Source organism: Solanum dulcamara, chromosome 1, assembly GCF_947179165.1.
Source record: "Solanum dulcamara chromosome 1, daSolDulc1.2, whole genome shotgun sequence".
NCBI classification, from domain to species: domain Eukaryota; kingdom Viridiplantae; phylum Streptophyta; class Magnoliopsida; order Solanales; family Solanaceae; genus Solanum; species Solanum dulcamara.
The window spans coordinates 40074596-40146684 of record NC_077237.1 but is presented as its reverse complement, the minus strand read 5'-3'; the positions used below and the strand labels follow the sequence as shown (position 1 = coordinate 40146684).

Sequence of the window (72089 nt, the reverse complement as noted above, 5' to 3'; positions counted from 1 at the left end):
GTTGCACTATGATATCGATTTTTGGAAGGTGATGCCGGTATGGCTACCTTAGATTCAAATGGGGTTTTGAGATTTGGTGGTCGTCTCAGTGTTTTGAGAGTTGGGAGTTTGATTCATATGATCCTTAGTGAGGCCCATGACTTTAGATATTTTGTCCATCCGGGCACTGCTAAGATTGATTATTACTTGAGGCAACACTACTGGTAGAGTAGCATGAGGAGAGATATTGCGAATTATGTGCATTTTTTGAGTTATCAGTAGGTTAAGGCTGAGTATTTTAGGCTTGGTGGCGAGCTTCAAAGATTACCCAGTCCCAAGTGGAAATAGGAGCGGATCGCCATGGACTTCATTGTGGGGTTGCCTCACACTTCCCACGGTCTTGATATCATTTGGGTCATTATGGATTGATTGACCAAGTTAGCACACTTCCTTCCCATTCCTACTTCCTACAGTGTTAAGAGGCTAGACGGTATCTACATTCGGTAGGTGGTTTGCCTTTATGCTATGCCTGTTTCGATCATCTCAGACCGAGGCTCACAGTTCACATCTTGGTTTTGGAGGACTTTTCAGTAGGAGCTGGGTACCCGTGTCTACCTTAGCACAGCTTTCCACCAGCAGACGGATGGTCAGTCAAAGCATACTAAAAGGTTCTCAAGGATATGTTGTGCGCTTTCCCTTGGCAGAGTTTGCGTACAACAACAGCTACCACTCCAGTATTCAGATGGACCCGTTTAAGGTCTTATATCGTAGGCGTTGTTTCTCTCCAGTTGATTAGTTTGAGTCTATAGAGCCCAAGGCGCGCAATACAGACTTGATGTAGGAAGCCTTAGATTATGTGAGGGTGATTCAGGATAGGCTCAAGACAGATTAGAGTTGACACCAGAGCTATGCGGATTGTAGGAATAGACTGTTGAGGTTAGCCATTGGTGACAAAGTATTCCTCCGTGTATCGCCCATGAAGGGCGTGATAAGATTTAAGAGGTGGGGCAAGCTTAGCCTGTAACATTCCTCAAATTGCTCATAAGTGTCTTAAGAATTCCTTGGGAATAGGGCTCTCACGTAACGCATTATCCTTATTCTTTTTGGCAAATCTAACTCCAAAATGTCGATCAGGGGGTCAAAACCTCTGGGGAAATGTTCTCAGTGGATTTTTAGGACTCGTGTATTAAAAGATGAAATTTGTTAAAAATTGCACAAAATAATGAGGTATGCGACAGCTCCACATCGCCCACTTGTTCCCATTCAGTGTAATTTTTCCCCAAGCCAAAATCTAGACAAAATCTCATTCGCTAAAAATTGGCCTATCTGAGAGAAGCTTAGCATCATGGACCTGGGAGATGTTTTTCATCCGAATTCAGTTTTTTAAGTAAGGGCACTTTAGACATTTCCCTAATTGTTATTTAATGAACCTGAACATTTTTAGGGCCTAATTCTACTCTATAAACTATCCTAAACCCTTAATTCCATTCATTCTTCTACAATTCACCTACTCAAATATTTCTCTCTCTACAAGAGCTCTCAAGGACTCCATTGAAGAATCCCAAGAAATTCACTCAAGCTCTCTATCAAAACTCTCAAATTCTCCCAAATTCTTTGGTTTTTCACTCAAGGTATGTGGGTATTGATTCATGGATTCTTTCATCCATGAAGCCCAATCAATTTCTCAAGTTTTCTATTAAATTCAAGTATGGGATTTTATGGGTTTTATGATCTCTATTCCAATAGCATGAATTATGATTCAAATTATGATTATGAGTCTATTTTAATATAAATTAATAGTTATTGTATTGAATTGAAGAGTTTTTTGCTTGAATTTTCCTATATTGATCTTTAGGGTTCATGTTATGAATTATGGATATTTTCAATTACACTTCCAATGATATTATGTTTATAAATTATGTATGGGCTGATAAAAAGTATATGATCATACATGTTTTCAAGTCAATTTCATGATTTTCAAATCAATTGATCATGCATCCATGTTTTACCTTAATTTCTAAGTATGAACTATGATTATATATGTATGATTTGTAATATGAAAGGATAATACCCATTTGCACTTATGTTATGAAAATGAGCTACTCTATGATTTCAAACCTACGATCATGACTATGATATATGTTCATTATGATTTCTATGCTATGTATGTATTCCGTGGGATTTGACTTAGCACTGAATGTGGACTTGAGGTGGAGGCTCAAAATATGGGGTCCTTATATAAAGTATCATGTCCCATAACTACGTGCCACAGTAGGATTGACCTTTTTGGCCTAGCTGGTGGATCCACATATAGCGTACGTTATGACCGCCTAGCGGGGTAGAGTCTACCTTGGCTAGTAGATTCCCCTTTTTTCTGATATAGGGGTAACATCGGGATTCCATGTTATAGCTTGCATGGTTTTATTGTCGGTTATGGTTCCTATCCTACATATGTATGATCTCTTATGTATTTCATGATCTAAATTATGCTTTTCAAATGCTTTGGTAAATATGATTTTCTCTTGTTTTACTTACCTCATCTTATCATGTACTTTACTTGACCATTGCATTCCATTATTTATGTTACAGGTCATGCCCTCATACTTAGTAAATTCAAACGTACTAATGCATACTTTTTGCCTATATTGTTCCATAATATAGGGGTTCAGGTTGAGGATCATATCCATCCACGTGGCTAGTTAAGTTTTCCTATATGGCGAAGTTATGGTGAGACTACATTTATCATGGACTAGTTATCGAGTTGGGTATTATTTCTAAAGATTTTTGTTATGCTTTATTTTGAGGGTGAGTTAGGGACATGTCTTATCCCTCGTCCATGTTCATAAGTAGAGGCATCTAGTTGGACAAATATTTCGAGTCTATGTTGTCATGTGACATTCTTCATTTACTATCCATGGTTTAGACTCTCTTACGAAGTTTTCTCTTTTACTTTACCTTATGTATGCTTATGATATGAATAAGAGGCTTGGTTGGAGCCCTTCGGGGTCTCAATCATCGTGTTATGACTAGGTTCTAGGTCAGGTTGTGACATAGCCCCAGGTATATTGGCATTTTCGAGATATTAAGGACAGTTGGTGAGTTCGCATATGAGTTAGCTTTTCCCCAAGCCTTTTCAGCTATTCATCTAGTTTTCCATGTTTCGATGTTGCACCGGTATGTTCCAGATGAGTCCCATGTGCTTCGGTTTGACGTGGTTGACTTGGATGACCATTTGAGCTATATTGAGGAGCCAGTTGTTATTTTGGCCAGAGATGTCAGAAAGTTGCGTTCTAGAGTCATTCCTATTGTTAAGATCCGTTGGAGGCATCGTCCAATTGGGGAGGCTACCTGGGAGACTGACTGTGAGATTCTGACGCAGATTGCTGGCTTATTTAAGCCTTCAGGTACTTCTTAACTCTTACTTTCGAGGATAAAAGTTTTTTTAGTAGGGATGTTATAATGACCCTCTAGGTCATTTTTAAATTTAAGAATTTATTCTATTATTTAGAGCATTCCTGTAGCGATCTCAAGTTATTTATGACTTGCTGTCAATGACTGTTCAGTCGCTTGGTTGTTCATTTGGGTTTTAGGCTCGTTTCCCTATTTTGGAGCTTTTATAACTTGAAAAGTTGACCTCGATCATAACTTTTAAGAAAAATGACCTCAGAACAGAATTCTGATAGTTCCATCAGGTCTAGAATAGCCAAATTAGGCTAGTACGTGGTCGGCATAAGTACTAAGGCAATCGGTATGAGTTTAGGACCATTTGGCGCTTTTGCCTTTAAAATTTGGCTTATAGTTGACTTTGGTCAACATTCTTGGAATAGGTGCTCAAAGGAAAATTATGACAACGTGGTTAGATCTGAAATGTCGATTTTGGTCTAGAATGACCCTTTGTTTGCTTTCTAAGGCTTCTATACTAATCCCGAGGCTCGTTGTGGAAATAGGCTCAAAATGGCACTTAGGTGTGGTACCCACCTTTCATTAAAATGACCTCGTATGGGAATTTCAAATGCACCATTGAGTTCGGAACGTCAAATTTTGTGGGGTAGCATATTTTATTTCCATGCACAGGATTTCGATGAATTTCAAGCACCCCATCGGAGAATTCAAACTTGGTAAGAATCTGTTGTTGTAGACGTTGCTTGTGCAGGTGTCTTTCCTCATCGCGTTCACGAAGGAGCCATCGCGATCACGGTAAAGATTTGACTGGGGGTTGACCCAGTTGATCTTCATGATCGCGAGACCAGACCCTCGTGGTCGCGACGGTCTTTTTCAAATCAGGTCACGATCGCGACACTTGTCCCCACGATTGCGAAGAGCAATTACCTAGTCTTTTAATTAAGACCAGAAACAGAAATTTGCCATTTTCCAAGTTTTAGAACTCAATTTCCCTCTCGTTCCTTTATCAATTTTTGTGATTCGGCGGTTGAACTTCAAGAGGATTTCGAGGGGAAAACATTGGGGAGCTCGGAGAGTGCATTAGAAGCTTCATTGGAGGTAAATTTGATGTCTTAACTGCTGCATGTCCCATTTTTGGAGTGTTCTTTTAGTAAGTTTTTAGAGGTTTGTAACCTTATTATCCTAGCTCTATTTTTAGTAATTCTTGAGGCTAACTTGCGAGCTTTTCCACAAGGAACATCCAAGTGGGTTTGGCTTAGGTCATGGGGGTTCTATTTTTGAGAATTTTTCAGCTTTTAGAAGCTGACATAGATTCTCTTTTAGATTAATTGTGGGATTTTCATTGCATGCCTATTTCATGTTGTTTCCCAACCCTGTTCTATTTATCAAATTGATTTGTGAGGTTGGGGTGCTGCTTTGGATTAGTTTTTGGGGTGAATTCTAGAATGCTGGATGTAGGTCCTACATTTCACATTTTGTCCCCTAAAATTGGCCCATCTCCAAATTCGATAATTTTAGTGCCATAATGACCGTATTAACATTGTGATTCTATTGTTGACTGCGTGGCAGCATTTAGAGGCCACTCGAAAGGGAAAAGCTCTGATTTTGTAAGTTGGAGAGTGTGTAGTCGGCCTACAGGTAGGCTATGGTTTTTTCCTTATTAGAATGAGCATATTTAGGCAATTGTATGAGTTTGGAGGGGTTTGGGTGTCGAGCATGCTAAATTCCTAGATTTCATGCCCTAGGTGTTATTGTCAGGAAATTGTTGGACTGTGTAAACATGACTCCTATTAATGTTGATCATCCATGCCTTGTGAATGTCGCGCATGTGGTTATATGTTAGGATCATGTTGGGCCTTAGTCTAGGCTTAGACTAGTGATTGCCTTACACTTGCGAGAGTTTGGTGTTGTTGGGACTTAGAACTTGTCCGACGTAGTTTTGGACAGTTAGCTCCCTGTAGACTGATATAGAAGACTTGAGTCTGATAGTCTGAGCTTTATCTAGGCGGTAAAATAGCTTGTGAACTTACCTCCATAATTCCCTATGCTCTTATCGATCCTATATAGCTTGGATCTTGATTTTTGGGAGTCTTCCCGATGACTCTAGTTGCATATAGATTGGGCTAGAGTGGTGTTTTGATGACACTCGGTTTGGGGGTACTCCCCATGACGCACGGTTGGTCGCTGATTCTAATTTGGTTCACTCCCAAAGCTACAGTTACCAGGTTAAAGTTCATGTTCCAGCTTATTTGTGTTCTGCTCCTTAGCAACAGTTACCCAAATAAAGTTTGTGGTCTAGCTTACTTGAGATCAGGCTCCTTAGCTATAATTACTCGGTTGAATTATATGGTCTAGCTTACCCGTGTTCGACCCTTAGCTACAGTTACCTGGTCAAAGTCCATGGTCTAGCTTACTTGTGTTGACTTATTACCTACAGTTACCCGGTCGAAGTTCGTGGTCCAGCTTACATGTGTTTCAATTCCTGATTCCCTAATGAATCTTCAGTTCAATGTCTTCATCTATTCTCAGCGTTGGGTTGAGGTATTAGAGTTGGTAATGGTCCAATTCAAGTCCAAGAGATAGCGATATTTTTGGAATCCTTTTGGCTCCATTTATTTTTTCTTCAGTTATTCTTGCATCTATCAGGCTTATGGGAGTCCGTGTTGGTGGTTACCTTGTACTTGTGCACGAGCGTACCCATCGAGTTTATGGAAGCCCAGCGGATTTAGTTAGATTTTTCTCTTTGTTTGTTAATACACTCGTACACATACCTATATTTACTTCTTTCCCTGTCTTTGGTTATGATCTTTTAATCGTATTTCAGTTTACCTTTGCTTATCTTTCTCAGTAGATTATGATTCCTATTGGGTACCTTTTGTTCTAGTACTCATACTACACTCTGCAACTGTTTTCTTGATGCAGGTTTGAGTACTAGCTACCGACGTTGATTCGAGCCAGCTATAGTCGTGATCGGAGATGAGGGTGATCACATTGTGTCCTGGATTTACCTGTATCCCTCTGTATATACATATTGCCTGACTTTTGCATTTTGAGACAGCTTTGTTCCTGCGGTCCACTTTTGGGAGTTGTACACTTTTTACTAATAGCTTTATATATGTGACTTTCAGGTTCTATGAGGGATCTTTTTAGTTTGTATATATTTAGTTGCTTCCGCTCGTTCGTGTATCCTCCTGTTGTTTCTTTCCTATTTTAGATTGTGTTGCTAGTATTCTTCCCTGACATCCCATTACTCGTAGTTTTGGGATATGGATTGGCTTACCTACTAGTAGATTATAGTAGGCATCATCATGACCTAAGAAATCCGCTTGTGACATACAGGTCCAAGTACTAGATACCAACGATGATTCGAGCCAGCTGCAGTCGTGATCGAAGGAGAGGGTGAGCACATTACATCCTAGTTTTAACCATCTCCCTCTATATATACATTTTGACTGTCTTTTACTTTTTGAGACAACTCTATTTCCGTGGTGCACTTTTGGGACTTATACTCATTTTACTAATAGCTCTATACATATGAATTCTAGGAGAGATCTTTTGTTTGTATATATTTAGTTGCTTCTGCCATTCATGTATGCTTCTATTATCTCTTTACTATTTTAGATTGGATTGTTGGTCTTCTACCCGGACATCAAATTACTCACAGTTCTGGGATATGGGTTGGCTTGCCTATTAGTGGGTTGTAGTAGGCGTCATCATGACTTGAAGAATCGGATCGTGACAAAAGACTCATCAAACTGAACTGAATTCCACTGAAGCACGTGAGACTAATCTAGAATGTACAGCCGTAGCATAGAAATATAGAACACAGGGTGAACACCTAAAAGTGTTGGGGGCAAGGCCAACTCATAAGCTACCTCCCCTACTCGTCTCAAGATCTCAAAAGGACCAATGAACCTGGGGCTAAGCTTACCCCTCCTCCCGAATATCATCATGCCCTTCATAGGAGAAACTCGCAAGAAAACTCGGTCTCCAACCATAAACTCCAAAGGTTGAACCCTCCGATCATCATAACTCTTCTTCCTACTCTAGGAAGTACGGAGCCTCTCCTGGATCATACAAACTTTATCCATCGAGTCACGCAACAAATTGGTGCCCCAAGGCCTAACCTCAAAAGCATCGAACCAGCCTACTGGGGAATGACATCTCTTACCATACAAAGCCTCAAAGGAAGCCATCTCAAAGCTTGAATGGTAGCTATTATTATATGTGAACTCTGCCAAAGCCAAAGACTGATCCCATTGACCCCCAAAATCAATAACACAGGCCTGTAGCATGTCCTCTAAAACCTGAATAGTCCTCGTTGACTGACTATCGTACTGAGAGGTGAAGGTTGTTCTGAGATCGACTCGGGTACCCAACTCTCTCTGAATAGACCCCCAGAAATGTGAAGTGAACTGAGTACCATGGTCTAAATGATAGATACTGGAACCTCATGCAATTGTACCACCTCTCGGATGTAAATCTAAGCCAACCTCTATGAAGTTTCCGTAGTCTGGACCGATAAGAAGTGAGAAGACTTGTTCAATCTATCTACGATAGCCCAAATAGAATCAAAACACCGAGAGGTATGTGGTAAACCTACTACAAAGTCCATAGCTATCCACTCCCACTTTTATTCTAGAATGGGTAGTCATTGGGTCAAACCACCTGGCCTCTGATGCTTGAACTTAACTTGCTGACAGTTCAAGCATCCCACTTCATCCCACACAACCAATAATGTTGTCGTGGGTTGTGATACATCTTCACCACACCGAGATGGATGGAATATCTGGAACAATGGGCCTCCTCAAGGATGAGCCGAGCTAGATCTCCAACTCTAGGAACACAGATGCGACCCTCAATCCTCAAAACGCCCTTCGGATCTAAGGTCACCTTTCTAGACTCCCTAATGAGCACCTTATCATGAATCACCCTCAACTGTGGGTCCTCAAACTGTTGTTCCCAAATCTGCTCCATCAAGGAAGACCTAGCCTCTACACAAGCAAGTACCCTTCCCGGCTAAGAAATATTAAGACGAAACATATGGTTAGCTAAGGACTGAATGTCCGAAGCTAAAGGCCGCTCCTCAAATGATAAGAATTCCAAACTCCCCATACTAACCACCTTCCGGCTCAAAACATTTGCTACTACATTTACCTCTCTCGAGTGATATAGAATAGTGATGTCATAGTCCTTGAGAAACTCCAACCACCTTCACTCTCTCAAATTAAGGTCTTTCTGGATGAATATGTACTAAAGGCTATGATGGTCAGTGTAGATCTCACAATGGGCTCCATACAAGTAATGCCTCCAGATCTCCAATGCGAAGACTATCGGTGCCAACTCCAAATCATGTATGGGGTAGTTCCGCTCATGTACCTTCAGCTGCCTGGAAGTATGTGCAATAACTCTACCTTCCTGCACCAGAACGCAACCCAAGACAACACCTGAAGCATCATGATACATAGTAAATCCCTGGTCCTCAATAGGAAGAGTAAGAATCAAAGCTGAAGTCAACATGGTTTTGAGCTTCAGGAAGCTCACTTCACACTTGTCAAACCGCTGGAAAGGAACATTCTTCTAATTCAATCTGGTCAAAGGCGCTAAAATAGAAGAGAACCCCTCCACAAACTGTCTGTAATACCTTTCCAACCCGATGAATCTACGAATTTCGGTAGAAGAAGTGGGCCTAGCCCATTCACGAACTATTGCTACCTTTGTCAGATCTACCATAATCCCATCCTTGGACACCACGTGCCCTAAGAATGCCACAGACTCAAGCCAGAATTCACACTTAGTGAATTTTACATACAATTGTTGATCCTGTAAGGTCTGGAGTACTATCCTCAGATGTTGCTCATGCTGCTCTCTACTCCCGGAGTAGACTAGGATATCATCAATAAACACAATGACAAATGAGTCTAAGTAGGTTATGAACACACGGTTCATCAAGTATGAACGCGGAAGAGGCATTAGTCAACCCAAAAGAAATAACTAAGAACTCATAATAGTTGTATCGAGTCCTAAAAGCAGTCTTAGGGATATCTGACTCCCTAATACTAGACTCGTGATACCCTGACCTCAAGTCTATCTTAGAGAACACTGCTGCACTATGAAGTAAGTCAAATAAGTCATCAATCCGCGGCATCGGGTACACATTTTTTATGGTCACCTTATTCAACTGCCTATAATCAATACATATACGTAAGGTACCATCTTTCATTTTCACGAACAGAACAGGAGCACCCCAGAGAGACACTCTAGGCTTGAACCCCTTACACAAAAGGTCCTGAAGATGCACCTTAAGCTCCCTCAACTTGATTGGATCCATCCAATATGATGGAATAGAGACTAGTTGTGTAACCGGCTCAACAACAATGCCGAAATCAATATCACGCTCAGGAGGAATATCAGGTAGATTAGTGGGAAATACATCAGGAAACTCTTGAAACACTGAAACTAAATTAATAAAATGAGTGTCGACATTGGTTTCGCGTACATAAGCAAGATAGGCTAGACACATTTTTCCCACTAATAGTTGAGCACTAAGGAAGGATATCACACCACACGGTACATGACTAACTGCACCACACGAACAGAAGAATACCAGGCATACATAAGGTAACGGTCTTAGAGAAGCAATCCAAAACTGCATGATGAGAAGACAACCAATCCATGCCTAGAATCAAGTCGAAGTCTACCATATCTAGCACAATCAAGTATCCTCTAGTATCATATCCTACGATAATCACCACACAGAATCGATACACTCGATCCACTACTAAAAAATCACCTACGAGAGTAGTCGTGTACATAGGCACAAGCAATGGCTCACATAAAACATCCCATCGAGTAGCATAATGAGAAGATACATATGAGTAAGTAGATATCGGATCAAATAAAGCATAGGCAGGCTAATGAGAGATGGAGATCGTACCTTTGATGACGGCATCCGATATCTCCACCTTTGGCCTACCAAAAAGGCATACATATTGTTGTGTCCACCTCTACCACCTATCTGACCCGCCTGGGAACTACCCCTAGTACCTTGAGAATCACCCCTGCCACCCTGTACACTCTCTGGATGGCTGAACTGGATCCCTGGGGGCTTGAACCTGCTGACCCTATGGACCCAGCTGACTCTAGCATTTGTGATGGCTAATAGTAGGACACTCCCTACAATAGTGGCCTATCACACCACACTCATAGCATGGCACCCTGAATGAACCTCCTTGTGATGTCCCAACTAAACTTGAATGGCCACCATGGCCTGAATACCCAAAAGTATGACCTCGAGAAGACTGACCCAAATTTTGGCCGCTCTAACCACTGGTACCTGTTGATCTACCATCGATAAGCTGTAAGGTTGTCTGAACTGGTCTACTAGGTGGATACTGCTGAGGATGGCCTCTTCCAAAAGAACCCCTACCATGTGACTGGCATCTACTATAACTACCCTAGAGGCGAGGCCTCCTGTCGCTTCCTCCGTAGGCCTCACGACGTATAGCCTCAATAGTACGAGTCTGATCTACTATATATAAGAATGAACAGCCTGATGTAACCATCTGCTTTGTAGCCAATCTCAAAAGAACCGACAACCCTCTGACAAATCGATGCACCCCCTCTTTTTCTGTTGGCATAATCATGATAGTGTGTCTAGATAGCTTATGGAACCGAGACTCATACCTTGTGATCATCATCGATCACTATACCAGCGCTGTGAACTCATACCTCAGCCTCTTTGTCAAACTGCGGGGTACATACTTCTCCAAGAAAGCCTCAGAGAACTGAGTCCATGACATTGGCGATAATCCCGCGAGTCTGCAGCTAAGATAAAATCTCCAACACGGCTTCACTAGTCCATCCAGCTAGAAAGTAGTGTAATTAACCCCGTGGGACTCCACCAATCCAAGATTATGCAACCTCTCCTGGCAACTAACCAAAAACTCATGGGCATCCTCGCGCGCGGCACCTGAGAACATGGGAGGGGCCAATCTAACAAACCTCCCCAATATTTTTTGTTCCTCTGCGGTCATAACCAGCCTAGCTGCCATGTCCTAAAATCATAGGAATAGACTGAATCACCAAATGAGGGGCTATAGTAGTAGGCTGTAGGACTAGGGTCTGATCATATTGTACCCCAGCCTAGCCTGAAGTATGTGCCTCCTCTTGGACCTAAGGTCCAGCTAATGTGCTAGGCAGGGTCCCTACTCGGTACATACCCTCCATGAAGCTGAGGATCCGGGCCAGAGTATCATGTAACACTAGAGTGGCCATAAATCGAGGTGGGTGCTGGGCTGGATCCTCCTCCGATAGCTGATGCTTGAACTGCTCAACCTCAATATCAGGCTCCAACACTGGTGTTGCAGCCTAAACTCTACCCTGGTCTTTATGTCGGCCTCGACCTCTATCCCGAGATAGGCTCTATCTGAAGGCGCAGGAGGTCCTCATTTGCCCCAAATAGATCTCGTCCTCGCCATCTGAGAAAGAGTGAAACAAATAGGTTTAGATATGTTCATCATCATTAGCGCACGATCAAAAATAAGAATAGTGACTTAATTCCTAAAAATGTCCTATAGCCTCCCGAAGATTGGATACGGGCGTCATCGTTCCAATCCGCGGGACTCAACTAGACACTTGCTCCTATAAGGGTGAGATCAGTAAACCTAAGCTTTGATATCGCTCTGTCACAACCCGAATCTGGGCCATGATGGCGCCTACTATAACCCCCAAGTAGGCAAGACAAACCCAATCAAACGGAAGTCAAACCATATTTTAAATAAAAAAGAAATAACATAAGAAGGTGGAAACAACACGAATATAACAAAATAAATTGGGCCAAGGTATAGATATGCAAATATGTTACAAAATATACAAAAAGGAACTAAAGTGACCAAATATGACGGACTGACACTAGACCAAACCCTAGACCTAGTGTCACCTATACAGGAGCTACTAATTACAAAAGCTGACCATATGTATATACAATATAGAACTGACTACCCCAAAATACAAAATAATAGCTAGTACAAAAGAAGAAAAGTAGAAAGTCTCTGAACGTCAGAAGCTCATCACAATCCGGATCTAGCACTACTACAAATGATCAGGCGTGCGCTAGGGGTGGCTCGATTTGGGAGCTGCATCAAAAGATGAAGAAGTGCAGTATGAGTACCAAAATATGGGGTACGTAGTAGGCATCATAGGCCGATCGATCTCAGAAAGAATAAATATATAATAAGAAGAACGATGATACTAATATTAATAAGAGAGGAGCATAAACTGCAAATACGGGGAAAGAGGGTACGGGAAGAATCATGTGGTAGTCAAGTAAGTCCAACCAAACAGGTAATCACATTAATAATATCCACAAATTATCGGAGGAATGCATGAATATAAAGTAGTAGATATGGATCAATATGCTCCCAAAATTATTATAGAGCGCCCGGAACAACCCTCGAACTCATATATATCGAAATAATAACCCAAAATATGTATCAATGAGCCGCTCGAAATTCACACCTCGAGCTTATCAACGGTGAGTATAAAAGTGTAGCCCAAAATCAATAAAAGGGCCACCCAGAATCATCCCTCAAGCTCATCAACCATAAATCTCCATAAGTAAGATATCACTGTATTTCCTTAATCCCTCATATTTACTGATCGGCGAAATGACCTGAGAGATTCTTATACTTTGCTCCGTTTGTAAGTTGGACCCTTATACTTATAATTTTTCCAACTAAACTCTTAAACTCACTGAGACACAATATTTTAAACTCCTTTCTCATTCGATGTATGTGCGTGTAGCACAATTGCTTACACATGGAATTTTATGTCACTTTATAGAATTTCATGTCATTTTTAATGCCACATAGGAAATTAAATATTAAAAAGAAAGAAATAAAATTAAAAAAATAAGTTCGCACATTCTAAAAATTTTCAATATCATGTTCTTCATATTTGCTCATAATTGAGCATAAATTCATGTCAAATTGGTCTAATTCTTCCTATTATACTTGAATATTTTTACACTAAAAGTTCACCAACACAAACTCAATAAATTTCCATCACAAATTTGGATTAATTTCATCAATTCACAAAACCCATTTATTGTTCTTGAAGCTTCTTCATGAAGCTTTTCAACTTTTCAATATACACCATTACTCTTCACAAAAAACTCATACAAGATTCGAAAAATACTCATGAAATTGATGGAAGTGTGGCAGAAGGGTTTTGGAAACTTTGCAACAAAAGAAATTTTTGAGTTGAAAATTTTCATTTTATTTGAGAAAAACACTACATACAACTAGAGGTGAAGGTGAATTTTTCAATCTTATCCCTCATTTTCACCTTCTATTCCTGCAAATCTTTTCTATTTTTGACTCTCAAAATTTTAAGATAATCTAAACTTTATTCTTTTACCAACAAAATTCGAAAACCCAGATTTCAGAAAATTCATAGAAAAAGAGTTTGAATTACAAAATTAAAGAAACTAAAATGGAATTTTGAGATAAGAGATTTGGTTGGCTGGGATGACGGGTGAGGGGTGGGCATGAAAAAGAAGGAGGAGGGGATGGGTGGGAGTGGGGACTGAAGGAAGAAGAAAGTTGTAGGTGAGGGGTGGGGGCTGAAGGGTTGATTTTTTTCTTTTTGTTTTAATTTTTTAAATATTCTTTAATATAAAAAAAGATACTCACTTGCTTTAAGACGCGTGCATTCAAATATTTTTTCAACTCAGCAATATCAGTGCCACGTAAGTCCGGTCAATTGTCAGAGGGATTTAAAATATTGTGTTTCGATGAGTTTAAGGGTTCAGTTGGCAAAGTCGTAAGTATAAGGGTCCAATTTACAAACGGAGCTAAGTATAAGGGTCTCGCAAGTCATTCCGCCTTATTAATCAATCAAAAGTCCTATTCTCATCTTTTAATCTTTCTTTTAAAAAGGGTTTTTAACACCGGCAAGAGAAATAAGACAAGTAGCATGTCAAAAATCATATATCACTCACTTGAGACTCCGGTGTATCGAAAGCACAGCCTCGGGCATAATATTTTCAATATCATAAGCAAACAAGGCTAAGCATAAGCCAAAAATCACAGCGAGTGGCCAACCGAAACCAAACGAATCAAACATGTGGCATGCTAAGTTCAAATCACTTAGGATTAAGTTCTAAGGATTCTAGTGATGTAAACAAGCCAAGCTAGCACCTAGTCTAAAGCTCCAACGGCTAATATCTCAAACTAGATACTAACGATGATCATCAACTCCAAAATGCTAAATAGGATATCAACACCTAAATCACCAACCCAATCACTCGTTATCACCCAAAATATATCAATTCCAACCACGCCAAGTCTAATAAGAGGAAGCCATAACCATCTCAAGGCCAAAACCGTACAGAAACTGCTAAATTTGAGCTTTTTCCTTCTGGATCGCCTCCGAACGATGCCACGCTATCAAATTATCGAAGAACACATCAAAATAAATCTAATGATACCCATATTACTATAATTAAAAAAGGAACTAAAATTAGGTCAAAATTCAAAATTGGGACCCACGCACGAAATTAAAAAACCGACTCTGTCACAAGGTCCCAAATAGCTCAAGGAACATGTCCCCAAAAATGGGCACATTCCAAGCACCGGAAGAGCTCAAAACAACCCCACCAATTTCAAGCCCTACAATAGTCAAAATGCAAAGAACTAACAAAATTATGCAAAAATTACGAGGTTTTTAAGACAAGAAAGGGTCCCGGAACATCTCCACAAAAATCTCCAACTCATCGAAAAACAAATCGTTGAAAAATACCAAGAGGAGCTCTCAAAATCAAAAATTTGCTAAGTCCCAAAATAGGACTTAGCTTCTAGAAACGGGCATTAAATTTCACTAAAGTCAGTGAAATTGCCTTTCGCTATCGCGAGGTCCGATCCAGCTAACCCATCGCAATCACGATCGCGATGGTCAGTCATGCGATCGCGATGCCAGGGTCTCAGACCTTCACGATCGCGGACCACTGGGTCGCGAACGCGATGAGTAAAAGTCTCTGCACCAATAGTCAAAATGCAAAGAACTAACGAAATTATGCAAAAATTACGAGGTTTTTAGGACAAGAAAGGGTCCCAAAACATCTCCACAAAAATCTCCAATTTATCGAAAAACAAATCGTTGAAAAAGACCAAGAGGAGCTCTCAAAATCAAAAATTTGCTAAGTCCCAAAATAGGACTTAGCTGCTAGAAACGGACATTAAATTTCACTAAAGTCAGTGAAATTGCCTTTCGCTATAGCGAGGTCCGATCCAGCTAACCTATCGCAATCACGATCGCGATGGTCAATCATGCGATCCCGATGCCAAGGTCTCAGACCTTCACGATCGCAGACCACTGGGTCGCGAACGCGATGAGTAAAAGTCTCTGCACCAGTAGTTCAGCTGGTGCTGAACTTTTGAGAAATGGGATTTTCTCCAATGGTGGTCTAGAATTCATTTGAAGCCCCGCAAACACAAACAAACTATGCTACTCAATTGAAAATGGCATTCTGAACTCAACGAAATAGACTGATTTTTCAACGGAGGTCGTTTTGTTGAAATATTGACCGAAGTAAACACTTTTCAAAGAAGGCATTCAAAATGCACAAACGACCAAAAACTCATTTTCAATACCTTGGGAACCGAACCAAAGGTAATTCTAGACCAAAATTGGTGTTTCAGAGCTAACCGCGCTAAAGGAATTTTCATTCGAGCGCGTTTACTCAAAATATTGACTGAAGTCAAACTTGGCCAAAATTTTAAAGTTAAAACGACAAATCGCACAAACTCAAAACGAAGACTCCAAAACCAAAACCAACCTTCCTTCTAGACCAAAATGGACCTTTCGGAGCTGATGGAACCATTGGAATTCTCACACGGCACCTGAATCTCCGGATGTTCACTAAAGTCAACTCTTTCATGCCTTAAGCCTCAAAAATGGCTAAACCACTTCAAAACTCAACCGGATACCTTGGGGAGCATGCCACCTATCCCAACATCACATAAGAGCTATAAAAAAGTTACGAGATGGGGTAAAATGATAAAAATAATTCGCAAAAGCACGAAAATGACCTTGGAGGTCATTACAACATAGCTTGATTAGGATCCCTCGTAATTCCGATCGTTGTGTCACGTCTACGCCCTAGGCTTGGGTTGTGATAAAATCTCTTCTACGAGTGTCTTTTACGACTCGTAGGCATATGAACAAGTCGTATATGAGACTCGTATTTTCACCTTTGCTTCACTTTTTCACTATCACTTTGAGACTGCAAATGATGACTCATAGACTTTTAAACGAGTCGTAGACTCAACTCTTAATTTTTAGCTTTGCATTTATTCCTTACTTCTATGTTGAGTAACTACGAGTCATAGTATAGACAAGTAAACTCCAAAAATCCTGACATCAGTGCTGTAATTTTTAGCTTTGCATTTATTCCTTACTTCTATGTTGACGACTGCACCCTACGACCCGTAGAAGTAACTACGAGTCGTAGTATAGACACGTAAACTCCAAAAATCCTGACATCAGTGTTGTGATTCCTCAATTAATTCTCTGACTTAGTTTCCTGCAAATTAAACCCAAGTAACATCAAATATACTAATAAACACTTAAAAAGTATGCAAATTCCCAAATTTAAAATATTAAAAGTACCATAAATCCACGGTATATCAAGTCTCTAAATCAGGCTCAAACCAATGATCCCACTTTAATATTCCCATCTACCAATACGCCTCATTCACCTTGACATAGTATGTTGTTGTGGATAGCAGTTGAACATAGTCTTCTAGTAGAGATAGTCTAATAAGAATATGTCTAGTATCTAGCACCCTTTACATTCACATTTGATTCTGCATTATTTTGGAATCGACTTCCTTAATTCTCCAATCCCTGGCTTGCCATATGAAAATTTGCCTATAATCGCATATTTTAAGTTCTCTTGTATAATAAGACGCTAAAGCTCTAACAATTTCCACTTGACATTAGATTCTCCATACACCATAATCACAGGTTTAGTAGGTACTTTGGGGCAACTATTAACTATAGGTTTAGGTTTTATCAAGATCGCATAGTTTGGTAGGATTGTGGATGGTGGTTGGTTGGTAGTGGTTAATTACTAAAGAGAAGGAAACTCCTCCGGTGCGAGTGGCCCCCCAGAGGTGGTAGCCATCATGCCGACAATGGTCTACCTAGGATTTTAGCCTTTCTTTAGGCTTTAGCTAGAGAGCATGTTTTCCCTTTCCTTTACTCTATTACGTAAAAACTTCCATATGAGCCAAGAAAAAAACACATTCACATGCCCATTTGACAAGAATCACAGATGATGTTCCATGTAGGCAAAAAATGCTCAAGTGGCTCAAATATTGAATGGTGGAGGTGTTCAATAGGTACAAGTCCTAGTTGAGATGTCTAAACGAAGTATGCGAACAACTTTGAGGGGTTGTCGATGACTTAACCAATTAACAAAGATGAAAACATAAAACATTTAATGTCTTCAAACATACATATAACTTTTGGAGGGAATTCATCAAGATCGAGACCTACTCTCGAATAAAAAGGACTCACTCTAATCATTTTCTCAAATTTTAACCACTACCTCATCTCCATGTCAATTTGAATTTTGTGCAAGTTGATTTAGTAGTCGAGTCATTATAGAAGATTACTTCAAGAGTTCTATATTTTTTTTCCCTTTTTTTGGTCGAAGTGTTCAATATTTCTTCTGCGTTCCGCGTTCTGCGTCCTTCTCCTCCTCCTTCGTTTCTTCTTCCCCTTCTTCTTCCTTCTTCATTAACGTCTTCTTCTTTTTCTTTGTTTCTTCCCCTTTTTCTTTAAAATTTGACGTATCGCAAATGTAAATTGTTTCAAGTGAATTATATATCAAAAGTCTCAAAAAATCGAGAAAATTCCATATCTAAAATTTGAAACCGTTTAGAGGTGATTTTAAGTTGATTGAGATTGAATAGTTAGTGTACATACTTCATGTACAGTTGATGTATAGTTCATATATACTTAAGCTATATTGAGCTTTTTGAGTGTATCATAATGTATAGATCATATATAAGAAAACTATATTATATAGTCAGTGTATATTTTCTACGACTTTTGACAAGCTATATTATATATAATCCGTATACACTTTCTATCTTTTGGCTATTTTCTATGGAAATAAAAACATAGCTATATTTATTGTAAACTAATTACTTTATTGTATATATTTAGAACTATCCCTACTTGTTATTACTTGCGGCACAACCATACACAAGAAGTTTTGACTATGATTTTGCACTCCATTTACTATAACAAAGCAATTCTCCCTCGTCCCTCCCTTCAAGATTGGTTGTCCCTATGGTGCTTCTTCTTAGAGTAAAATCTGATTTCCTTCCTTATTTTATTTACCCTGCTTCATTCATTCTTCAAATGTAAAGATTATACACAACATGGCTACAATTGTACCTAAAACTCATCTTAAGAATTGTGTAAAACTTAGCTATGAAATTCAACATGGATTGTAACATATGCAGTTAACATGGCAAAATTACTAGATCGCTCTTTACGTGCTGCATATTTGTGTTGATGAGCACAGCGCTAGTCTCTTTTACTACCATATTTAAGAAAGAAAACAAAGTGGCACAAATAAACAGGTAAGAGAGTATCGATAGCTTTTTGAGGCCTTTACAAAAATATGACAACACCCAAACTATTTATTTGGTTGACGAATACTTTGCGGCGGATAATTATACTTCGTGTAGTTGAGCTGAATAACAGCCAGGCTTTGTGCAACCCAGCCAAACACAATAATAAGTGCTTTACTGCATAATACTATGAATTTTCCAGGTAGAATCCAGATACATGTTGAGAGAGTTCATTATCTCTCGGCTAAAGAATCAAATTAAAGATTGTAGAGGAAAGCCAAACATTGAACACAGCCTGCATCAGGAAGAAGGCTTTCCCTTGCTCTAGTCATCAGTATGTATAGCTTGTGGGTGATCCACCACTCAACAGCAAGAAGCATGAGCCAATATGTATTTGATGAAAAGGACTACTACATCAATAACACTTTCCATATCTTTCTCATATAAACTACCAGAGACCATACAGCAAGCCACGCTGATATATATAGCAAAGTCACACCGGAACCCACAAGAGAGCCAGAGACAGATAAACTAAAAAGAACAATTACATGTTCAAAGCATTATTAGATTTCTATCAAAAATTCTTATTCCTCCAAACTCATACTGGAGACTGAAAACAAAAGTTACCTGCTATCTCTGGTTAGCAGGAGGATGGTCAATGCAATCATCTGAGTGGTTGTTTTCCACTTCCCCAGGTTATTCACAGCTACAGCCTGAAAATTTTAACAGTCACTAATGCAAGAAATAACGCACGAGGAATTACTCTATACAATAAAATGGCAGGTGGTCTTGAACCTCTGAAAGTTTACCACCCTGAGAAGCCGCCCATTCTCGAACTGCAGACATAGTTATCTACAAAACAAATTGCAACATAAACCAAAAACCATTATTGACCACTTATCCACCAAATCTAACAAACCGAAGATGCAAAGACATGTTTTTTGTCAGTAAGACGCAAAGAGATTATTGAGACGCAAGATACATATATCAAAGGAAAAAAAGTAAAAACAAAAAGGTATCCCCAATTAGGACATTTGTTTAGTATATCATCCCTTGCGTTATAGAAACTTCCATATTTTAAATTTGAAAAAGCATATCACAAAAGTATCAGAAGTGTGTACTAAGGAAAAAAATTGTTGACCTAAAACTCAAATGGCAAGGTATTGGTGAACATTTCAACTGTAGTGTTAACGAAGTTTGCGAAAATGTACAATAGAGTTGCACCCATATGAAGCGTGGTATAAAATAATAACTTAATTGTGGTATAAACAATATTGGGATTGCTAATCCCAAATCAGAAAGTAAACTCCCTTCCGTCACAATTTATGTGGCACTTTTCGTCAAATTGACTCTTGGGGAAACGAAAAGTGTCAATTTCGTTTCCCTCCGGACAATTTTTAATATCTAAATTTAAATCTAGATCAACTCAATATTATAAGATAAAAATTTAGATACTCAAAAATTATACGGAAAAAAAAAATATAAGCTGAAATTCATCACATGTCAATATAAATAAAAATACATTTTAGAGAAGTATCAAAACACACCCAAACTTGGCGCGGATTATTGGTTTCGTCCCTGACCTATTGACAGGGTTAAAAACATCCATCAACTTGACGAACTAAGCTTAAGTACACCCCTCCCATGCCACATGGCATAGCAAGTGTCTAAAATTTATTTAAGCGCGTGAAAGGGTAAAATAAACGCCACATCAGCTTTTTTTTTTAGATAAAAGCTTCAAAAACACCCCAGAACTTGACGCGGATTATTGGTTTCGTCCCTGGACTATCAACGGGCTTAAAACCACCCATCAACTTGACAAACTAAGCTTAAATACATCTCTCCCCATACCACATGGCATAGCAAGTGCCTACAATTTATTTAAGCGCGTGAATATCAGCCTTATTTTAAAAAAAAAAATCCTTCAATTTTTAATTAACAACGGCTACTACCCTTCTTCTTCCTATTGAACTTCTCTTCCATTAACACAGACCTCCAAACAAAATCCAATTTTTTTCATTCTCTTTTTTTAATTGCTTAATTTCATAGCTATAATATTCTTTCTCCTCCTATTGTGTTCCTGATTGTTTGTTGTCAATGTGGACTTCCGGCAACATTAACAATTTCATGGTCGGATGACAATCTCAGAAGAAGATTTTGGGGTTGTAAAAACTATAAGGTATGAATTAGTCTTTTTTTTGTCGAATTTATTTTATGTATTAAACTTGGTCATTAATGTTCCGTTATTCAATTTCTTACAGTTGAATGCTCAAGCTTGTTGCAAACCTAAATTGAAGAAGGCATTAACCTTGAAGCTGATGCTTAACAAGATGAGCAAAATATGGAAGCAAACAGAGCCCTAAAAAATTTCAAATCAAAATTTAATCAGCAAATGAACGCAAACAAAATCCTAACAAAATATAGAAATAACAAAGCATATACTTATCAATATTTTAACCAACGTTTTCTAGGTTAAAACCCTTTGATGTTTCCATGGAAATCGAAGGGTTATGTTGTGACATTGGAAAACAGCTTTGGTGGGGAAGAGAGGTGGAAACTGAAAGACTCGTTGCTGAACTTTAGAATAACAAAACCTTTCTTTTATTTCTTTATGTTAATTTATCTTTTTAATTAAAAAAAGAACAAAATCCCTTGTGGTCAGGCCCTTCCCCGGACCTTGCGCATAGCGGGAGCTTTAGTGCACCGGACTGCCCTTATATATATATATATATATATATATATATATATATATATATATGCCACATCAGTTTAAAAAATCACGTGTAGTGCGTGAATGATATATTTTTGTGTATGAAATGAGAGGGGTGTATTTAAGCTTAGTTCGTCAAGTTGAGGGGTGTTTTTAAGCCTATCAGTAGTTCCGGGACGAAACCAATAATCCACGCCAAGTTTGGTGTTTTTAATACTTCTCTATTTTTTTAATTATATATAAATGCTACATTAATTTAAAAAATACACGTGTAGTGCGTGACTGACATATTTTTGTGTATGAAATGGGAGGGGTGTATTTAAGCTTAGTTCGTCAAGTTGAGGGGTGTTTTTAAGCCTGTCACTAGTTGAGGAACGAAAACCAATAATCCACACCAAGTTCGGGGGGTGTTTTTGATACTTCGCTCATTTTAAAATGTTGGTCAACATTTACATAGTTTGAATATTGAAAAATGACACATAAATTAGGACAGAGGGAACCAAACATGGGATAAGATAATCCCACAATCTATGTTGCATGGACTCTTCGCTTTGCCGCCGAATCCGTCTCGACATGACGCTGGTGCTGGTGCGGGCGCGGGTACAGGATGCGTCTCAAATTCGGTCAATCCCATCTGGATACTTTTACCAGAGTTAAGAACAATGTTTTCTCCGACGAAGTTGATAAATGAATAGCTAATAGAAGTTGCAGCGACCATAGAGGAGTGAAAGAGGTTTCTGGGAAGAAGAAAGAGAGGACAGATTTCTTGGAAGAAGAAATAACAACATACCTAGTGAAATCCCACTCGTGAGGTTTTGGGAGGATAAAGTGTACGCAGACCTTACCACTATCTCAATGAGGTAGAGATGTTTCTGAAAGACCCTCGGCTCAAATGTGTCAGCCTCAAGTGAGAGAAAAACAATAGATATTGCATAATGGCTAAAACGAAGAGCAAAGTAAATTCTACACTACACAAGCAATAACAGTAGCAGAATAATGTGATAATCGAAAGTCAACCACAACAGTAATAACAACACAACTCTAAAGGCACAACTAGTCATATAACCAACCCTAAAACATTCCTAACCTTACTAGCCTTCTACCCTAATACGCGACCTCCACACATGTCTATCTAAGATCAAGTCCTCGGTGATATAAAGATGCGTCATATCCTGTCTAATCACCTTCCCCCAATACTTTTTAGGTCTACCCCTACCCCTCCGCGTAACCCATACATCCAACCTCTCGCACCTCCTAACTAGGGCATCGACACACCTCATCTGCACATGCTCAAACCATCTCAATCTCGCTTCTCTCATCTTGTCTATCACAGCAGCCACACCCACCTTCTCCCAAATAACATCATTCCTAATCTTGTCATTTCTAGTATGGCCACACATCCATCTCAACATCCTCATTTTCGCAACATGCATCTTCTAAACATGTGAGTTTTTGACTAGCCAGCACTCCGCCCCATAAAACAGCGACGGTTTAACCACCATTCTGTAGAACCTACCTTTAAATTTAGGTGATACTTTCTTATAACGCAGTACTCTAGAGGCAAGCCTTCATTTCATCCATGCCACCGCAATACAATGCGTGACATCATCGTCAATGTCCCCACTACTATGGATGATGGACCAAGATATTTAAAGCTTTCCCTCTTGGGAATAGGATGAGTGGCAAGCCTCATTTCCATGCCCTCTTCATCCATCGCAACACTGAATTTGCACTCCAAGTATTCTGTTTTGGTCCTGCTCAATTTGAACCCTTTGGACTCCAGATTTTGCCTCCAAAGCTCCAACCTATCATTAACTCTGTTCCGAATCTCATCAATCAGAACTATGTCATCTGCAAAAAGCATACACTACGGAACCTCCTCCTGAATAGATCGTGTCAGCTCATCCATCACCAAGGCGAAAAGAAAAGGGCTCAGCACAGATCCCTGATGAAGTCCCAACTCAATAGGAAAATACTCTGAGTCTCCTCTCACCGTTCTAACCCGAGTTTTGGCTCCATCATATATGTCCTTTATCGCCCTAATATACACCATCGGGACCCCTTTAGCCTCCAGAGGACATCCCTCGAAACTTTGTCATAGGCCTTTTTAAGATTAATGAACATCATATGGAGATCCATCTTACTTTCCCTATATTTCTCCACCAGTCTCCGCATCAGATGGATAGCTTCAGAAGTCAACCGCCCCAGCATGAAACCGAACTAGTTCTCTGATATGGACACTCCTCTCCTCACACTCACCTCCACCACTCTCTCCCAAAGTTTTATAGCGTGGCTCAATAATTTGATACCCCTGTAATTATTACAATTTTGGATATCATCCTTGTTCTTGTACAATGGAACCATTGTACTCCACCTCCATTCGTCGGGCATCTTAGATGTCTTCAAAATAACATTAAGCAACCTAGTCAACCATTCCAAACCTGCCTTGTTAATGCTTTTCCATAAATCCATCAAAATCTCATCGGGACTGATTGCTCTCCCCCTGCACATCCTACTAATAGCACGTCTAACCTCTTCAACCTAAAGCACCTACAATATCCAAAATCTCAAAGACTATGAGAGAGCGTCAAATCACTCAGAACAATGTCTCTGTCCTCTTTTTCGTTTATGAGTTTGTGGAAGTAAGCTTGCCACCATTGCCTAATAGAGGTCTCGCCTACTAGCACCTTACCTTCCTCATCCTTGATGCACATCACTTGATCCAAGTCGTGAGATTTTCTCTCTCGCTTTCGCGAGACTATAAAATCTCTTATCCCACCTTTATCCCCTAGCTCGACATATAAGCATTCAAACGCCGCCATCTTAGCACTTGAGACCGCCGACTTTTTTTGCTCTGCTCATGCGTGGCACTCCTTGCGCTTCCGTCTTCACCGTCATATAAATAACCTTAAGTCTCCCCTTCTCATCCTCATCCACACACTCCAACCACTTCATATAGGCAACCTTCTTAGCTTCCACTTTGCCTTGAACTTTCCATTCCACCACCAATCTCCTTGACGACCACCAAAGATTCCTCTCGAAATCCCTAGAACCTCAGTTACAACTTCTCTAATGCAACCAACAGTCATGTCCCACATGGTGTTCACATCCCCGCTACTACTCCAAGCCCCAAACCATGCAACTTCTCCCCCATCTCTCGAGAAAGAACAGGAGTGACCCCCGCATCTAATCATCGATCGATCATAAGGGATCTTTTTCTTCCTATCCCACTTAATCTCCAACTCCATCACCAAATGCCTATGCTGAGTGTAATATTTTCACTCGGAATAACCTTGCAATCCTTACAAAGGCCTCTATCACTTTTTTGAAGGAGTAAATAGTCAATCTGGGTCCTAGCTATTGAGCTGCGAAAGGTAACCAAGTGGTTATCTCTCTTCAAAAAACATGAGTTAGTAATTACCAGCCCAAAAGCTTTAGCAAAGTCCAAGAGTGACGCCCCACCACCGTTCATCTCCCCAAAATCAAAGCATCCATGAACATCATTAAAACCACTAGAAGTAATACCGATATGCCCATTGAAAACTCCACCAATGAAAATATTTTTAGTGCCCGAAATGCCTCTCACTACCTCATCCAAATCCTCCCAAAAGAACTTTCTGACTTCCTCATCCAGGCCCAAATGAGGCACATACTCACTAACAACGTTCACAATAAACCTATCGATAACTAGCTTAATAGTCATTGACCTATAACTAATCCTCTTAACCTCCACCACGCGTTGCCTAAGATCCCCGTCGACTAAAATACCTACTTCATTCCTATTCTTAGAGCCTCCTAAGTACCACAATTTAAGCCCGTCCACATCTAGAGCTTTGGACCTAACCATCTAATTTCCTGAACACAGGCTATATTAATCTTTCTCCTCTTAAGACTCTTCACTAGCTCTATGGAGTTCCCCGTAAGGGATCCTATGTTCTACGATCCTACTCTCAACTTACAAAAACCCATCCCCCTCTTACCATTAATTCTCGTTGCCTCCGACCCCAATTGAGGACATGACCTTAGACCACCAATAGTCCCAAAGCCACTAAATAAGAGATGAACTACAAAGTGATAAACTGAGGCCAAAAATAAAACGAGATCAGTTGTAGACAGAACAATAAATGTCGAATATAGACAACGCACACTAACTAATAAGCAAACACAGGAAATCAATAACACTACAATAGGTGAAGAAAATCAATACCAGCAAGCAAAAAAAGAACAATAGGCTGCCACACCTAACTCAAACAGGTCAAGAAGATATTAGAAGATAAACTGGTACACAAGAGATCAGTTGAGGAACGACAGAACCTGGAGCTGCAGACCTCACCAGAAAGACACCGACGTCGGCAATGGACGACTTTGATTTTTTACCTGAAAATCCCAACCTAACCAAAAATGTTTGGACGACGTCGGAATCTACTGGAAGCCACCGGAAATTGGGACAGATCTATTTCACCGAGAAAGAGAATGCGACGAAAAACTTCGCCGAAAAAAATAAAGTAGCCTTTTGCTGGAGAAAACCTTGCCGGAAAGAATAAAGCAGAAGAAGAAAACTCTTGCCTAAGAAAACGAACTTCGCCGGAAAACAAATAAAGAAGAAGATGAAGAAGTAGACCTGCGTTGTAGAAAGAAACCTTGCCGGAAAAAAATATAGAAAAAGAAAACGAAGAAAACTTTTGCCAGAGAAAAACACCGCCGGAAAAAGAAGAAGAAGAAGAAGATTAAAGGTACCTGTAATCTTTCAAAGGAACAGGATTAAAGATCTCGTTGGGAAACTATCCCAATAGAAATTTACCTTCTCTGGATCAGACAAATTAAAACAAATTACTTTAATTATAAATTGTCTTGGGAAAAAAATAGAGACTAGAAAGAAGTGAAAAAGGTTTCTTGGAAGAAGAAAGAGAGGACAGATTTCTTAAAAGAAGAAAGAGACAAACAGATTACTTTAATTACAAATTGTACCATGTTCACTTTATATGACCCTTTTATTTCTCTGAGTAGTGACAGTGGCACGTAAATAATCAAATTTTATTCAAATATCTAGATTATGCTATTTATAACTTTTTTTTTCTTATAAAATGAGTGATAATTTTTAAATTAATTAGTAGCATGTCAACTTTTTTGATAATTTAGAATATCTTTATAACTATATTTTAATAATGTTGAAGTTTTTTTAGCCGAATCCATGCACCCGTATCCATACTCTCAAAAAAAATTATAAATTTTCTTCCACTATCACTAATATGATATATATAAGACAAATTATCATCTTAAAACGTTGTCTTCAGTCAAAAAAACATCATAGAGGGACTACTAACCAGCCTAGTCAAAGTTGACATAGAAAAGTTAGAAAAAGTCAATTCCAATGCGCAAGCTATAACCTACATGCATCAAAAACGATACTATCATTTTATTTTATTTTTTTCCCAAATAAATCATAAAATATTCCACTTTGTTACCACAGAAAGATATTGACACTTAGGAGAAGGCACAAAAACCAAAAACCCCATTTGTGACCACAAAGTTTCTACCTAAGTTTTCACAGAGAGATCATGTAGGTGCTAACTAGGGGTGGGTGTTCCGATCATCGGTTTGGTTCTTCAGAACTTCGATTTTTGGTTCTTCACTGGTGCACACTGAACCAAAAATAGTTCGGTTAGGTTAGGTTAGGTTCTTTGGTATGAGGCAGATATAATGGATTGTTTGTCTGCATGTAACATGGCTATTTTTTTAATGCAAAATAGGCTATTTTACTCAAATAGCATCTTCACTTGCTAAACACACTCAGATTAATTAGTACTTAGGGCATGAATACCTAGAGAATTCATTAAATTGATAATTGAATGTTATCATACAACTCCTAGTTTCAAACAATGAACTGCTCATGCATAGTTCTCTCACTTTATAACTGGTGAATGTATACTTCTCTCACTTTATTCGTCTATCAGTACTTTAGTTCACTTTAGGAGTCTCAAATAATGAACACTCAAAGCGGTTTGGCAGTTAGCACTTAGCACTGATTACAGATAACTGTAATTTTGTAACAGCAGAAGGCAAAAGAAAACAGCTAGCTATAATGAGCAGCAGAAGCAAAAAGCCAAACAGCATTTGCAAAATTTTAGTTTTTTGATCAACTGAGATACAGGAATACTAAAACCGAGAACCGAACCCAAGACAAAAGTTTCAAAAAATTTAACACCAAAACCAAACTAATTTGTTTCGGTTCGGTCCGATTTTTCTGTTATTATGCCCACCCTTAGTGCTAATAGTATCAAAAAGGCCTGTATATTTTTAATTTAACAGATAGAAATATAGCAACTTACTTTAGAACATTTTTTGGAAAAGAAAAGAAAATGAAAACAATGAATCTTAAAGAACTTATTTTCCCAAATCGTTATTAAAACACTACAAATGAAAGATGCAAGTCCGTCGTGGAAAGAAACTTATGTCAATTTGAGGTCATCCAATTCTAATCTAGAGACTATAAAGTATCATAGAATCAACCAAACCAAACCAAACTAAAGTAGGTTAAATGAAATACAATTACAGGGACGTATACAGATTATGACTCACTCACCTCCCTGCCTATTATCGCAATCGAAGGGACAGTTAATAGCCATGGGAACTGTCCAAACACACCTGACTCCAAAGGTTTGGTGCACAACAATACCAAGGTAGCAGCAACCATTAACTGTTGCAGTTGAACAGACAGGTGTATCAATTATTCAAACATAATATTTACAAGGAAATTTTTCCCCAAATCTCATGCTTATTACCAGCAATTTTGTTGATACACTAACAAAAATTGCAGGCAATAATCATGATCCAATGGAAACAGAACGATAGAAAATACCTTGTCAGCCACTGGATCTAAAAACGCACCAAAGGCAGTTCCTAAGTTCATCTGGGCATGTCAAACCATCTAAAATTGTGATATTTCAAATATGGAAAATAAGAATTCCAGAAGAGATGATAATATGGAACTCAAAACAGAAGAAATGAGAACCTTGCGAGCAAGGTATCCATCAAGCCAGTCAGTTACTGCTGCTGCAATAAATATAGCCGTTGTAGCAGTTGGCCCCCACCAGCTATCAACATAGAATGCTAGATTAAACAGAGTACAAGGTCAGTTTTATTAATACAGATTACCATTGCCAAACAACGTATACACTCATTTATCAGGCCAAGGTTCTGCCATCAATCAAAGAATGCTAAACACAAATTAAAACAGATCTTATATTTCTATTGCCCATCATCAGAAAAAGGAAAACAGATATTATATTTCATCAACATTTGCAAGACAACCGGATAAGCAGAAAGAACTTTTTACAAGGGATTGTACATCAGAAAAAATTCCAATGAGCCACTGATGCATAAAGCCACCAGACACACTATATTGACACTGTCACTTGCAACCCATGGAACTCACACCTATATTAGTTTCACGCAGTCCCAAACATAGATAAAGAGGAGGCTTGTGATAGATTGATGGTCAGCATATAAAAAGTCTCAACAATGACAGATCTCTAAATACCGAAGTGACTAAACATAATGAAATAGATAGGAAGATTTTTATGGCGAGCCTAACTAGTGTGGGATCAAGGCTTGAATGATCAATTGACTTGTGACCTATCTAGACCATGTCTAGTAAAATTTGCCCAAAAGGAACTTATAAAGCTATACCAAATTAAACAGAATTATGAAAGTAGAAAAAACAATAAAGGCATAGATTTGCCCACAAACCCATAGATGCACTATGGTTGGATAAAGATCAGGTTACACAAGAAATCTTCTAACTAGGTCACTTATAAGCTTCAAAGTCAATAGCCAATATACTTTATTAATGCTAAACTCTGTTGCTAACTAGAAAAGCTGTGTAACAACTCAGAAGCGAAGCTGTACTTAGGGAACAAAGTACGGCCAAAATAATTCAAAAGCCATTACACTTCAGTGTACGAGACTGAAGTGTTGCTACAAGAGACGTGAAGGGTCTCATCGCATTATAACTTTGACCTTAACATTATGTAAGACCTGGTTTGACTTTTCTTAAAATTAACTCTCTTGAAAAGAAAGACTATATTGATACACAGCAGCACAAGAAAGGTGCTGCAATGCACTATGTAGCTAGTTCTGCAGTACAAAACTCAATTTTTTAGTTAATGATTCGACAAATTAAGTTGGCCCATAGGGGTATCAACCTCATTTACATCAATCATTTTACACCAAAAAGCTAACAAAGAGCGCACCTGTATATTAGGCCGATGATATTGTTAATTATGCCATCTACAAGTCTTAGTTTCCTTTCCCTAAATGCTACCCACCAGATCCATGCAAGGCTGGAATTTCATATTGGTTGGGGATCCTTTGTCCGATTCTCTTCAGCTCCAGCATTGTAGTAATTCAGTTGAGTCCTTTCGCATGGGCCATTTCAGCCCAAAAAAAAGTGGAGAAACATACTTGCAATGTAGAAATAGGTGACCAGGATCCTCAGCCTCCCTTTCACGCTGGAGGCATCTGTTGCAGAGAAAGAACCGTCTTCTTATGCAGGTTATGCCAAGTCAATCAGGCCTCATGCACAATATAAGGACTAAGGAGCTTTAGGTAAGAGTTAGTGATATTCAAGTTAGCAATGTTTTTTACTGGAATATCACTGAATCTTGAACAATTCTGTGAAACAAGCTCTAACAACCAAAACTAAGAGGGATCACAATAATCATTAGCCCAAAATAAAAGAAATCAGGATATTGTGGGTCGGACACCACCAAATAAGAAACCATTTTGGAAGGGATCTAAAGGGTTATTCAGGATGAAGCTTTCTTGAACATAAAGCAAAAGTGGAAGCTTTATAACTTGAAACCAGAAAGAGAGGAAGGTGGAAGGAGAAGAAGAAGAGAGAAAAAATCAATGTCAGACTATAAGGAATCAAGGTATGGATATGTTTTCTTGTTTCTATTTAATTAATATTGAAGGAGAGCCTTGGAGTAACTGGTAAAATTGTTGTCATGTGACCAGAAGGTCATGGGTTAAAGCCTTGAAAACAGCCTCTGGCAGAAATGCAAGATAAGACTGCGTACAATAGACCCTTGTAGCCGGGCCCTTCCCCGTACCTTGCGTATAGCGGGAGTTTTAGTGGACCGGACTGCCCTTTTTTATTTAATTAATATTATTATGTGTATGATTCTTGTAGTATGGGGCTGGGTTTTGGCTAGTCAAGATCGTCGACGTTCAAAAGATGATGGTCGCAAAGATGAGGATGTTCAGAAGGATGCATAGGCATATTAAAAGAGATAGGATTAGGAACGAAGTTATACGGGCCAAGATGGGAGTGGCTTGTGGCGGACAAGATGAGGGATGTGAGACTGAGATGATTCGAGCATGTTTAGATAAGGTGCAAGGATGCACTAGTGAGGAGGAGTGAGAGGTTCGATGTTGCAGGAGTTGGGAGAGGTACAGCATTGTCAAAGGTGTGCTTTTGCCCTAAAGCAAGGCTCAAAATGTGTTGAGCATTTCGCCTCGCTTAATGTGCACTTCAATGTTGTCATTAAGGTTATAAGGCATACTTTCCCTTGCCAATGAGCCTCTTTTGAAGAGACGACACTAAACTTCTTGATATTTCAATTTATCATTAAAATTTGTTCATATATTTGTCATTTATGCTTATAATTATTAGTCTTGGACTAAACATATACATTTGTATTTTTTTCTCCCTTTGCGCCTTTTTTCATTAAAGCACATGTTTTATTTACACTTTGCACTTAAAACCCCAACGAACCTTAGAACTTTTTGCTTTTGGTAACACTGGAGAGGTAGAGGTAGGCCAAAGACAGTGTTGTGAAAAAGCGCTAAAGCGCTCGCTTTAAGCGTGAAGCGAAGCGAGGCGAGGCACTAGCGCTTCAATACCGTGAAGCGAAGCGAAAACAGAAAAGCGTGCGCTTCATGGAAGAAGCGAGAAGCGCACTTCATGTTGAAGCGAGAAAAAAGCGCGCTTATTTGTTAAAAGCGGCACTAGGGTTTATTTTAAAAGAACAAATCTGTAAACTTACAATTAATTATTCGCTGTTGTGACTTCTTCGAGACTTCGTCAGTTCAAACTTCAACCAGGTTAGATTTTCTTCTCTTCTTCTTCTCTTCTTCTCTTCTTCTCTTTCTATTTTTATTTCTATTCAGCTTCTGCCGATGTGATGTTCTTCTCTTTTTCTCTTCATCACTTCTTCTCATCTTCTTTTTCTGTTTCTATCCAGCCAGCAGTGCAGTTCTGCGCAGCTGCTGGTATGTTTTGGCCCTTTTTTTTTTTATTTGGGTTCTCAGTGACCTCTGTTTTGTTAAGCTATGCTCTGTTTTTTTCTATCTGTATCATGATTTTCTTTCTCATAAATCATTTTATCATATAATATTAATTAATTTGTTGAGCTGAAAAATTTGGTTGAATTTTTTATAGTGATTTTATTACACAAAACAAGGGCTGCTTTATTACACAAAACAAGGGCTGCTTTATTACACAAAACAAGGGCTGCTTTATTACCCACTGCAGCTGCTTTATTTTTTTTAATACTGCTGCAGCTATTTTATAAGGCTAGTGGGCTGGTGATATGAAGTGGAGAATGGTTATTGGATGTTTAATTAACTGCATAAAGGGAATTTATCAAAAAGTGGAGCCCATAGACCACTTTCATGGCCAATTTTTGACTTAAAACACTGCTGCAGCAGGCCAGTCACTTATGGTGAAGTTGCTACGGCTAGTGGTGTGGAGGAGAATATTTATGGTTTTAGGGGGAGTACTTTAAGGGGCAAGGAAAAAAGAGTAGCTACAGGTTCAAGTTCATGTTCAAAATCAAATAGAAGTAGAACTCTTGTTGATGAGTCCTCCGATGAGGAAGAAGATGAGGACCAAGTAGAAGTAGAACCCTTGTTGATGGCACTTCAAAAGTTTGAGGATCTTGTTGAAGAATAGGATTTTGCTCTCTTTGTGATTTGGTTATGCATTTGCTTTATATGTTGTTACTTATGAGGATTATTGACTATCTAGTTACTTTTTAATCTAAGTCTTTTGAGTTCTTGATTATTTATCTATGCATATTTTATATTTTATATTTTATATTTTTATACTAAATAGCGCTTTTTCTGAAAAAAGCATGCGCTTCGCTTCACGCTTCTCGCTTCTGTGAAGCGAGCCCCCGTCGCTTTTTTCCGCTTCTCGCTTCTCAAAACACTGGCCAAAGAAAAACTGGAGAAAGTGATTAGACAGGACATGGCATAACTTCAGCTAGCTAAGAGCTTGACTTAAGACAGGAAGGTATGGAGGTCGAGGATTAGGGTAGAAGGTTAGTAGGTAGTTGAAGGTTGTCGCACTTTGTGTGGAAGAGGTAGGGGGCTACCTCCTCTCCTCTTCTTCTTTTAGTAATATTATTTATTTATTGCAGCGTTTCTTATTTTTCAATTAGTATTACTATCAATTGTTGCACTTCCCTTGTATCTTGTTATTTTATTGTTTTATTTTACATACAATTGTGCGTGGGATACATTTCTTTTGAGTCGCAGATCTATTGAAAACAACCTCTCTACCCCACAAAAGAGTAGGGGTAGGGTCTGCGAATATCCTACTCTTGCTAGTTTACACTGGGTATGTTGTTGTTGTACTTGTATTTTATGTATGATTATTGTTGAGATTAAGATATGATGTTAATAGGGCTTAGCATTTGGAACAGGGAAAAGGTGATATTCTAATAGGATTGATTGAGTTCATATATTCAAGACTATATACATATCTATGTATCTATATCCCGTAAAGATTTAAAGAATAGAAATTCATGGATTTATCCGTAACTCAAAAATGGGGGATTATTAGTTTAAGTCTAATCTAATGGATCTAATGGCTAATAAATGATGGAGGGACTGGAATTTATAGGAAACCTAGAATTTGAATGGGTTTATGGGCTTGACAAAGGAACTTAACTTCAAATCTGACCGAAACCTTTGGGGATTGAGATATTTGGGTAGCTTGAAGACATTTGACCTTAGTCAGAGCCTTGTAAGAAGGGGCACATAGCTCCAAGTTGAAGTAAGTGGAGAATTAAACCTCTGATAGTTGTTTCCACTAAACAAGCATATGAAATGATTTTGATTGGTGATAAATGGTTTGAACATATGTTTTAACTTCCCTGTATACAAAGAGTAGTGTGTGCTAGGCGGTAAGAATGTTCTGAAAATTCGCACCCAAGGGTGTAGCCTAGTGGCAATGAATTGGGATAAGAACGGTTACGTTAGGGGTTCAAATTACAGAGGAGGAAAAAATACTAGATGACTTTTTCACATTTATCCAAGCCCTTTGGACAAAGTTACCCCATACTTGTGTTGGTTGGAGGTAGCAGATACCCTGTGGAATTAGTTAGTTGTGGTGAAATAGTAGGTACCCAGGTGCGCGCAAGCTGGCTTGAACACCACAGTTATGAAAAAATGTTTTAAAAATCCTGTTGAGATTACTACTGCTTTTATACTATGATATAATTTGTTATGATGATTTATGACAGGGATTTGATTTCTGCATCTCACTTCTAATTTTACCTATACCTTCTTCTATTTAAGCCCCTCCAATCTAATGTCTTGGACTCCTAAACTATTATTAAACCAAAGGATAACACAACATATTTGCTACTTACCTAGAACTATAAACTTTTATGGGTCGATAAATTGCTATATTAGCCTAAACAACCAATCGGACAGTTGATTGGAAATTAATTCCTCCTAAGGATGCACTTGAATTACCTAGTGCACAGATATCATCACTTTGTGGGAAGCCGTGGAGTTTGTTATTTACCACTGAACCTAAACAAAAATTTGCAGAGGGGTAAGCTTCCCAGTGTCTCAGTGTCAAGAAACTTCGAATATTTATTCCAAGTTATTACTGAATTGTTTTCTGACATGATGACAATTCGTGATTTTCTAGGGACTAGCGGATCAGGGTAATGCTAAGATATTTCCTCGCTTAAAATCAATTTCACATAATGAAATTTAGAGGTCATCAGAGAGCATACGTTAGTCAATTAGCTTTTAGGCAAAACATGGCTAACAAATGCATCAACCTCAAGGTTCCAATGGAGTTCCAAATATCAGATCACGATTGTTACAGCAAAAACAGCTGACAAACTTACTGGTTACCAGAAGCGGAACAGCAGCCACACGGCCAATTGTTAAAATCGTGGGCAATGTGAGCAACTTTTCAGACTTGGGCGGCAGAGATGGTTTTTCACGGCGGAGATCCTCCTCCTTGTGATCAGGTGTGGGTCCCATCTGAGTAGTAGAAATACTTCTCACAGCAAAGTCAGCATATCCGTCACCTAACCGCCGCAGGAATTTCCGACGGGAACGGGAATCACCGTACGCCGGAATAGATGTCCCACACCAAGAGCAGCGTGTGTGAGCGGCGACGGGGGAGTTAGAGGTGCCGGTGCCTGTGACGGAGGTAAAAGAGCGGAACCAGTTGTAGGGCTTGTGAGAATTATAATAAATAGAGGCAACAGCGTTGAGTTTGAGAGTTCCGGGCATATTGTACAATAGTAATACGTACAACAGCTGCTTAGGTTGGTTTGTGGATGAGGAGAATAAGGCTTTTTTTAGCAGCAAGTAAAGTTAAAATTGGGCTATCAATAATAACACACCTAAACAAACATGGGAAAGGTCCTTTGTTTTCTTCCAATTGAAGAATGAGTTGGGGACCGGATTAAGGGGATCTCCTGCCTCACCAACTCTCCTTTTTCACTCATACTTCTAACCAAAAAAAAAAAAAAAGAGCATGTCCAAATTTTGTCCATTAGTCTTTTCCTAAAATACTTTGAAACTAAAATGCAATAATATATGTGTTTTACTTATTAATTTGTAGAAGATGGAACCAATAAGTTTATTAAAGATAAAAGACGTAATATATAGAGAGAGAGGTACAATTGATTTCATACAGGAAAATACTTGGTTAGTAGTTAGCAGAATTTTCAAGAAAGTCATAAGTTACTATCTAGAACCAAAAGAAATTATTATAAACTTACAACAATCAAAAATTCATGTAAAATACAAAAAAAATAATCATAAAGAGCGTATGAAAAATAAATAATGCAACATTATTCTTACAAAATTAATCAATAAATAAATAAATATATATATATATAAGAGAATCATAGACAAGGTGATGTGGCACTTCTCTGTGACCACCATTCATATTTATATTTTTCACACTTTTTGGCTTTTTTTCTCTCATTTCTTTCAATTATTTTGTTTTATAAAATCATCTCCTTAATACACATACTATACTCTTAATTAATATTAGTAATGTTCATAACTCCTAACCTTTCATATTTATAACCTTCAAAGAATTTAATATACGAATTGATGACACCTTAAAATCACTCTTATAAAAACCTATTTTGAGACTTATATGATGATTATTTTATTTTCATTTCTCCTTATGCTTCATCTTTTGTTTTTTTGGTTGGTCATTTTTTGTCTTTTTTGATTTGATTTTGCAGGAAAGAGATCTATAATGAAGATTGTTAGATCATAGATGCATAGTTCAATTTCTGAGGTAAAGTGATTTGATATGTCTAATATAATTATCCTTTTTTCTTTATTGCAATTATACATTTAGTATTATTATTTTTGTAACTTTAAACTCTTATGGAAATTATAGTACGTAATGCCAAGTTTTTTTCACTTGCAGGCTTTAATTTTGAAAAGACAAATAATAATTCCACATCAAGATTTTTTTTATCAATGATTTGATTGAATATGGTTTAATTTGATGATGTTGGAGTGACTTCATTATATATGATGAATATATAAATTTAATTTTTAATGAGAAAAGAGAATCAAATCAAAATGATAAAGAAATAATAAACATAGTCATATAAAAAATTGAACTACTATTGTATTAATAATTGTATATATTTCTCTTGTGTTTTATGTTATTATCATTTAATAATTTATTTTATTTATTCATAATTATATTTTAAAAAATTCTTTAAATAGTAGCATATGATGAGCACTTTGACATAACTTTAGGGAGCGGAACATGGTGATGGATCTACCTACAAAGGAAGGCCTAGAAGGAAAATTTTTGAAGCATAATTAATTAGAAATTATTTTGGCTAGAGATTTTTTAATTTTGGCTTGTAATAGTAATTTAACTACACTTAACACTATTCATTTAGCCTACTATGATCCTATTTTTATTATTAAGCATAATTTATATAATTATCTTATCTCAACCAAAGAATTATAATGATGAGTTTTATTTTTATTTTTCTCGCAAAGAAAATAAAAATGAAATAATTTATTCTATATTATCATTGTTTCTTCTTTTATGTATGCAACAATTTATTTTTGTAGCTATCTTTTGTTGGTTGAATTGTATTTACAATTTTTTTCTTTTTATCATATTATGAATGTAATAGTGTAGGTTATTTTTTAGGGTATGTTTTAACTGCATAACTATGAAAATTTATGTCTATGTATTATTTAATTGTGATTTTTGAAATAGTCATGTAACACATCTCTTATGTAGACAAATCGTTTACCCTTTTTTTTCCCTTTATTTAATTTCCTTCCTTATTTTTTATGTTCTTTTATTTATTTTTACAAATGAAATCAATGCATAATGATTAATGTATTTAATTTCTAATAATATTAGACATTCAAGTTCTTAGTAACTCATATATCTTTATCTTCTTTATAACTTCTACTCTTAAATATTATTCATAACTCCTATTTTTTTCATTTTCATAATTTTTAAAAATATTTATTTAATGTGTAAGAGAATATAGTGAGCACATGTAATAATAAAGTCATAATGTAAAAGTTCAAAAGTCTTTTTCTAAAGAAATTGAATAGAGGATCATACTCGTACAAAAGATAAAGAAATTTAAAATAAAAAAATAACACTTTCAACTTAATACAATAGATTATTGTTTCAAAATATAACCTCAAATTATTTCATTTACTTCACCACTTATATATTTTATTTTTTATATTTTACTATGTACATATGAATGTTTTGTACTTTAAAAAAACAACAAAGAATTTATATTTGACATATTGAAGAAAAATGAATGAACTATCATATCCAGGATGAAGATAAAAAATTTATATTGTATTCTCTAACACTAACCTAAATATAAATATTTCATAATACTTCATTTAAAATAAAAAACTATCAATATATAGAATTTATATATAAAAATAATGCAATATAGTAATTTATTAATTTTTTTTTATAACCGCACGAAGTGCGGATAGTTTCACTAGTATAATTAAAAGGAATAAATATGAAATTAATGCACAATGTCCTGAGTTTTTGTCGACATCCACTCCCACTAGTCGATACCATTCAATAACTTTCATCTTATTCTTCAAATCAAACTAAAGTATGAATATCATAAGCACAAAAAATATAACAACTTAGAAGGCGCATGTGATCATTTCCACAAAGTCTTGCGATGTCTCTATTTATAGAACTACAATACGAAGTACCAAATAGTGTCATGAATACAACTATCTATTATTTTAGGCGTTATGATAATAAAAGATTGTGGGAATAATAAAAATAAAGACCATTAGATTTTACTTTAAATAACATGAATGGATGATTAATTGACACATTTATTATTTTACAATAAAAATTAGAGAAGCAAGAGAAGTTGTCAAAAAAAATAAGAAACTAAATAAATAGAATTCTTAGCCAAAGATATAATAAAGATGAAAAACTTAAGACACTCAAGACATCATTGTTTAGACTTTTAAGGATCTGTTTGGAAAGTCACTTAGTAATTGGAATAGATGTAGGGTCTGTTTGAAAAGTCACCTGATAATTGAAATTTTGTGTAATTACTAGGGTAGTAATTACTAGCCTAGTAATTACACAGTCTAATAATTACGATGATCTATTTGTCTGGCACAATGTAATTTTAGTGTAATTACAATTGTTCTGTTTGGTTACACAAGTATAATTACAAGGTTATATTAAATTTTAAAAATAAAAGTTAATTTTCTAAATTTAAAATTTATATTAGAAAACTAAGGATCTTTATAAATTATATTAAATTAAATATTAATTAATAAACATATGTTCTTAACTAATATTATAAAAAAATAATTTATTTATATTTTTTAAATTAGTATATTTTAAATAATTTAATCAAATAAACTAAATGTATAAGATTTTTATGACCATCATGAAATGTACGTTTGGCAAAAATATTAATATTATAAATATAATGCCATAACATTATTAAAATATTTGACAAAAAAATAATCTATCAAGTTTAACTAAAAAATAAATATTTTGCAATGTGAAATATCAAGTTAATAGTACTAAAACAAATGAAATTGAAAATATGACATAAATTCTAAAATAAAAAATTTAACATAATGCTCTTATATCAAATATTAACACAACGTACATAAATATGATTTTAAAAATTAGAATACTAACAAAATTATTTTAAAAAAGAAATAAAATAATAAATAAATAAATAATATGAAAAGTTGCATGGAATGAAAAAGTAAAGGTTGAGAATGAGAATGAAATAAAATATAAATAAAAAGATTAAAAATATATATTTATAAAATATTAGAATAATAAAAATATTTTTAAAAAAATAGTAGAAATAAAAAATAAATTAAAATAAAAAAATATAAATATAAATAAAAGAAGAATTTTAAAAAGCTTCATGTAATTACATGATGTAATTACACAAATTTCTTACCCTCCCTTTAGAATTGAAGAGTGTAATTACCCTCCTTCAATTACACTCAATTCTTCTCTTACCAAGTAATTACTTGGTTTACCAAATATGCCAAAGAGTTTAATTTACACCCAATTACATCAAATCTCAATTACATTGTGGCTTTCCAAACATGCTCATAATTACTAAGGTAGTAACTATCAGCCTAGTAATTACAATAATTTGTTTGTTTGCTAGAATGTAATTACACTGTGATTACAAGCGTACTGTTTGGTTGCACAAGTGCATCATAAGGTTATATTAAATTTTAAAAATAAAATTTAATTATTTAAAATTTATATTAGACAAATAAAGAGCTTTATAAATGAAATGAAATGAAATATTTAAGATATATATTAATTAATAAACATATGTTCTCAGCTAATATTAAAAAACAATTATTTATATTTTTTCAATTAGTATATTTTAATTAATTTATCATAAAAACTAAAAGTATAAGATTTTTATGAACATCATGAAATGTATGTTTGACATAAATGTTAATATTATAAATATCATGTCATAAAATTATTAAAACATTTGACAAAAAAATAATCTATCAAGTTTAACTAAAAAATAAATAGTTTGTAATGTGAAATATCAAGTCAATACTACTAAAACAAATGAAATTGAAAATATGACATAAATTCTAAATTAAAAACAAAAAATTTAACATAATACTTTTATAACAAATTTTAACACAATGTACATAAATATGATTCAAAAGAAAAGGAAAACGTAAGTTTATAATCTTATTTAATAATAAATTTTATTTTAAATTAAAAATTAGAATACTAACAAAATTATGCAAATAAAAAAATAGAATAATAAATAAAGAATATGAAATATTGCATCGAATCACATGAAAAAATAAATGTTGAGAATAAGAAGGACATGAAATATAAAAAATAAAAAATATATTTTTAGAAAATATTAGAATAATAAAAATATTTTTAGAAAAACAATAGAAATAAAAAATAAATTAAAATGAAAAAATATATAAATATAAATAAAAGAAGAATTTTAAAAAATTCCATGTAATGCCATGATGTAATTACACCAATTCCTTACCCTCCCTTGGGAATTAAGCGTGTAATCACTCTTCTTCAATTACACCAACTCCTCTCTTACCAAGTAATTACTTGGTCTACCAAACATGCCAAAGAGAGTAATTACACCCAATTACACCAAATTCCAATTACCTTATGGCTTTCCAAACAAGCCCTAAGTGTTATTTGAAGCTTATAATGAGAGATTTGTAATGAAAATTCATGAAAAAAATTATATTTATGTTGTAAGACTAAGCTAAAAGAGTAACAATATGAAGCAATAAAAGAGCAAATATTCATGTAGTACAATATGAACTCTTAGGTCTTTATTTATAGTGTTACGTATAAGCATACAAAAGGTTAGTTATAACATAGCATTAACTATGAAGATTATGGAAAAGATTAAAGGGTGTGATCCTTATATAAATAATGGTGTGTGAAGTAGTATTGGAAGATTAGCTATACGTCATGAAGAAGATTAGTGGACATCCATATTAATATTCCATAGCACTCTCCCCTTGGATTTCCTTACATAATGTGTCTTGTTAAATCTTTACTAGAAAAAAGTATTTGTGAGAAAAAGAATTTCATTTAAGAAAAAAGAGGATACATATTTTTTAGTACGCATTGATTGTTGCCTCATTAAAAATATTGTCATAAAAATTCAGTGAAACATAATCTTGACTAAGAAAAAAAGAATGCAATACATATTTACTTTCTCTGATAAAAACTTCATTTCATATCTTTATAACAATTTTTCAAATGTTGAGATCACCAATCCTTAATGAGCTATTTCACCAAATTATCATTTGAGCAAAATTTTATTTTACAATTTCGTTGGAGATTGTATATGAAAAAGTACCTTGTTGAAATGTACTTTATTTTATCTTCTTCAATATATTCTTATGTCACGACTCGAAAAATCAGGCCACAGTGGCACCTACTAACATCCCACCAGTAGGTGAGCTAAACCAATAGCCCAAAATCAGGATTAACGGGATATCACGCCGAAGAGAAGAATGCGGAAAACAAATAAATAATATGAGAAGTAAAAGCGAAAGGGAGAAACAAGATATACATAAAAGAATCCCAAAACTTGGTATCAATTGGTAGTCGAGCTACTAATCAAAATAGGAGTACAAGGTAAGAACAAATATACAGAACCGTCTCACAATATAAAAAAATGACTAGTCCAGCCTAAAAACAGAAGGAGAAGGACAACTCAAAATGCCAGGAGCTCTGTAACACCTCAGAAGTTGGAAAGAAAAAGTTCAAAAAATGTTGTTGGGGCTAGTTTCCATGAAGCCACCTACAGACCGTACAAGGTCCTACGACCCGTAAATGGCAGTCGTAGATGATGTCTTGAGAGTTGGAAATTTTAAAGCTCACATCAGTTTCTACAAAACAACAGGACGGTCCGTAGATGGCTGTATGACCCGTAGGAGTGATTGTAGAAGAGATTCAGAGATTTGATAAACAAAGGTTGGCAGGACGGAGGGCCTACATGTAATACCCCAAAAGTTGGAAAGTTGAAATGCAAAGGAAAATATTGCAAAAACAAGTTGTTGGTGCAGGTCCTATGAGCCAACCTACGGGCCGTAGAAAGTCTTACAGACAGTAGAAAGATCTAGTAGGTGGGATACTGGAGTTGAATAAATTGGCTAAGTATTGGGTTCGAGTTATGAGTATCTTCTATGGACCGTATAAGGTCCTACGGTCCGTAGATGGGGATCTTAGGAAAGGTCCTAAGGAATGGATAATTTAGTAGCCAAAGTGATGTTCGACGAAGGGTTCTACAGACCTTAGAAAGTTCTACGGGCCGTAGGATAGCTGTAGAGTGAGGATCAGAGACTTATGTTTTTGGGAGTTTTGGAGTTGTGCAGGACGAGAGAGTTGATGACCCGTAGTTTCGTTGACGACCTGTAGACAAGGGTCATATGATTGAAGTGCAATTCCAGTAGCTTGATTTTTGTACATGACTTCTACTAACGGTTTCTATGACCCGTAAGACTACCTACGACCTATAGGACCAGGTCATAGATGAAACTTTAGAAACATGGAATTTTGGACTCTAATTCCACGAACTATTGGGATGACCTATCGACTGAACTACGACCCGTAGGTCACATCCTGTCATGACCCAAAATAGTCCATGAGTGGTACCCACACTTAACCTCCTAGGTGGGAGAACCAACGATACAAACCTCAACTTATAAAATATGACACTAACGTGGAAGCTCAATTGATGAGAGTAAAAAATAATAAAACCACTAAAGTTTATTAGATACGTGTTCCCAAAACCTGAAAGTCATCACTTCAAGGACATCTAATTTTAAATTATTAAGTCTAAAAATATCAAACACCATAATAAATAAATAACATAATGTGTCCGAAAACTAAGGACACCATGCCATGCCCAAGAGAATTCGACACAAGATAGAATGAATAGCTCACCCTGGAACCTGATGTGCTGGATACTGGCTAGAGCTAAGGTTGAGTCGAAGTCGATGGAACACTTGCTGCACTTCACAAAATAAAATAAAAAAATATAAATAAGGGTCAGTACAGGACAACATGTACTGAGTAGATATCATCGACCGACTCAAAATAGAAATTAATATGCATAAAGTAATAACTGAAAATCAACCATAACACTTAACAGGTGGAACCAACAAGATCAAGATCAAGTGATAACACAATGAACAATTTCATAACCAGTCAACAATATCAAGATCACACATGAGAACTCAGGCCTTTACATCACGCTCTTTTGGGAAATGAGTTATTGAAGATTGGGTAGCATTAAACCATTGTAATTTATTTTCCTTTAATATTACCGTGCCAAAATGTGACACCCGATCCAAATATACTATGTCGGAATGTGATACCCGATCTAAATATACTGTGTCAAAATGTGACTTCCGATCTAAATATATCATGTCGGCTCGTGACACTCGATCCAAATATAATTATTTAATTATTCTTTATTATTACATTCTACTTCATTAAAATATTTCATTAAGCCTTCTTTATTCAAGGCACCATTTTTGATAGGGCAAGTTCAAGATTATGGATTTCACGATCTTGGGATTTTAGACCAATCACAACAATATATCAACCATCCAAATTACAATAATTAAATGCATAGTGAACTTCACACATTACTCAATGACTATCAATCTCTATTAAGAGTCTATCTATGATATAGAATAAACCATAACCTACCTCAACCGAAGAACCAAAGTCAAGCAAGCTAATTGACCAATGAGTTTCCTTCCTTTAATGCCTCAAGTTTCCAATCTATCAAGTATACAATATTCGTAAGCAAATAAATCCGTAGACACTGATATTATATGTATATTTAACCTAGACCCAATAACTCACCCAACTCTATAATCAATTCTCTAAAACTCAAGATAGAGTTAACCCTCAATTTCTCCAATATCATAACTCTAATGGTATTCATATAATATAATACACCAAATATTTAATTATCTATCTCAATATATCCAAAACTTGATTCATTATATGATATCATACAACAAAATCTCGCTCACAAAAAAAATGAACCTACACAGACTAACTTTTATACAAAGAATCGAATTATGAACTTATATGAAAAAATTGAAATCATTTTGGTATAATCCAATTACCCCATTATCATCTCCCAATCATTATCTCATTATCACTATAATGATTACCTAAACTTGGCCACTTAGATTTGTCCCTCAAATTTAAGAAAAATCATGAAGTAGTAGCACCAATTAACAGAATCCAATCCTTCAAAGCCAATATAATTATAATACTCCAGTCCTGCAAGTAACTATGCAACCTTCTAACTATAAGTCTAATACAAAATGCATTGAAGGAAATTGAGAATTGGAAGCATTACCAGGCACAGTCGTTGTGGGTTGTTGCCGCAGGTAAGGTTTTCTTTTTCTTCTTCTTTTGTTTTTTCCTCGGCCTTTTCTCTTTTCTTTTCTAAACTAATTATGTACTAAAAATTACAAACCCTACTAACTTATTTTAATAAATAGGGGACAAATAACATAACATATTAACTAAATTATCAATTTAGCCCACTAATTGAATTAATTACCTGAAATTACCCTCAACTAATTAACCGTAGTTATCAAATAATCTAAAATACCCATTAAAAATTTACGAATTGAGTCTTTTATGAAATAAAAATCTCTCATACTCAAAACGACCTAACGGGTCATTACACATCCGTAAGTCACTCCAGCAAATTTAATCCAGAGTTATTTTAGACATTTTCCATCCTTTTAATTCCTAAATACATCATATTGGACTATTTTGGACGTCCTATAACTACCCAAACCCTTCAAACTTCCCCCACTCCCTCTAAAACTCTCAAATTTCTCTAAGGCATTAAGGTTTTCTCTCAAGGGTTCTCATTTCCATCAAGCTAGGATTCCAAGTTCAATTTCCATTGATTTTGGGCTTTAATTATCAAGGTATGTGGGAGTTCACCAATGGATTTCTTTCATCCATTGGGTCCCAAAAGATATCAATCCTTCAAGTTCAATTTCACCAAATTCAACAAGGATTTATGTCAAATCTTCATGGGTCCTTCTCATTATGATTCAATTGATGTTATTTTACCTTATTATGCATGAATTTACTAAAATACATGATTTATATTTGATTTTAGGGGACCCATGCATTATGCTTTGAATTTCACTTATGAACTATGAACTATGATCATGAATTTGATGAAGGATTTATGCATGTTTTTATAAAAATGATGAAGTATGTTTAAAGGATGTTTTTGAGTAAGTATCAAAGATTTGTGAAATATTTTCTCACAATATAAAAAAATCATGATTTATATACTTAGAAAGGTAAGTTTATATACGAACTGTGTTTATGAATCATGATTTGAAAGGAAATACTCTTATACGATTGTCACGACCCAAGACTAGGGCATAGACGTGACACGATGAATGAGACACTCAGAGGTACCTCACCAAGCCTCTTAGCATTCATCTAGATTTTCATAGATAAAGACATTCAATAATAAATGAAAATAAGAAGGGGAAAATGGGATTACGAGAAACATTCAAATGAGAACCAAAATAGTCCAACTTTTCTCTTACATGTCCAACAATACCTCTACATCATAGATTTGGCGGGGGCTAAGATATGTCCCTAGCTCACCATCATAATAAGTGTCAAAGTACCAAAAGGGTAACCAAAAGTCTATACATACATAAGCTAGAAAAGAGAAAGTGTATTATTCTTGAAACATGGGAACTCGCCAAGGTAGTAGCCTTCAATGATCAAACTAGACATGAGGAGGTGAATATGGAGCAACGCTGGTCCCTATATGGTGATATCATATAAGCAAAAGAGTATGTGTTAGTACTTTGAATGTACTAAGTATGTAGGCATGCATGGACATTTAAGAAATATTAGAACATTTGTGTAATATAAAACAAGTGCAATACATGCATAATCAATCATGTACATAGCATTGAAACATTCATTTTATGGGAAGATGACCATAACCGATATTTAAGACCATGCAAACTATTACATAGAATCTAATATAACCCCCTACGTTGGCATGGGGAGATTACTTGCCGGGTAGAGTTCCGTCAACTTCATTCATTTCTTTAACTTTAACTTTAAGGGCTATTTATGGATCCACTAGCCTAAGTCTGCAAGGGCTCCTATGTTGGCGCATAGTTAATAGGACAAAGGGTTTCTACTAGGATTTCCTTACTGAATCTCACCTCAATACCCTATTTGGTTCTAAGTCAATCCCACAGAATAGTTCATATAATAAGAACATAATGGTTTTCATAGCTTTAAACCATTAAAACATCATTCAGTAGAATAGCTCATTAAGACCTTTTATTGATTTAAATATGTGAGAATTGTCTATATCACATAGAATCCATTCTTTAGCTAAGAAGCCCTTTAATCATCATTCAATCATTCTTTCATTTCATAATATTTCTTTGATCATAAACATTTGCTTTCATAAACATTCATTTTGGAGTCAAATCTCTCAATTCAAACTTTATTGAAATATAGTGAAATTAGGTGGGTTCAAATCAATCAACTTTCTAGTCATTAAAATCAATGCTTGCATGGATGAGAGTAAAGGAATGCATCATTTAAAACTCTTAACACAACCGACCAATACACTTTAAAACTACTTTCATGCATTCATATAAGGACCTTGATAAATCATTCATTTAAGGTGAATAAGAGTCAATATAAGTCAATATAGGTAAATAAACTTCAAATATTCAAGAATCTATACATTTAGAATCATAACATGAAAAACCATAAAATTCATCATTTGAAATTGAAATATTGAGTTTAGAAATCACATGGGCTCCATAGGTGGAATAAACCATGAATGAAACCCACATTCCTTGGGTAATAACACCCTAATACAAGCTTGGAAATATGTGAGACTTGAAGAACCTTGGATGAAACCCTAGGTCCTGAAGATGAAACCCTTGGGAGAAATTGAGAAGAGAGAATCTTGTTTTAGAGACTAAGTGTTAGAGTGAGGGATTGGAATGGCTTAGGATCCTTAGATATTCTCCCAAATGACCACACTTTGGTTATAAAACACAAAAAAGACCAAAATGCCCCTATTAAAACTGGCCAGACAGGGCTTCACGGGGACCCTTCATGGTCCTGACACTCATCACATCCCGTGGTAGTGTCCCATGGTAAATGACTTGGGAAAAGATTTTGGGGTTTGTAGGAAAAGTCTCTAAACTTCCTCCACAGAGACCTTCACGATATATGGAGGGCATCACGGTCTGTGAACCATAGCCGTGGTGCAGTTCCTGTAGGAGGGCTTGTAGAAGTGACCACTACAGAACACACCACAGTCCTTGAAGAGATCCATAGCCTGTGGTGGTCACCTATGGTCCTTGCCTTGGAATGTTTTCATAGGCCTACGGAGGTCACTACGGTCCGTGATGCTCATCATGATCCGTGGTCCCTTCTTTTCAGGACTCACTTTTAGGATCACTACTAGGGTGGATCACCATGGGGCGTGGTGAGTAACATGACCCGTGATGTCCCTTCATGGTCATCACCTGATGTAATTTTCTGCATTTTTGTGAGATTGCATCCTTTGTTCCTTGTTTTAGGTCTTTCCAAATTTCTGGGGTTTTACAACGGTTTTATGATGTTGATTAGTAAATGATTATTGCCTTTCCTAATGTTATGTTTTGACAATGGACTTTATCTATTCCGTTGATATTTGACTTAGCACCGAGAGAGCTTGAGGTGGAGGCTTGGTAATGGAGTCTCTAGCAATAACCTCTAGTCCCAAATTATGTACCCCCATAGGTTGTCATAATTGACTTAGATAGTGGATCCACAATAATATTGATGAAATGATACGGAATTTACCTTGGTAAGTATCCTCTCCTTTTTTGGTGTAGGAGTTACATCGAATTCCATGTTATAGCTCACATGATCTTAATGCTGGTTAAGGTTGTATCCTGCAAAATGAACTATGTTTTCCTTAAAGTTTTTCACTATGTCTTTTACTAATGCATTGACCTTATATCATTATTTATGATTTACTTTTAATATATTAAAGGTTTCTTCGTCATGCATTTCATGTTTATGACCACTATGATCTCTTATTTACGTTATGCATATTTCTCATATACTTTGTATATTTTGTATACTAATGCCTACATTGTTTCATAATGTAGGGTCTGAAACTACTCATCACCCTCGTAGCTAGTACAGGTTGCTATATATACTATGAGCAAATTACTTTCGGTCAACTTACAAGCCTCATTCAACAAGTTGCTTTTAAGATTTGTCGCTAGGATAAGATATTAGGAAAATTAGCAAAAGATAGAGCCCAGACACGCCGAGATCTAGGATGTTTCTACGAACAATTTGGTTTACCTCCACGTAGAAAGAAATCCCATAGAATTCGACTCCTAAAAAGGAAGTCTCCTCATCTAGGCCACATATTCCTAAGTTTAGGAAACCAAAATCTTCTATCCAAAACATCAAAGTACAGGTAAGCGGCAAGCTCTTCGTGCCTGTCACGATCCAATTTCTTAGGTCATGATGGCACCTACTATAAACTCCTAGTAGGTAAGCCAACCCGTAACCCGAAACAACAAATAATGGGTTTGAGGGCACAAACTAACAACGAATGGGAAATTCTAATCATAGACAAATTAAATAAGCGGAAACAAAACTAAAACCTGATATATACAACTAAGGATAACTCCTAGAACCTGGAGGTCACAAGTACAGAGTTGTTACAATATAAAATACAAGTACAAGTCTCGAAAGTAGACCAAAAATATATACATCAACTGGTTAGTCTCAGAAATGCAAAAGACGGGCCATCCAAGATGAATGAGACAAAAATGATCTCAAAACGGCAAGTGCTAACCCTAGTCTCCTGAGCTGACTGCAATAGACTCGATCTATTTGTGATGGTGGATGGTGCTCGGTCCTGCATCATGAAAGTAGATGCAGAGTGTAGTATGAGTACCAAGACAACAGGTAGTCAGTAGGCATCATAGGCCGACTGAGCAGAAAAAGGTAAGAATAATATGAAAAAGAGGAATAAGCCTAAATAAGAATCATAATAAGCATCTAAGGTGGAAAAAGTACTAGCTAAGAGAACTACAGGTAACTACACCCAACTAGGCCCCCATAAGCCCAGCTGGGACACTCGTACACAATTTAAAATAAAAATACGAATGAACCCCCACAAGCTCACCGAGTATACTGAATAGCTACAATTATCAAGGCTAGGAGCCAAGAATCAGTGATGCCAAGGCCTGAAGAACCATTTCATTTCCAAACCAAAAATCTCTAAGAATGGGTGAACTAGGAATATTTTAGGGGTCGAGGCCAGGACTGGAACCCAGATTCTTGCTCGAGTATTCAAAGTGGTCGAGGCTGGGGATGGGTACCCAAATGCTCATCATAATACATCGGTACGGTCAAGGCTGGGGATGGGTACCCGAATGCTTTCCATAACACATCAGTACGATCGAGGCTGGGGCTGGGTACCCGAATGCTTACCATACTAGTAAGTCAGTAGAGGCCGGGGCTGGGTACCTATATGCTTCCTGATGGAAATTCAGAATGGAGGCCGAGGCTGGATACTTGGATGCTCACAGATGATTATCCCAAGGTGCTGAATCTTCTCCATTCCAACTGGACGATAATAGTTTCGAGAATCTCCTTCCCAATGAGTCAACTGATATGTCACTAGGGCTTGAACCTGTGACAAACCGAACACTCACAAAGTCTGTTATCGCTGCCGCATCTTGAAAGTCACAACATGCCGAGGTATGGATAAATGTATTCATAAAAGCAAGGTTACCGTCTAGCTAAGGCCAAACTACCAGGCACTAACCCACTATGGCATTCTACAAAGATCTAAGCCTGGCAGGGCGACGCCGGGGCAGCTAGAGTAAGTTTACAACCTATACTAAGGCCAACATGCTCCACAATATCAACAACATAAGTATTCAACCCTGATTACGCTACCAACAAAGAATGGAAAAGAACACATGCTTCCAACTACCCAACCCGATAAAAGACTAAAAATGATTTCTAACACCTAAGATGTAAAAATAAGCTACCCAACCCAAATTCCATCTATTTCAACATGCTTTCACATATTCCATCTCAATCTAAGGAAACAAAAGTTGTAGCCTACTTGTAGGCTTAACACGCGCGTTCCAAATCACTATGTTGGAGCTTTTCCTTTTCGAACGGCCTCAGAACGCTTTCACTCTATCAAAAATAGAATCAAAAAGTCGTTATGGTTATTTAGACATTAATTTCATAATTTTTGGAGATGAACCAATTTTGTGGTGTAAAATGGGAAATGTGGGACCTGCGTCCGAAATTCTGGAATTGACCTCAAAAATAGGTTTTAAGCAGCACCCAAGCTCAAGGATCAAATTACAACACAATTCGTGGTGGAAAAATAATGCAAGCCGATCATGCAACAAAATTCTCATAATTCAAACTAAAAAGGTAAAAATGGCAACAACTTTGATAACCGATTTCTCAGAAACAAAACTCTCCCAATCCAACAAAATTACACCATAAAAACCCACTTTCTGAAGATCTTTTCCTTACATTCCTTGTGAAAACCCCCACAACTTAGCCTCAAATATTACTAAAAATAGAGCCCATATGATCAAAATACAATCACCCAAAGTTCATCAAAAATTCAATCCAAAAATGACTAAGGCAGTAAATTATTTCATAAATTTTCCTCACATGAAGCCTCCCCTCAAGTTTCCAGGCTTACGGATTACCCATGAAATTCTCTTGAATTTAGACCTTGAAATCACCTAGTTTGAGCTTGTATTGAAGGAGATATCGAGGTTTGAAATAAAGAAATGGAGTTGACATTCATTCTTGGTCTTTTATTAAAAGACCAAGACTTGGCCTTCGCGAATGCAGCCTAAGTGGCCCACGAATGCAGAGTCGAGAAACTTGGCCTTTGCGAACACGTCTAGAGGCCCGCGAACACGGCCAAGGCCACATAAATGTGGAGGCAAAACACTCATACCTCCACGAATGCGGCCATGGCCCCGCGAATACGGAGAACAAGAACCTTGGTCTCTGAGAACGCGACCAGAGGACTGCGATCATGGAGAACAAAGTCTCCTGCACCAGATATCAGCTAAAAAGCTAATGTTTCTTACTTTCAAATATTTCGACAGGGTTCTCGAAATTCGTTCAGAATCTCGTGCGTGCAAATGAGATATTCTACCCTATCAAATTTGACATTCTGGACTCAACGGCATAGTTAAAATTTCCATATTAGGTCGTCATGACTGAAAATGGGTCCTACAACTAAGGGCCAGTTTAAGCCAAATTCCACAACGGGCCTCGGTATTAGATCGAAAGCCTCAGAAAGAGAATGAAGGGTCATTGTAGACCAAACTCGACATTTCAGAGTTGATCGCACCGTCAGAATTTTCATCTGAGTGTGTTTTCCAAGAATGTTGACCAATTCAACCATGGGCCAAATTTCAAAGGCAAAAGTACCAAACAACCTCAACCTCATATCAATTGCCTCGATACTCATGCCGACCATGCTACTAGCCTAATTTAGCCATTTCAGAGCTGATGGAGCTGTTAGAATTCCATTCTGAGGTTGTTTTCCTAAAGTTATAATCAAAGTCAAGTTTTCAAGTTATAAAAGCTCCAAAATAGAAAATGGATCTAAAACCCAAATGAATGACCAGGCGACTGCGGTACCAATGCTAGCAGGTCATAAATGACCTAGGGTAGCTGTAGGAATGCTCTATATGATAAAACAGACACAGTATTAGGAAAATGACTTGAAGGGTCATTACAACATCTACTACTAAAAGAAATTTTTTCCGCGAAAGTAAAGACAATGACATTCCTAGAGGCTCAAATAAGTTGGGGAACTATCCTGCAACTCCTGCTTAGTCTCCCAGGTAGCCTCCTTAATCGGACAATGACGCCATTGGACCTTAACCACAGGGATGGACCTAGAACGAAGTTGACAAACATCTCTGGATAGAATAGCAACTGACTCTTCAAAAAAACTCAAGCGATCATCCAACTCAACAGAATCATACTGAAGCACGTATGACTTATATAGAATGTACCGGCGCAGCAAAGAAACATAGAAAATAGGGTGTATAAATGAAAATGTTAGAGGCAAAGCTAACTCATAAGCAACCTCAGAATCTCAAAATGCTTAATATACCTGGGTAAGCTTACCCTGCCTGCTGAATCTCATTATGCCTTTCAAGGGTGATACCCGCAAGAACACTCGATCTCCAACATCAAAGCGCAAGGGCCAACGCCTACGATCAACATAACTCTGGTGCCTACTCTGAGCTGTCCTCAGCCTATCTTGGATAACTCGAACTTAGCTATGACATCCTGAAGTAAATTGATACTATGCAGCCCAGGCTCTAAAGACTAAAACTAACCAATCAGAGTGTGACAACGCCTACCATATAAGGTCTCAAATGGGGCCATCTTAATACTAGAGTAGCTGTTATTGTATGGAAACTCTGCCAAAGGCAAGTACTTCTCCTAATAACCCTCAAGCTCCAATACACAAGCTCACAATATATCCTCCTAAACCTGAATAGTACGCTCTGATTAGCCATCAGTCTGAAGATGAAATGCCATGCTAAGATCAACTCTGGTGCCCAACTCTCTCTAAAAGTCCCTCTAGAAACTAGAAGTAAACTGAGATCCCTTATCTGATATTATGTACACTAGTACCCTGTGCAGACGGACCACCTCCTGAATATAGATTCGAGGTGGACGATCTATAGTAAAAATGGACCACATCGGCAGGAAATATGCTGACTTGGTCAATCGATCAATGATGACCCAAATGCCATTATTACCTATGGGTGTAATCTCTAAAACACTCCACTAGGCCGCTGATTCTCGGCCTTAACCTACTGGTAACTCAAACAATAGGATACATACTCAGCTATATCTATCCTCATGCCGCACCACAATAATGCTATCTCAAATTTTGATACATCTTTGCTGTGTCCGGATGAATAGAGTACCTGGAATCATGGGCCTCACGAAGGATAAACTGAATAAAGTCTCCCACTCTAGAAATACAAAGGTGACCATTAAACCGTAGTATCCTATCTGAATCTATAGAATCTGGTCACTCTTGCCTTGCAATACCAACTCTCGAAGCTCTACTAATGCTCTATCCTCAAACTGCTAGCCACGAATCTAATCCAATAGATATGGCCGAGCTCCCACAAAAGTCAAAATCTATCTGAAATCTAAGATGTCCAACCTGACCATCCTATTAGCCAAAGACTGAATGTCTAAGCTAGGGGTCACTCCACAGTAGGCAAGTAAGCTAAACTACCCCTACTCCCCGCCTTTTGGCTCAAGGTGTCTGCTACTATATTTGCCTTGCCCGGATGGTAAAGGATAGAGATGTCATAATTGGCTAATAGCTCAATCCAGTGCCGCTATCTAGAAATAAGGTCCCTCTAACTCATAATATACAGTAGGCTGCAATGATCTGTATATATCTCATAATGGACCCCGTACAAGTAGTGCCTCCACATCTTGAGCGCGAAAACTACCACCGCCAACTCTAGATAATGAGTGGGGTAGTTGTGCTCGTGCACTCTTAATTATCTGGAAGCATAAGCAATAACTCATCCTCACTGTATCCGAACCTACCCAAGACCTACACCCAAAGTATCACAATATACTGAAAAGCTCTCGACCTCAATTGGAAGAGTCAAAACAGGAGTGGTGGTAGGCAACTCCTTGAGCTTTCGAAAGCTCGACTCACTCTCCTCGAACCATATAAAGAGAACATCCTGATGGGTCAAATGGGTTAATAGGTCTACAATAGTGGAGAAACCCTTGATGAATTACTGATAATACCCAGCCAATCATTGAAGCTCTGAATCTCTATGACAGATGTGGTCCTAGTCCAACCATGAATAGCCTTAATCTTTGCTCGATCCACCATGATACCCTCCTTGGACACACGTGTCCCAGAAATGCCAAAGAGTCTAACCAAAACTCTACTTTGAGAATTTAGCGTAAAGCTACCGATCTCTCAAAGTCTGGAGCACAACCCTCAAATGCTGCACATGCTCTTTTCTACTCCATAACTATACTAATATATCATTGATGAATACGATCATAAAAAAGTCAAGATAAGGGCTGAATACTTGAGTCATAAGGTCTATAAAAGCTGTGGGGGCATTAGTAAGCCCAAAACATATTACAAGGAACTCATAGTGGCCATAATGAGTTCATAAAGTAGTTTCAGGAATATCAGCAGCTTTAATCCGCAATTGGTGGTAGCGGACCTCAAGTTAATCTTAGAAAACACGTCTACACCCTGAAATTAGTTGTATAGATCATCGATACGAGGCATGGGGTAATGTTTTATCACCGTCACCTTGTTCAATTGTCTGTAATCAACACATATCTGCATAGTCCCATCCTTCTTCTTAACAAAAAGGATGGGCACACCCCACGATGATGCACTCGGGCAAATAAATCCCTTACTTAGTTGATCCTCAAGCTGCACACTAAGCTCCTTGAGCCCTACGGGGGCCATACAGTAAGCTGGTATAGAAATGAGCTTAGTGCCCAACTCTAAATCTCTGGCAAAGTCAATATCTCTCTTTGGGGGTAGGCTAGGTAGGTTAGGGAATACATCAGTAAAATCCCTAACCACAGGATCTAAATCGACAGTAGGGGCCTTACTAGACACATCACAGATATATGCTATGTACGCCAAACACCCAGATGCAATTAGCTGCCGGGCCCATATAAAGGATATGATCCCAGTCAGTAAGCAACCATAAGCACCTTACCACAAGACCGGGGGAATGTCAGGCATGGTTAATGTAATGGTCTTGGCATAACAGCCAAAATTTCATGGTGAGGGTATAGCCATTCCATGCCCAAAATAACATTGAAGTCCAGCATATCAAGTAAAATATGATCTTCCCGAGTCTCATGCCCCTGAATAGTCACCACACAAGATCTACAAACCTGATTCACTACTCAAGAATCCCCTATTAGGCTCAAAACATGCAACGATACCTCAAGTGACTCATAAATAATACCTAGACAAGGAGTAAAATATATAGATACATAGGAATACGTGGAACCTAGTTCAAATAAAGTTGAAGCAGTCTGCTCAAAATAAGAATAGTACCTGTGATAACATCATCTGATGCCTCAACTTCTGCCCTCGTCGAAGTAGTATAGAAATGTCCCTGTCGTCCTCCTCTATGACCATCTACCCTACCACCTGACCTTCCTTCCTGGGGACCTCCCCGAATACCTTGATGACTATCTCCATGGCCCTGACTCCAATCTCTACCTCTGGATGGAGGTGGCACTGCTGCTAATGGTCTAGCCTAATCAGGACACTCTCTAACCAGTGCTCCAATGAGCCAAAATCAAAGCATCCTAAAGCAAGAGGACTGTGATAATTTATACGCAATAGAAAAAAAGTAGACCCGATCCCCTCGATCTTTGCCTTACGGTAGAATCCCCCAAATAAGGCTGACTACCCACAACTGCTTGCAGGGCAACCTGAACTGGCCAGCTGGATTGACTCTGCTGGTACCTATCTTGTTGGAACTGTTGGTGGGGTTTGTCATAACTATCATAGCCTCTAGGCTGGGACCCACTATAGCTGCCTTGATGCCTAGGTCTCTTTTCATTAGTCCTGGTAATGAATAATCTTGATAGTGCAATATGATCTACCACATCTAGAAAAACGTGGCGACTCAATGCCTAGCCTGCAAGTAAGAATGCCACCACTGCCTGGCTGACCCATAGAACTAGTGAGCGGTGAAGTTGGTGCCTCTAGACTCCTTAAGACCCAAGGAGTGGAGCTGCTCTTGGAAGGTAGTCAAAAATTCCATGGAATCCTCGCTAATGGCTCTAGAAAAGGTTAGGGCTGATAGCCTCTGAAAAAACCACCAACATATTTTGCTCTTGTAGTGACATAACACCCTTTAGAATTGTAGGCGGTGGTGCAATAATTGGTGAAGATGGCTAAACCTTAGGTGCTGGCTGGGTGAGTGGATCCCACAGTGCTGGTATGTTCGTCGCTGGAGCTGGGGCCTGTGGTATAACCCTAATAGATGTGAGGAGATACTCAATCGCTACCTGTGTGCTGGGGTCATAGTTGGTGCAGTTGGAGGCTGTTCTGCTAGTAATGGTCCCTTCGACTGAGGAGGAATATGAGCGTCTTGATGCTTCTCCATATGCTCAAGAACTATCTCTAGTTCGGGAGATGGAGCTGCTCCCCTACCTACTCTACGGGAATGACCTCTAGGCTTTCCCAGCCTTTGTGGGTCATCACCAACGATGGTACTTCGTTTATAAACCATCCATGTGAAAGAGTGAAACAAATAAGATTTCAGGAAACCAATAAGACAAAAAACTGCACCAAATGATAAAACATAGAGAGCATTCCTAATGACGTCCTGTAGCCTCCCGAAGATAAGTTTCGAATGTCTCTGCACCCATCCATAGAACTTTACAAGATGTTTTCTCTGTGCTAGTGAGATCAACGAACCTAGAGGTATGATACCAACTTGTCACAACTCGATTTCTCAGGTTATGATGGCACCTACTATAACCCCCAGTAGGTAAGCCAACCCATAATCTGGAATGACAAGTAATAAGTTTGAGGGCAGAAACTAACTACGATTATGAAATTCTAATCATAGAAAAAATAAATTAGCAGAGACAAAACCAAAATATGATATATAGAACTAAGGATCCCTCCTAGAACCTAAAGGTCAAAAGTGTAGAGTTTCTATAATATAAAAGATGAGTACAAGTCTCAAAAGTGGACCAAAAATATACACATCAACTAGCTAGTCTCAGAAATGCAAAAGACAGGTCATCTAAGCTGAAGGAGACAAAAATGATCTCAAAATGGCAAGTTCTCACCCTGGTCTCCGAAACTAACTATATCAAGCTTGATCTAACCGCGACGGTGGCTAGTGCTTGGTCTTTCATCACAAAAGTAGATGTAGAGTGTAGTATGAGTACTAAAACAATAGGTACCTAGTAGGAATCATAGGCCGACTAAGCAAAAAAAGGTAAGAATAATATGAAAAAGAAGAATAAGCCTAAACAAGAATCATAATAATCATCTAAGATGGAAAAAGTACTAGCTAAGAGAACTACAGCTAACAACACCCAACTGGGCCCCATAAGCCCAGTTGGGACACTCATGCACAAGTTAAAATAAAAACCCAAATGAACTCCTATAAGCTCATTGAGTACATAGAATAACTATAACTACCAAGCTAGGAACCAAGAATCGGTGATGCCAAGGACTGAAGAACTATTTTATTTTTTAACCAAAAATCTCCAAGAATGGATAAAATAGGAATGCTTTAGGGGTCGAGGCCAGGATTGGGACCCCATATGCTCTCTTGAGTATTCAAGATGGTCGAGGTCGGGGCTGGTTACTCGGATGCTCGCCATAATATATTGATACGGTCAAGGCTGGGGTTGGGTACCCGAATGCTTTTCATAACACATCAATACGGTTGAGGCTGGGATGGGTACCTAAATTCTCACCATACTAGTAAGTCGGTAGAGGCGGGGGCTAGGTATCCGAATGCTCCTCGATGGAAATTCAGAATAGAGGACGGGGCTGGGTACCCGATGCTCATAGATGATTATCCCAAGGTGCTGAATATTATCCATTCCAACTGGACGATAACAGTTTCGAGAATCTCCTTTCTAATGAGTCAACTAATATACCGACAGGGCTTAAACCAAAGCCAAAATCAAATTCTCAGAAAGTTAGTATCTTCAATGTATCTTGAAATTTGCAATCATGCTGAGGTATGGATAAGAGCATTTATAAAAGTATCTAAGGCCAAACTACCAGGCACTGGCCCACTACACCATTCTATAAGAATCTAAGCCCACTAGGGCTACGCCGGGGCAACTAGAGCAAGTTTACAATCTATACTAAGGCCAACATGCTCCACAATATCAACAACATAAGTATTCAACCCTTCTTACACTACCAACAAATAATGGAAAAGAACACATGCTTACAATTACCCAAAAAACCCAATAAAAGCCTAAAACACGATTTCCTACACCTAAGATGTAAAGATAAGCTACCCAACCCAAATTACATCTATTTCAATATGATTTCACACATTCCTACTCAATCTAAAGAAAGGAAAGTCATAGCCTACCTATAGGCTGAACACAAGCGCTCCATATTATTGTGCTAAAGCTTTTCCCTTTCGAACGGCCTCAGAATATTGTCATGCTATCAAAAATAGAATCACAACATCATTTCAATCATTTAGATACTAATTTCATAATTTTTGGAGATGGACGAATTTCGAGGTCTAAAATAGGAGATGTGGGACCTACGTCTGGAATTCTGGAATTGATCCCCAAAATAGGTTCTAAGAAATACCCAAGCTCAAAGATCAAATTAGAACACAATTCAGGGTGGAAAAACAATGCAAGATGATCATGCAACAAAATTCTCATAATTTGAACTAAAAGGTGAAAATGGCAACAATTTTGACCAGCGATTTCTCAAGAACGAAACTCTTTCAATCCAAATGATTTACACCATAACATTCCTTATGAAAAACCCCACAACTTAGCCTCAAATATTATTAAAAACGAAGCTCATATGATCAAGATACAATCACCCAAAGTTCAACAAAAATTCAATCCAAGAATGACTAAGGCAACAACTCATTTTGTAAATTTATCTCATGTGAAGCCTTCCTTCAAGTTTTTGAGCTCACCAAAGGATTGCCCACAAAATTCTCTTGAATTTAGACCTTTAAATAGCCTAATTTGAGCTTGTATTGAAGGAAATATCAATGTTTGAAATAAAGAAATGGAGATGAAATTCGTTCTTGGTCATTTATTCAAAGACCAAGACTTAGCCTTCACGTACGCGACCTAATTGTTGCTCAAGAAACTTGGCCTTTATGAACACGGCCAGAGGCCTGCGTACATGGTGGCAAAATACTCACACCTCTTCTAATACAGAAAAAGCCTTGCAAATGCGGAGGCAAAATACTCATCCCTTCGCGAACTCGGCCATGGCCCCGCGAACATGGAGAATAAGAACCTAGGTCTCCGCAAATACGGCCAGGGGACCGCGGTCATAGAGAACAAAGTCTCCTGCACCAGATATCAGCTAAAAATTTAATGTTTCTTAAGTTCAAATATTCTGACGGTGTTCTCGGAATTCGTTCAAAATTTAATGCGTGCAAATGAGATATGCTACCCCACTAAATTTGACATTTTGGATACAATAACACAAACAAAGTTTCCATACAAGGTTGTTACAACTGAAAGTGACTCTCACACCCAAGGGCCATTTTGAGTCAAATTCCACAATGGGCCTCGAAATTAGATCGAAAGCCTCGAGAAGTGAACATACGTCATTCCAGACCAAACTCGACATTGTGGAGTTGACCGTTATGTCAAATTTTTTATTTGAGTGCATTTTCCAAGAATGTTGACTAAAGTCAACTTGGGGCAAATTTCCAAGGCAAAAGTGCCAAACAACCTCAATATCGTATTGATTGTCTCAGTATTCGTGCTAACCATAATACTAGCCTAATTTTCCCATTTCAAAGATGATGGAACCATTAAAATTCTTTTCAGAGGTTATTTTCCTGAAGTTATGATCGAATTTAACTTTTCAAGTTATGAAAGCTCCAAAACAAGGAAACGAGTCTAAAACCCAAATGAACAATCAAGCGACTGCACAACCGATGCCAAAAGGTCGTAAATAACTTGGGGTTGCTATAGGAATGATCTAAATGATGAAATAAACACAGTATTAGAAAAATGACCTAGAGGGTCATTACACTGCTCCTAATGATAGCAAATATTACAAGTGCGGCAAACCTAGTCATATCGCCAAATACTACAAATTAGCCAAAAAAGTTTGAAATCTCAATCTTGATTAATTAGTCCTTAACCAGATACAATATCTCTTACTACAAGAGGACTTTGATAGTGATGATGATGAATTCAAACAAGATTTTAACCAAATTGAAAGTGATTATGTAGAATCTGTCCAATCTAACCAAGAAGAAAAAAATAGCCAACCTGAAGTCAATGTTCTCTCAAAAGAAAAAGATTGTCTCTAGAGGTTATAAGGAGCTTACAAGATCCAAGCCAAAAAAGACATTATCTACATCAACTCAAAAAAACTCTAGTTATACCCTCCACATCTTCCTACAACATTTTTTTCTTATCTTTATATAACAAATACCAATAATATCATTGATGTTTTGAAAAAATTTCCTTCTAGAAAACCAAAGGTAATAACTATTCAAGATCTCCAATTAGAGATAGTATTCCTTAAGGAACAAATCTGGCAAATCAAGGCTAGGCCGGAACTAGACCAGATTATCCTTCAATAATTCTCCACCATGGTTCATCCTCCTAGATAAACAGAAGTGGAACAACCAAGTCATGAAAACAAAAAGGAGACTTTATCAATTATCTCTCAAAAATATCCATTAATTGTTTTAGTAATCAACAAATCTTTCATTCTAGACACTATTGCCATTTTTGATACTAGTGCAGACCTTAATTATTTTCAAGAAGGACTCATCCCAACCAAATACTTTGAGAAAAATAAAGAGGCCCTTAGAGCTGCTAATGGCAATAGATTAGGGATAAACTACAAGCTTTCTGATGTGAAGTAATGTAATGACCCTTGATGTTATTTCTGTGCCTTTGCATATTTTTACTGTTTTTCCCTTTCTCGTAGCGCCCTTGTAGCATTTATGTGGTATTGGGATAGGTGGAACTCTCTCCAAGGTGTTCGATTGATTTTTGAGGTGGTTTGACCATTTATAAGGCTTAAGGCTTAAAAGAGTTGACTTGAGTCAACATTTAAAGATTCTAATGTCAGATGATGATTCTGTCACTTCTATTAGCTCCGTAAGGGTCATTTTAGTTGAGAATGAGTGTTGGTTTGAGTTTTGAGTTTGTGTGATTAGGCATTTTAACTTTAAAGTTTTATTGGAAAATGTGCTTGGATTGAAATTCTGACAATGTGGTTAGCTTCAAAACACCAAGTTTGGTCTAGAACAACCTTTGGTTCGGTTCTCGAGGTGCTCAAAATGAGTTTTTGGACTTTTTTGTGTTTCCTTAAATTAGAGTGTTAACTTTGGTCAATATTTGGATTAGATGACCTCCGTTGGATGCTTCGTTGATATTGTTGAGTCTGGAATGCCGTTTATAAGTGGTTTGCACTTTTGGTTTGCGCCGTTTGGACTCCGAATGATTTTCGATGGGCGGTTTGAAATTGTGAGCCTAAGGTTTAAAACTGTGCAGTAGGACACTGGTGCGGTCATTTAAGTGATGGCCGCTTCTGTGACTAAGAGGTCGCTTTAGCGAAGAACACCCATGGGGAAGGGTTCACTTAAGAGACCAGACCATCACTTTAGGGACAAGCTCCCCTGGTGGGGGTCGCTTTTGCGACCCATATGTCACTTTAGCGACGATCGTACTGGGATTTAATCCCAGTTCCTCCTTTATTCTTCAAAATTGAAGACCCTTATTAGGAGAGCTCGAACCAAGGCTGTTTCCCTCAATTCTTGATCTATTTAAATGATTCAATGGTAATTGTCTTCCATTTCCTTTTCATAACTTGATTATAGCTTTAAATTCATGATTTATTTCCGTTCTTGGCCCCAAATCCCTTGATTTCTAATATTCAAATAATGGTATTTGGACCATTTGAGGTCCAAATTGAAATCCATTTTTGCCCAACGTTTTAGCATGTGATCCTTATGTCAAGGAAAAAATTATGAGAGTTTTTGTTTCATAATTCTATAACGTCGATTTGAAGGTCAATTTTTGACCCATTTTTCACCCGAGTTTTGTAATTGTAATATGGGTACCATTAGATTTTTGTTGACTTGATCTTTCCATTTTTGATAGCTTGGCAGCAATCCGTGGCTCTCCGTAAAGGAAAAGCACATGAATAGAGGTTCGAGTGCAGTTTCAGCTTTGAAGTAGGTTATGACTTACCTTTTTAGATGGCTTAGTTGATTATATTTATATATTGGAGTATTTTGATGGTTAGGATGGTGTTAGTCCTAGGTTACATGTATGCTTGATCCTTAGTAAGAGTTATTGGCCATTCTTGGTTATTTAGCTTAGTGTTTTAGTCTCTGAGTCTTAGTTTAGGGTGACTTTTATCTTGTTTGTCGCTGAGATCCTTAGACTGCTTCTAGGTGGTGTGACACTTAGCTTGTACTTGTTTTGATTGTTATATTTGGGTTGTGTTTCACCTTTGTGCAATATGTAGTTTATTTCCCTTTTTGATTGAACTGTTGGGCCTAAGACCATGAGCTTGGACTGCCAGGTTTGTACCTTTAAGCTGTAGAGGGTATTTTACCCGGTTATATGCGTGAGCTGGAATGTTTTGAAATATTGATTGGATTTTCTTGTTGCATAAGGATGATCATGGCATACTCATATCTAATTTATGAAAACAAAGAGGTTTTGAGCTATTTTTGAGATATACTATACTTTTCTACGGATTTGAGCTCCAAGGGAGCGGGATACCGATATTTGACCGATTTTACTAATAGAATCTTGGTTTTTGAGGAAAAGTACCATTTTCACCTGATAATGCATTTGTTAATTAGCTTCAATGTCCCACAAATTAAATTCTAAGTTTAACTTTTCTGATAAGCTGAGGCGGGGTTCCGTAGTTTTCTCAGAGGTCCATAGGACAGTCGGTGAGCCAACTTTGGAACTTTTTATATTCATTCTACATTGGTCACATATGCATTGGACTTGATTTTTAGTGTGAGTTATGGATCATGTGGTAGTTGTTGTGGTAACTTCATTTTTATTTTATACCGGTTCGTAGTTTAGACTGCCTTTAGCTTCTATTTAGACCCTATTATGCCTTTCTTACTTCTTATTTATATATATGATCCTTCTGATCTCGGTTAGCCTATGATGCCTACTGATTTTCCCATGTTTTGGTACTCATACTATATTTCTGCATCTTTTCTGATGCAGCTCCTAGTATGAGCCACCTTTCCTAAGCGTTGGATCTTTCTTGGCTGTCACTGACTTGGATCATGGTGATCTTCTAGCATCCAGAGACTTGTTGCTTTTCCTCTTTTGTACTGACTTATATTTGTATTTTGCTTATTCAGTTATCTTGTATATATGGCCTTTCTGTATTTAGTAGCTCTTGTATATGTGACACCAGGCTGGAGATTTTGTCTTGTGTTAGTTTGTCTTCCTGGTCACTTTCGGGCCTCTTTTTTATATTTTGTATCAAACTACAGGTTTATGATATTGCCTATTTTCTTATATGTTATTCCTGGTATTCTTAAATTGTTATCATTATACTTAAATTGTTGTCTTCCGTATATTTGTGTCCTTGGGTTTAGGCTTGCCTACTTGGTGGGTTGTAATAGGCGTCATCATGGCCCGATTTCATGTGGTGAAAAATAAGAACTTCCATAAGAAATTCTACCTTATTACTTGTACCTCATTTGTACTAGTGAAAGACATAACTAATCCAGTAATTTTAGGCACTCCTTCTATTAAGAACTCAGCCTATTTTGGGTCATTTATCAAGGAATTGAAATCGAATACAATAACATTTTCCTTCCTTTTGACAAGCTCCAGTAAGAAGAATCTTGTCTACCTTGAAACATAATGAAGCCAGATAACTTCCTCAAGGAAGAGGTAGTTTCCCACAGGTTACAACAACAACTTCAGGAACGTCTCCTTCAATCAAAAATCAAGGTCCTTGAAAGACAAATTCAAAAGGAACTTTGTGCAGATTTACCCACAACCTTTTGGAATAGCAAAAAACACATGGTTAGTCTTCCTTACAAACATGACTTTGATGAAAAATATTTTCTACAAAATCTCGCCCTATACAAATGAACCATGAACTAACAATCCATTGTCAAGAAGATATTGATGATCTCCTTCGCAAACAAATAATCTCTCCAAGCAAATCCCCTTGGAGTTTTGCTATCTTTTATGTCAGTAAAAGTTCTGAGGTTGAACGAGAAGTTCCTCACTTAGTCATGAATTATATGACAATCTATTTTGTCTATTTTCGATTTTGATATAGAATATATCAAAGGAAGCTGAAACTCTATTCCAGATTTTCTTACTCGAGAATTCTTGCTGGGTAGGTAATAATGGGTAGAAAAAACAAAATACAATTATTGGAGTTATAGAGTGATAATAAACCACAACTGTACAAGTCAAATCTCAAGCATAAGTTATTTCCCAACAACAAACTATTGCAGTTGCTAAACCCTCAACAAATATAACCGGACCTAGCCAACCCAAATATCAAACTTCAGCAAACTATGCCATGAAGGGAATACCACAGTCTTTCCCTTTGGTAAACAAAAATCCAAATCTAATTTCAAGTCCAAAGAAATGGGTTGACCTAGTTGAGGAAGAAGAAAAGGCTCAACTAGCTCAAACAATGAATGTCTCATGGACAGAGGAAGACTTCAATAACTGGTGTTAGCTTATGGGTTTTAAAGAACCTACTATTATGACCGGAACTAACAAAAGAGAGATGATTAATCAATATCTCTTTTTCAAAAAACATGTGCTCTAAAGCGGATGCCCATTGCCATGCTCCAACTTCTTCTTCCCCCTCCGTGTTTGCTATTAGCACCACTAAAAATATGGTGGAGGTAGAAATCCCCATCAATTTTCCATTCAATGTTTTCACAAAAAATAGATACAGTATGTTCCATACCAAGCAAATCTATTTCTTCAACTACACCCCACCCAAGTTCTTCCAGCAAAGGATCATCTTCTTCTGATAATCCAACTTACTTAAAAATGATACTGTATACCCTCTCATACAAATGAAACTGAATTTTGGCATCCCAAACCCCAGGAGGTAGCTATGAAAATACTTAGTGCCACAACAAATTTTATTCAAATAAACTTTGAATATACTCAAAAGTTTTATGAGTTCATAGTTATACACATCCGATCTTGCTTTTTCAAACCTCATAAAGACAAGCAAACACAAATATATGTTATCCATACAATGATATGGATTAATAAAATAATCTCACCCAAAGAATGGGGTATGCACCCAGCTAAATGCAAAAGACTTTCCCAACCTTTTAAACCTTAATACTATAATTATTTTGGCTACCAAAATGCATGGATGAATGCCTTCACTTTTCAAAACAACACTAGCAAACATTCATGGTTCCTTCTTTGGGAAAAACAATTAATCTCTAGATTCCCCCAATGGTTTTTACATCAATGATGGCCTATGGTCACAAAGCTGAGATTCTTGTACCACTAGTGCGGGAAGGATATGATTAATTTTGTCAGAAAATTTTCAATGAACACCAAATTCCTATTCTACTGCAGTTTTCTCGGGGGTTCCACATTCCGTGGATTAATTCACAAAAGTTTGCATTTCACAAACCAGATGGAAAAAAATGGTCTCCCATGGTTAGCCCTCCAATGCCATTGCAAATGGTATATGAGCGAGGTAGAAGATGGTTTCTACGCAATCCAGGATATCTGATCCCAACCGATACTACTCAAAATCTAATTTTTGTAATAAAAATCAATTACATCTGCACAACTGGCTAGCTTGAGCAGTAAAGGAGATTCATTAATCAAATGAATAGAATCCTCAACAGGTTAAAGTCGAACTCCCCGACAATCAATCACCGCCACTGGATAAGTTTGAGTCCAAAGATGAAGAAGGCATCATTTTCAAGTTTCATGTGCAATGACATTATGAAAACATCATCAAATATGAAGTTATCAATGACAAAAGAAAGAATGGGCAATTATTGTTGGTGATACTGTAACAACACAGTAGCGCTTTAACTGTAGCAATCTTTTGGCTATAAATAGCCCCTCCCTCCATTTTGTAAGCACACATGACTTTCCTCCAAGAAGATCTCTCTCACTCTACTTGAGAATTCTTGTAGGGTAGTAATAATGGGTAGAAAAATGAAAATAGAATTATTAAAGTCATAGAGTGATAATGAAACCTGTCATGACCCAAGCCTAGAGACCAGACATGACATGGCGAATGAGACACCCGGATGTCAATCACCCAAGCCTCTTAGCATTCACATAGATTCGCATAGGTAATAACATTATAACCATTAGGAAAAAAATGAGGGAATAATGAGACTAAGGGAAATAACATAGCATAAGAGTAATTAACCACATCAACATTGTCTATTTATCCAACAATACCTCTACAACTTTATACTTGGCGGGGGCAAAGACATGTTCCTAGCTCACCCTCATAATAAATGGAAATAAGTATTATGATGTATCCTAAAAGACTTTACATAACAAATCTAGAAAGGAAAAGATGATGTTCCCAAAACATGCGAACTCACCAACAAAGTGGCGTTCAACATAATCAACTAGCCACGTAGAGGTAAGTGTGGAGCAACGTCGGTCCCTACATAGTAATACCATTGTCAAAACATGATTTATTAGGTCATGATGGCGCCAACTACGATGCTCCAGTAGGCAAGTCGACCCATATCCTGGAACTGTGAGTAATGGGATGTCAAGGTAGAATACCAATAATACAACTAAAAAAATAATGAAATAACAAGAACATAATTGAACGGCGGAAGCTAAATGAAATATATACAAATAAAAGATCCCTCTCAGAACTTGAAAGTCACATGAACAGATCTACTATCAAAAGGAGTACAAGTCCCAAAAGTGGACCACAGAAATAAGGCTGTCTCAAAAAGCAAAAGACATGGAAAATATACGTACAGAGGGAGATAGGTAACTCTAGAACGCTATGTGCTCACCCTCGCCTCCGATCAAGACAACAGCTAGCTCGAATCAATGCCGGTAGCTAGTACTCAAACCTGCATCACGAAAATAGATGCAGAGTATAATATGAGTACCAAAAAAGGGTACCCAGTTGCCATCATAGTTAGACTGAGCAAGATAAGCAAAAGTAAACTGAAATGAGAGAAAGTAATCACAACCTAAGACAGGGCAAGAAGTAAATACAGGTATGTACATAAGCATACTCAACACGCAAAGAGAAAGAACTAGCAAAATCCATTGGGCTCCTATAAACCCGATGGCTATGCTCGTGCACAAATCTAAGGTAGATATTAGAATGGACCCCCATAAGCCCAACAGGAGCAAAGGTAGTTCAAGTAAAAAGAGGATCCGATAAAGTTCCATCAATGCCACTAATTTCCCGGACATAAACCGAACCATCCCGAAAGCCTGAAACCTTAGCTCAAAGCTGAGAGTAGATAAGGACTTGAACCGATGATTCATCAGAGGATCAGGGACCCAAACTGAGATTTGAAAGAAACCAAGGACTTGAACCAGGTGATAGATAATCGTAAATCTGAACCATGTGTAAGCTAGACCACAGACTTGAACCGATTAACAGTAGCTAAAGAGTCGAACCAAAGTGAGTAAGGAGTGATGGACTTGAACCGAGACTATATAAAGGTAGTAGGCTCAAATCATGGCTAAGTGAAGAGTGACAGACTTGAACCGAGGTGATAAATAAGGCGGTGGGATCGAACCACAGCTAAATAAGGAACGACAGACTTGAATCGAGGATACAATAATAAGACAGGGGCTTAAAACCATCCGATGGAGTGAAATGAGGACTTAAAACATGAACAGAGGTGAGTCAGTCCGAATCAATATCATCAGCTAACCGAGCATCATGAGGAGTACCCCCAAACCGAGCTCCATCAATGAGTCACTCCAGCCTGAACCACATCCAACCAGAATCATCGAAAGGACTTTTAGAATCAAAAACCAAGCTATATAGGACCGATAGTAGAATAGGGCATTATGGAGGTAAGGTTCCCAAAGCTGCGTTACTGCCTAGGTAAAGCTCACTATAAGACTCAAGTATGCTATATTAGTATACAAGGAGCTAAGCTTTCCGAAATAATATCGGAGAAGTTTTAAGGCCTTAAGGAACCAAAATCACGCAAGTCTAAGGCAACACTAGTCTAAGCCTAAACTAAGGCCAACCATGCTTTTAAAATATAACCAAAGGCACAGCACATATCATAAGGCATGGATGATCAACAATAACCGAAGACATAGTTTAACAGTCCGACAATACCTCGAAAATATCACCTAGGGCATCAACTATAGGAATTTAGAATACTCCACACCTAAACCCCTCCAAACTCATACAATTCAGTATACAAATGCCTAAACATGCTCAGTCTAAAGAGGGGAAAATCGTAGCTATCATGACCCAACCTCGTGTATTGCGATTGGGGTCTGACTTGGACCCCCGTATACATACCTATCAGCTATAGTCAAGTTGAACTCTGAATACTGTGATGCAACACACAAAAACCCTAATGGGTCAAAATCTTTTCATGTACATGTAGTCTCTTTCATTCGTATCATATTATAAAAGGGCACGTAAGCCAGTAAGACTGCCATAACATAAAAATATTAGCAATGTATCGTATAAATACTACTGAAACAAGCTTACAAATAATCCACATATATATATCTACAGACCTTCAAGAATAGTAACAATGACATATGGCTGGACAGGGCCACCACCGTACCTCTGATTAGACAATTATATACATAAAAGAACCAGTACCCAGAGGCTAGGCTCTGTAACAGTGGAGCACTTCCAACGTAGCTAAGAGAAAAACCCTATGCTGGCGGATCTCCGAAATGACCATCTGTACTTGCAGACATGAAATACAACCCCTCGAAGAAAATGGGTTAGTACGATACATGTATTGAGTATATAAAGCATAAAATATCATAACTGAGATAACAACTGAAATAGGGATGCAGGGAGCAAGTATAACATTTAGTCATCTACCGTACCTACATCTTATAAAATAAAGGCATACATATTATCATTATGTACTGTATCTGGACCATTCGTGGACTCGGTGTAACAACTACATCACTTTGCCATCATAAGCATATATGTACCATTAGCACTATAGAACGTACAACCCAATCCATATATATAGCAAGTATATACCGAGGAACGACGGCCCGATCCATATATTATATAATAATGTCGAAGAACGATGGCCCGATTCGTATCTCATAGACACACTAAGGAATAATGGCCCAATCCATATATAGTATAATAATACTGAGGAACGACGGCCCGATCCGTATATAATATATCATGTCGTGGAACGTACAGCCTAATCCCTATATAGCAAAATATGCCAAGGAACATTCGGCCCAATCCCTATATAGTAAAATATGCCGAGAAACGTTTGGCCCAATCTATATATCTTATAATGCATATACGTGCACGTAAAACTTGGTAACATATTAAACATCCCTCAACACATTATCATAAAGTATGTCCAAGAGCCTCTAGGTCTAGGAGCTTACACATCCAATCATTATTCAGTATGTAGAAGGCTCGAGGGTCGTAGTTCAACTACTTTAAGACCTTTACCATTCAAAGGTGAGTACAAGTTAGAGTTATGCCTAGAACCTACAAAGGGAATTACCTCTAACTCATATCATATATCGCTTCACTTACATTAAACTATATCAAGAGAAGGGAGGGATAGGCTTCATGTGTAATACTTTTCATCATGTAGAAGACTTACAAGACCATAACTCAGCTATCGCAGGAGTTCTAACATTAAGAAGTGAATAAGATATACGAACCATACTTGGGGTTCTATAAATAGAATTATCCCCACATTACATATACCATCCATTTATGGCTAAGACATGCCAAGAGAAGAGAAGAGTTAAGCCTTATATACCCTCTGATTTTCATCATCTAGGAGACAGGGAGAGACACTAACTCAATTAGCATAGGAGCTCTCACTTCAAGAAGTAGGTAGGAGTCGTGTATCATATTCGTAGCTTCATGAGTAGATTTGTCCCCATGTTTCATATGCACATCATACTTAAGACTAAGACACGCCAAGAGAAAGGAAGGATAGCCTTACATACTCATCACTTCATAACGTATGGAAGGCTTGAGAAGCCCTAATTCAATTACTGTAAGAGTGCTTTCATTAAGAAGTAAATGAGGATCGTAAGTTACGCTTGACATTTATGAGTAGATTTACCCTCAATATCATATCATTCATTACTTAACTTGAAGACATGCCAAAAGAAAAGAAGAGATAAGCTTTACATACCTCTTATCAATTACTTTTAACTTGGCTTATCTCATTGTCCTCCGAACCTATTTAACATGAAGGTAATACTAATATTAATAACCTTTAACTTTCCAGCTTCCAAATCTACAACCAAGCACCCATAGGAATCAATTCCTTGTTTGCCTTTCTTGACTAGTCTTGACTAGTCTATTAGTTAGTTAAGAAGTAAATGGAATTCGGGCAGTATCTCCTTTATAACTCGCCCTATCCAAACTTCCAATTAACCTCTAAACCTTAGCATCCATATTAATCAGAACAATCATAAGACAACACACACTTACACTACTTCAACATTACACAAAGCAAGTCCCAAACAGCCCGCTCAAAACTACGACTCCAAAATACGGTTTTCAATCTTTATTTCATAACATCTTAACCACACAAAATGGAGTGTCATGTGGCTGAAACCAGCAGAACTTATACCCATATTTAGACATGTTTCCATCCCTGAAATTCTACAAAATAATTCCCAATACGACAGTACAATAACAACGACACTAGTTATATTTTAAGCCACTAGAATACGTCAAAATAGTCCCTACACGACCTGCAACTTCCTTCAGCCATAACGTCCATATTTTCACTTCTAAAACTCATGTTTACACACACATAACATGATTAAACCTTCACCAAAATGTGGTAGAATATAATCAAGCCATACCTTAATAAATGACTTCCCAAACTTGCTGAAAATTAACTTCGAAAACTCTTTAACATGCTGAAAGTTGTAGGCTGTTCGTGTCCCTTCTTTTCTGACCCAAATAGTAATTTTACGCTATTAAACCCCGTCATGTAGACATGGTATATATTAAATAATTAATTCACGGAATGAAATAAGAGGGCTTACCTTAAATTAGAGCAACCCATGGCTGCCTCTCTCTTGTTCTCACATTTTTGCTCTCTATTTTTGGCTTAGTCCAAAGCTGAATATGACTCCTTAGTCATCCATACATATATATATACCCTTTTGGAGAGTGACACGTGTCATCCCCTAAGGGTTACACGTGTCAAGCCCTTAGATAGCCACATCATCTCATGTAACCAATCACATGCTGCCACGTGGCAGTGTGGGGGTCCATCCCAAGCAGGTGAGTCACCTACTTGGTCCAAGTAGGTGCATCACCTACTTAGTCCAAGTAGGTGAATCACCTACTTATTTCGAGTAGGCGCGTCATCTTCTTATTTCTCTTTCGTGAGTTCGTAATCTCGTCTCACTTTAAAAGCTTATGTATTTCTTGTTACTTAATCTCAACATGTACTTTGGTAGCTTAATTATATAAGACTTCCAAATTTCCATCTTATGCAAGTAAGTCGATTTCCATGACTTTTTATTTAGCCCCCCAACTCCCTTCAAATCCTTATACCTCTATTTCCAACCTTCACTATTATGGGGCACCACATCTTCCCTTCCTTAGAGTTATTTGGAAACGTTATAGATAATGTGGATCACATGATAGCTTTTAGAGAAGCTAGATAGGTGTTCCCATGTACCAAAAGTGTGGGGCATAACATCCCTTCCCCTTTTAGAACATTTTTCCTCGAATGTTAACTAATCTCATAAGGTCTTACAAGGACTTTGGGGATTCTCTATAACAGTTTTCATCCATAGGCCTCTTATTTATCAACCCAATTAATTTAGGAGTTTAGGTCACCTGTAGACGTAGGGAACAGGTTCAAATGTTTCTTTTCCATCTCTTCTTCAGCTTCCCAGGTCATTTCTTCTTGATTCTTATCTTGTCACAAGACTAAGACGGAAACTACGTCCTTATTTCACAACC

At 37.4% G+C, this 72089-nt stretch overlaps 1 protein-coding gene across 1 annotated transcript; it reads right to left on the bottom strand.

The window, feature by feature from the left end:
* Positions 1-19024: 19024 nt before the first annotated feature.
* LOC129900123 (CDP-diacylglycerol--glycerol-3-phosphate 3-phosphatidyltransferase 2-like) lies at positions 19025-35463 on the bottom strand. The gene is made up of 7 exons (XM_055975378.1): positions 34896-35463; positions 28754-28851; positions 28601-28651; positions 28325-28438; positions 19827-19883; positions 19659-19744; positions 19025-19562 (listed from the first exon to the last, which is right to left on the bottom strand). Exons 1-7 carry the CDS (start codon positions 35287-35289, stop codon positions 19442-19444), a joined length of 921 nt encoding a protein of 306 aa, XP_055831353.1. The 5' UTR covers positions 35290-35463; the 3' UTR covers positions 19025-19441.
* Between the last annotated feature and the right edge of the window lie 36626 nt (positions 35464-72089).

Bases quoted from the DNA above. Each gene is read 5' to 3' on its own strand.
- LOC129900123 (XM_055975378.1), bottom strand. From the start codon at position 35,289: ATGCCCGGAACTCTCAAACTCAACGCTGTTGCCTCTATTTATTATAAT. The intron at 28,652-28,753 runs GTTCTCATTTCT...TGACATGCCCAG, and splicing joins ATGGATACCTTGCTCGCAAG to ATGAACTTAGGAACTGCCTT. The intron at 19,884-28,324 runs GTGAGTGAGTCA...TTTGTTTTGTAG, and splicing joins TTGCGATAATAGGCAGGGAG to ATAACTATGTCTGCAGTTCG.